Source organism: Cygnus atratus, chromosome Z (assembly GCF_013377495.2).
Source record: "Cygnus atratus isolate AKBS03 ecotype Queensland, Australia chromosome Z, CAtr_DNAZoo_HiC_assembly, whole genome shotgun sequence".
In the NCBI taxonomy this organism is placed as follows: domain Eukaryota; kingdom Metazoa; phylum Chordata; class Aves; order Anseriformes; family Anatidae; genus Cygnus; species Cygnus atratus.
The window spans coordinates 56,112,801-56,184,889 of NC_066396.1; the positions used below are offsets into that span (position 1 = coordinate 56,112,801).

Below are 72,089 nucleotides of genomic sequence, written 5' to 3' on the forward strand. Positions count from 1 at the left end.
CTACAAATAACATCACATAAATTAAAAAAAGCAGAATTATCCTTTTTGCATATTAGCTATTCCTGGTCCTAACATTTTCTTTTGAAAACAGCAATGGAGTTTCTTTTTTAATGAAAATAAACAATTATCACTAAATGTCAGTATTCACCCAAAAGTAATTTCTCATTTGTTTGTAGCTTTCAAAATTATTTAAAAAGATAGTTAGAAATAAGTTTGTAGGGTTAGCAGGCTGCAAAGACACACCAGAAATAGCCATTTGCTTTAGTATTAGCCATGTACACAGGGAAATCTTTCACTGACCCCAATCAGTGTGCTAGCACAGGGATGAAGGGACCAGAACATGCTCCTCATGACTCCGTTATTCTCAACTTAATATCTTAAGATGAATGACTGGACTACAGAGGAAAATGAAAAGGATAAGAAACATTTCATGAATTCCAGGAGTCTCTTTTTCTTTCTGCTGCTAGCATTGCCTCATATAATCAAACTTCTTCACTACCTCTTCTGGAGCATTTCACAAATAAAAGCTTGACCAGAAACTTTTAAGAACACAGCTTAAATTGCAGGTGTAACCATGCTGGTCTACTGCTTGTTGAAAGAATGAGCAGAGATACAAGTGACAACATTGTACATTTATCATAACAAACTTCAACCAGTACAAGTGGCTGATTCATACCAGTTACCCGTTACCAATTAGAATAATAATACTATTATTTAATAGAGATAATATTATTATAGAGATAATATTATTAAATAGAATATTAATATTATTTAATAGCAAGAGTCTTATTTCTATGAAGGTAAAATAAATAAATAAATAAACCAGATGATCTCATTTCAGCCTTGGTACCCAAGAGGGTCTAAGATTCAGTTAGTTTTCTGTTCAAATAAAACATGATCACAGAGATACTAGTAAGAAAATGTCTCATCAGAAAGAAGAAAACCAGCATCATGATGTAGTATCTTTAGTCTTTAGTGTCTTTGTCTACATTCCTAAGAAGGAGGTCATTTCCTGCCAAAAAATCTCTTGTCATTGACCACTGAGCCACTAACACATAATATTGAGATTTATATTGAGAACATAATATTGAGACTGAAAAAGTGCCCCTTAAAATACATTGCTACAAGAATACTTCATTGAGATTTTACACTTTAGATGGGAAAACTACAGCTAAATGGTAACGCCAGTGGAAGTAACAAATACCACTAAGACTCTTTTGTTGATGACAGAGGATAGTGCAGGGACAAAACCAAGCTCTAAAAATAAGGAAGGCAAATGTCATCAAATTTACCCAACCTAGGGAGGCAGCCCTCTCTGTTACTGTGCTGTCCTGGTCTCAGACAGCAGTAAGGACACACTCCTTTTTGTGGGAGTGCCAGGTTTCTGCAGAAACTGCCATCTTTTTGTGGCTGGTGTTTGACTCTGCAAGTCCTCTATCTGACAGTAGTGAAAGTCTCTCTCAGAAACCACAGGCTCTTTGAGTGTTGCTCAGATGACGGGGCACCTGCAATTAAGATCAAAATGGGGAAAACACAGTGACTGGTAAATGGTGATGCCATCACAACAGCAGATGAACTAACATTAACCAGTCATATAATGCATTTCTGTCATTAAAACTAACAGCAGCAATGCATTTTTAACATTTTTTTTTTTCCCCAGCTGACCAGCAATCTCATTTTCTTAGGTAGTATCGGGAAAGGTATATTAGATATATGTACATGATTAAGATGGAAATCTTAAGCCTCCATGCATGGTGGATGAAACAACTGAATCTTTATCAACAGCCATACCAGGAGTTCTCTTCCAGCCAAGAGAATTCTTGCTTTCCTAAACATCTTACAGATAAGCAACACCAAGATCTGAAGCAAAAGGCTAATGTAAAATGGATGCTTCAGAACTGGTCACATTCCTCAAAGACCTTTCATTACAAATGAACAAAGGCCTTTCATTACAAAATAAAGGTCAAATATGAGTGCATACAAAATGAATCCTAAATGGCTTATCTGAGAAGGATATGGGATTCTACTAAACAGGAAAGTACACACCATTAACAGTCAGCCTCATAAGTAATGGAGGTTATCTCCATCACTAAAATTCATACTTAAGACTTAATGGGAATAAGCATGGGAAAATTTAAACCACTGTAAATGTGATTTGTAAATCTCTAAATACATTCGTATAAAACCAGGCTAAACAGACAAATTACCAAAGATCCTGACCATCAAAGCCACCAGTTAAGCGTGTTCTGTCTTGCTTATTTCAGACAGACCTGAGATACCTTAAACAAAAGCAGACATACACTAATCATATCACATGAAACATGATGAGTCACAATGCCATAAGGTAGCTACATTGACAGCAAACCAGATTTGGCAGGACTGCTCTCAATGCTCTATTAATAGGTTCGTGATTCCTTTTCACCACCCAAGCAGTAAGAATCAGGCAGTGGTTTGAGATGCTCCATGTTTTTGATTTTTGCCATTGGATGTGGAAAATGCATGACAGAAATGCATAACCTTACTAGGCATCACTGGCTGAACACTGTTTCAGCAATTAAGCTTAAAAGCAGAAAAACGCAAATCCTCCCGGACCTGGGAAGATAAAAAGCTAAGATATGAAGAAGCATTAATTGAGTCCCAGCCTACCTTAAATTAGTTTAAATGTTATCAACCTAGTGGGCAGCAACTGTACCTGCAATATGATCCCAAGATACTGGGTGGACAGATTTTGGTTCTTTATTAATGTGTTCACGTAGATCCGGTTAATTGGAAACAATGCTCAACATTGCAAGAGAAACTGGAGGAACAGATATGGATTCAACCACATGATGTCAGGCTACTAGATATCTTCCCAAGTTATCAAGTTATGTATTAAAATTTAGTATTTAAGAGATTAATATTTTTATGGTTAAAACAGAAAAGGGTACGCTGTACAGCAAAACACAGCAGAAAACTACAAGAGCCCACATATCCTTTTAGTTTAAATTTAATTTTTCAGATAGAAGTTATCTATGTACAATCAGTGTGCATTGTAACAATTCTGTTAATAAAGTCATTCAAATCTTCTAAAATATTAACTGGCTGCATAGCACATTTGACATTATTGCCCATGTTAAAGAGGGAAAACAAATGGATTTACAACAAATTTTGGCTGATTTGGATTCTGAGGTGTTCAGATATTGAACACTCCTTCTTTAAAACCAATGCACCTGAAAAGCTTTCCAGAGCACAGTTTAGCTGGATATTTCTCACGATTTCATTACAACAATCACAACACTGACAGTTTAATAGAAAAAAAAAAAGTATCTAAAGTATCCAATAAAAAAAGGAGCACTAAATGGAATAAAATATTCCCTTTCCCCATTTTTACATTCTGATTCCATCAAGATATTTTATTAAAACATTTAAGTACACTGACTTTCTTTCATACTTGTGACAAGAAGGCCTGAGTTGGTGGGGAAAGGAACAGTCAAAAAAAGCCTGAGTGGGGAAAAAGCTCATTTAATTAATTTACAATAATTTACAGCCATTTGTTGGTTTTGTTGTTTTTTAATTTTTTTGTTTGTTTGTTTCATAAAAAGGCATTATAGCTGATCACAAACAGGAGAAATCCTGGCTATTTTACAGTTATAGGTACAGAATTTAAATATTCAAGCTTGTGATGAAAAGTGGCAAGGTGGTCGCAGTGTACAATGTAAACAAGTAGCTTTGGAAAGTGAACAAAGTCCTTGAGAGTTCTTTACTAAGAAACAAAAAAAATAAACTCCTCATTCCTTCCTGAAACATGAGCACAGGTCAGTGTTTAAAAGTTCATTTACAAACATAATTTAAACTGTGTTCAGCCTAAAATCACTTTGACATGAAGAGTTTTATAGTAAGATCCAGTCTGAAAGGGGCAGTGTTGAGGTCCCTGTAAAAGTAAACATCTTCCATTTCTTAAAAAAAAGTGCCACAACATTTGCAGCACGGTGCAGCATAAACTTTAAATACAAAAATATTTTTCTTCTGTTGGGATAATAGACCTTGCATCCTGGAAAGAAGTAACAATACTGCTACTGATAGAATATCCAGTCCATATCTTTCAAGTCATGTAAGGCAATTATTGTGTTAGTTTACTGTATATGGCTAAAAGAAGGTCCAGAAAATGTCAGTCTTTGTTATGTTTTCCGGCTACTCCATGTATGTTCAGGTGTACTTTTGTGATCTGATGAGTGTTCAAATGGAGACCTGTGTCCCAGGGGAGATCTTGAACCATAAGGAGACCTCTGATCTAGTGGTGACCTTGGGCCACTACCAGAAGCTCTGTGGTCCATTTGCCAGTCTGAGTGGTACCTATAATCTCTGGAAGATTTATGATGGCTGTACTCTGAAGCAGAACGGTGATCTGAATGTATCCTGTGATCTGAATGGGAACGGTGATCTGAATGAGGCCGGCTGTCTTTTAAATTTCCTTCCAGGTTTGACCTGTGGTCTCTGCTCCTGTGGTCATCTAACTTTCTATGTTTACTATCACTGTAGTATCTAAAAAATACAAGTTTTTATATTAGATTAATGTTAACTGAACACACAGTAGTAACTACAGTTATGTCAATTTAACAGAACTGCATTAGAGATATATTCTCTTTGTAACTTTGCATTACTCAAAAAATATACTTTGGTGATTCCTATGAGCACACTATAAAAACAGGACGGGAATTCTGAAGAGATTTTACAATTGCTGGAGAAACTCACCTGCTGTCTTGTTTGTAGTGATCCCAGTCTCTGTGATCTTTTCCATTGCTGAAGGCTGAATATGGCCTTTTCCTAGAGTCACTTTTCTTGTAAGCATCTCCTTGATGCCTGTCTTTGTGATGATCATGGTATTGTGACAGATGTCTATCAGAAGAGTAACTGTCTCTGCTACTGTCATCATGATTTGTAGTCTCTTTCAGTCTTTCTACATCTGTTTAATAAACCAGAGGTTATGAGGAAGTCTCATACACTATAAATTCTCTTCTTCACCTAATTCAAACAGCACTTCCACTTATCAGATTTAAAAGAATATGACAACATTATAATTTGGCAGAAATATGATCTAAGTAGCTGAAAGACAAACACACTACTGCAGATGATGTAAGAGGGAAGCAATCTAGAAATGTAACATGTAGGGGTCAGAAACTGAGCTTCTCACCCTTACAAGCTGAATGGACAGGCTAAATGCGGTCCAAATAAGGAGTGAGTAGAAATGCCTTTGGTAGAGCAATTCTAGACAGAATGGCAGCAACTTCCTCTCTAAATAGGAAAGGCCCCCAACAACAAGACGACATTTTAAATGTACAAACTAGTAGCATTACTATAGCATTTTACTATTAGCAATTTACCACAGCATTTTACTATAGCATTACTAGCATTTCTATACTGTTCTAAAAATATGTTATGTTGATTTTAAATACATGATAATATAACCAAAATATTACATAAAAGTATTACAAGAATGCAGGTGTGGGAACATAGAAAACTGTATCTTTAAGTCACAATTGAAGTTACAGTTTGCAATTAGTTATATGGGATGTATTTTATTTTTGACAATAATGCTGTTTTTTTTTTTTTTTCTCTGAGGCTTTTTTTTTTTTTGACACTACAATGGCTTACAAATGGGCAAAGAATTTCTATGAAGTTTAAAGGTTTGAGTAGACTTCTCTACCTTGCCAAAATAAAATACAAAATGTAGGTTTCCATTTATTTTTTTTAAAGGATGTTCAACTAAGTTGCTGCTCAACCCAGTAAGTACCAGGCTCAGTCTGTGCTCTGCTGAATTTCTTCAAACTAGTTTATTTATACTAGTGTGCCTATCTCTACCAAATTTTGCAGTATAGGACACAGATCTAGGTGACAGATAAGGGTATGTGAAATGAAATATACTAAAAAGATAAGATATCTAGCACAAGATCATATTTAAGATTTCTTACCTGGATTTCTGATTACATGGGTATTCACATTGCTGCTAATATTCTGGTCATTGTGTTGCTAAAAGAGATGAGTACATGAACTTACTGATAAATCTCAGTTTATCTGAATACTTTAGAAAAATATCATAGAATCATTAGGGTTGGAAAAAACCTCCAAGATCATCTAATCTAACCACCCCCCTACCACCACTATCGCCCACTAAACCGTGTCCATAAGCACCATGTCCAACCTTTCCTTAAACACCCCCAGAGACAGTGACTCCACCACTTCCATGGGCAACCCGTTCCAATGCCTGACTGCTCTTTCTGAGAAGAAATGTCTCCTAATTTCCAACCTAAACCTCCACTGGCGCAACTTGAGGCCATTCCCTCTAGTCCTATCACTACTTATCTGCAAGAAGAAGCTGACAACCAGCTCCCCACATCTTCCTTCCAGGTAGTTGTAGAGAGCAATGAGGTCTCCCCTGAGCCTCCTCTTCTCCAGACTAAACAACCCCAGCTCCCTCAGCCGCTCCTCACAGGACTTGTGTTCCAGGCCCTTCACCAGCTTTGTAGTCCTTCTCTGGACACGCTCCAGGGCCTCGATGTCCTTGTACTGAGGGGCCCAAAGCTGAACACAGTACTCGAGGTGCGGCCTCGCCAGAGCTGAGTAGAGGGGGACAGTCACCTCCCTGGTCCTGCTGTCTACACTATTCCTGATACAAGCCAGGATGCCATTTGCCTTCTTGGCCACCTGGGCACACTGCCGGCTCATGCTCAGCTGAGCGTCAACCAACACCCCCTTTTGTATGGGTGTTTGTATACTTTTCCTCTGCACAGCTTTCCAGCCACTCTGCCCCAACCCTGTAGCATTGCATGGGGTTGTTGTGACCAAAGTGCAGGAGCTGGCACTCAATGAGGTTCAACACAGCTAAGTGCCTATCGAAGGAGACTACTATAAACAAAAAGCAAGTGCTTATTTAAAGTGTATATACCTTGCTGTGTTTCTGATAATCCTTTAAATCTAAATGAGTTATAACACTTGAACGTTTTTATATTTAGAGAGGGTCTTAAAATATTACCTGAGACTCTTGGCGCTTTTTGATTGCATGCTTATACAGTTTGTGCAACTTTCTGGCATCAAATTCTGTAAACTTAGAGACAAAAATCCACAAGTTTCTGAGGAAGAAGAAAAGAGATGTTGTAGTTCTTACATATATTCTTTTTTTGCTGTAGTTCTTACATATATTCTTTGTTTTTTGTATGACACAAAACAGCATAGATATAATTGAAATTAATTCAACAACCTCAGTAAAAAGAAACACTATAAAATCTGTTACACAGACTAGTGCCTGGCTGCACAGCAAACATTATTTAGCTGTACATCAAACGTCTGACAAATTAATTCCTGTAACAATTTGACACTTTGCATTATTTATCATCATTACTTTAGAATTCGAAGTGCATGAACAGTAGTAGTATTATTATCAATTTCATTAATGCAATTATTTGTGGAAATGCTTAGAAATGTTGCTTTCAGTTTATGCATGCCTTTTGAAAGATCCACAATTCCAAATCCTGGTCAAAGATTTGAAAACAAATCAGTCTGAAGAAATGACAGAAGTGGCATGGCTGTAACTTCAAGCCTAATCTGTCCTATGCAGGAACAAAGAAGAACAAACACTAGGTCAAGTATAGATGCCAAAACCCTAAAGAAAATGTTTGTTTCTATGATTACAGATAACTAAACTGAAGTCTAAAATTCTATCAGACTACCAAATGCTACAATCCAGTAACATCTGAATTTTTCAGGCTCAGGAAGCATCAGTCTGATCCTTCACTCTGACTACTTAAGTCTTATTTTAACAACCACCAAATGGCACTGTAGTATTATTGGGAATACTAGCCCTATTATGTATTTCCACTTAAAGAAAAATAACATTTACTGAGGTGTTAGACAGGTGTTGTTTTTATATTTCAGACCATCTTTAAAATTTTGAAGTACGGCTGTTTTTACTTGCTTAAGCATTCTACACTAACAACAGTCTGTAAGGAAATTATAATGCTTAACTGACTTGCATATGGAAGTGTAGTATATATTTTCAGCCCAAGTTGTAGGATGTATTTTCAAGACTTAAGTGCACATTACGATAGATTCTTAATGCAATTTCAGTTACTTTTAAGTGTAATATAATGATGGATAAAGACATTTAAGAACTCTTTGTTTTGAAACACATCTGAGTATGTTATTATAAATAATTTTATTATGTCATATATTATTAGAGTATATTTTAAAAAGAATTAAATATTCTACAAATAAAAATCAAAGTTCAGCAGACACATTTGAATTGCCTATTTTTAGCATGAATTAAAAAAAAAATCCTCAAAGCTGAAAAAACAGATCCTTAAAGATAAGAACTCTTTCCCATTAAATATTTAACACTAAGTAAAAGTTATCTAGTGTTTACTTTGTGTTGTAAGAAGTGAGATTACTCCACCTACTGGATAAAATGCATTGCTATACAGTATGAAGAAGTCAATCTATTAAAAGCCAGAACCATTTATAATCATCTTGTATAACCCCTACTTAAGACAGCAGAAAAATACAAGAAAAAGAGGGTAAGAAACAAGAGAAATAATCAAAAACTATTATCATTAATACAAGTAATTAAAGATTTTGCTTTTACAAAACAAAAAGTCATGCAGAAAAACTTACTTCCTCCACTGTTTAATTTGTTCTGGATTTGTGTACTCCTTTAGGCATTCAGTAATGTGATCCCCAATTTTGATTAGACACTGTCTAGTATGTTCCAGCTGCTCCCTTTCAGAAAGGCCCTTCTCTGGTCTATCCAGTTGTTTCAATGCTGCTTTGACAGGCCTCATTCTTTCTTTGCACTGTATAATGCAGAATATATATATATGTATGTATATATATATATATGTATATATATAAATTAAAAAAAAAATTAGAACACAACCCCACCCATTACTGTGATATTTATACAGGCAAAACAGCATTGTTACAAGCAAAACCAAACACAAGACCTTGCTCACAGGGTGAGGGGAACGCATTGAGGAATACCACAAACAATGTGTCAACATCTATGGAGAAAAATCAAAGAGCCTGTTCCTTGAGAACAGAGAAGTTATGATGCCCCATCCCCGAAGAGTTCAAGGAAGAGAGTTCCATTGCTAGTTCATGACACAAAGCAATTAATCATCTGCAATACATATTGACTTAGCCACAGCTTAAATTAGATAGCTTGCAGAGCTCACTGCTTAAACCTAGAAGTGATCAGAAAAATGTAAGTGTACAGAGAAATCAAATGATTTCCAGTCACTAAACTATCCACACATCCACCTGAGTCACTTGAGGCCCATCCTGGGAATCACAGATAAGTCACTTGGAATGTTTAGTTTAAAAATATACAAAGACAAGTCAAGGACATACTCATGAGAATCTAATTTGCATGTCACAGCCAGCACCACAATAAATCCACTAAACCTGACCAGCAGAAACAGACAGACAACCGTTGAAATCTGTATGATAAAACACACAGAAGAAAAGCTCACGACTGCTCAGAAGAACTCATTGGTACCTTTCAGGCTTACCAAAGGCTGCAGTTGACCTATACAACTCTACATATATTGTGTGTACATACCTTTTTTTTTTTTCTCTAATCTTGATTCTGTTTTTAGACAGAAGTAGTAATTTAACTGAAATTCTTTTGGTGTCAAAGAGATTACTCCAGCCAGGTATTTCTAAAGGCTTTAGAATTTGTTCCTTCCTGTGTCTAATAATTTATGTCTGTGATACTGCAGGAGGGAAGTACTGAAACTTAATTTCTCTTTTTATCTTACTAAGAGGAAAAGCATTTATGATAAGATGAAGCCAGAGACTCCAGCAATTGCATTATGTATTCTGCTCTTGTAGAAGCAGTATACAGAAGTTTTTGTTGAGGATAGATCTTTACAGAGTATATTTAAAATCTATTCAGCATACAGACTGCTAGGTAAGTTTTCTTACTATACTGCATACCTGCAACAAACAACAGAATAAAACTGCTGGCCTGAAGACAAAAATAACTTCAGAATAGTATCAATATCATCCATTGATCTGAGACTTTACTAGCAAGAGATTGTCTGGTACTGTGCGTAATAATGAATAAAGAATCAGAAACTTCCAATTTTCAGAATATCAAGTGTAAACTTGTAAATCAAGTTATCAAAAAGGGACTTACCACACTAAACGTCTTCTGATCTAGTTCTTCGGATTCTTCTGATATAGGAACTGGTTCACTCGTGGCAGTAATGTGAACTGGAGTATCCAACAATGGAATTTTTTTAGTTTTTTCTTTATTTTCTGATTTGATTTCATTTACCTAAGAACAAAACATGAAAATGTTTGAGTATGTTTTGGCTCTGAAATTATCCTGTAATGTATGACAATAACCATAACTCTTGCATACTCTTCAATAATAGGAAGAAAAACTATGATGGTACATTTTACTTTCTCTGTGGGATGGAAAAGGAGAATGGAAAAGGAGTAAGTTTCTTTTCTTGTACCCATGCATACTCACAATCCAATGAAGATACACATAATTAAGGAAGTAATTCCCCATTTCATATGCCTGTCTTCATGGTTGCAAGTGGTAAAAATGTAACTTTAAATGATGTAAAAGATTTCAATGAAATGACAACTGATTAGATCCAAAATACCTTTTCAACTCAAAATCATTCACAAAAACCTAGTGGCCTTTTCTGATGCTGTATAAGATAAATAAACCTAGTTACCTTCTCTTCCTTTACTTCTTTTTCTTTCTGTGTGGATTCTTTTACTTTGTTTTCTCTCTTTTCTTTAATATCTTTTTCTTTTAATTCTTTCTTATCCTCTTTTTCTTTTTTCTCCCTTTTCAAATCCCTTTTATTTTCCTTTTCTTTTGTCTCTCTTTTTTCTTCAGCTTCCTTCTTTATACCAATATCTGGCTCAGGCTTTTCTTCATTTTCTTTTTCTGCTTTTATTTTTTTATGTAGATGTTTCACTGAAACAATCTCATCCTGCAATATGCAAGCATATATGTCACATCAAACTGAGTTTCTAGCTATACAAGTTTCGCAACCATCAGATTAAAACATACTTTTTATCTGTGCATTTCTTTTTTTTTTTTTTTTTTTTACATAGATTTAACATCTATCAAATAAAAATGGATATAGGTGTAAAGAAAAATGAGGGCTATTTACTCATTTCCTTGATGTGACACAAAACAAGTACTGATTTGGCAGTGATAAGAAGGGAGTGAGAAATTAAGTAACTTTAATTTTTGTATGCCAGAAGAAGTCTGTCCCTGTAAAAAGCTCTAAAGCACTAAAGTCACTAAGGAAGTACGTCTTGAAAACTGAGCTGATTGTTCAGGACACTCAAGTGACACAGATGTTAGAAGACCTCTGCTCTAGTTAGCTTTGTCTCAGTAACTTTTTACTGATCCCACATTAAACGTTCACAGGAGAAGGCAAGAGAGTCCCAACTTCTATTCTTTTGGAGCTGTTCTTTTTACTATGCTCAAATAAAAAGCCTTACTTACAGACTGTCTAATAGAAGCCCATTTAATTATTTGATGATGAAAAATACATCAAGTATTTGTAATTTTTGTTAATGAGGTCAGAGATGGAAACTGATATCCTTTCAGACAGAAAAATACTATTAAGTAACAAAAGTAATATCACACAAGCACAAGAATCATCATAATCTTTTAATCAATTTAAAAGATATCTTGGACAAGCTGCAAAAAAGCAGATGTAAAGACACCTAGTACGTGAATTACAATAAATTACTTAGATTAGGTATCAAGTTATTAGCACTCTGACAGTTAAGTAGTTAGAGCCAATCACTTCGGTGTTTAAAGCCTATTTTGGGATCTAGTCTTTTTTTTTTTTTTTTTTCTTCAGAGGTGAAATTATTTGTCTCTGCCCAAAAGTATTCAAATAATGCATAACCATTATTAAATACACAAAAGCATTCTAGGCACTCTCCCAAACAGAACAGTCAATCAACAGACTGGCAGTGTCTTCTGTTTTGAATGAAGACGAAGTCTGACACTCTTTTTTTTTTTTTTTTAGTAGTCTGAAGACTTAATTTATGTTGTTTTATCATTCAGTTGCCAATTATCAATTTACTGGGAACTATGAAAACACTTCGCAGTCTTACATTCCAAACAAATCATTCAAGTTATCCTACCTACAAAATAAACTAGTCTACAAGGAAAGGTTAGTTTTTTGTTATTTATTTGTTTGTTTATTGGTACAACTTTATATTTATACTTATAACTTATTATGTTATATACTTATATAGTAAGGCTTCAGTTAAAACTTACTACTTTTTTTTTTTTTTTAACTTTTCTGCAAACTGTATCATAGTTCTCAGACCTAATCTATTTCAACTATGTATTTCAATTAGTGTATTTCAATTAGTGTTTTATCTTTACAGAAAAAGTTGACAATTACAATGGCCTGAAATAGTTTTAAATGATTATGAAAGACACTTACATAATTTGGTTTATATTAAACCAAGCAGGAATGATTTTAATGATACTTATAGATTTGCACTTACTTATTTAAACTATTTCAAAATTATAAAAGTAGGTATTTAACCCTAAATGTTATGTTGTTCTCTCTAGTGGTTTCTGCTGTGTAATAGATATAAGAAATAGATCCAACAAAAGCAGAGGCCTAACAGAATACTTCAGAAGTAACACAACATAATGAAGTTAAGTAGTCTTTTTGCATAATTAACGTCAAGACATGCAGAAACTTTCACTTGCACATCTTGAAACATCATTTATTCATGCTGCTCCTTCTAATTGGGTTTGACTTTTTTTTTTTCTGCTGGTCCTCAACTAAAACATACCTGAAGAACCAGTTGCTACTACTGTAGCAACACACTAGTCAGAAACATTCCATATTTGTATGTTGTATTAGATTTACATTTCTAACAGATACAATGCTGAAGTCTTTAAATAACATTGAAATTGATCAATGATACTTTTAATTTGACTACAACATTATTTAATAATAAAATTTGGAAAACTACTCATAATTCCTCGGCTACTGGGTTATCACCAAATTACAACACATAGTCCATGCAATTGTGCTGATGGAATATTAACAGTAACAACCACAGGAAGAAGATGCCATTCAGGTGCTTCAATTTTACTAGGTCAAACAGAATATAAAATAGAAATTTCTAGCAGTCATCTTCACTATATGAAAGATATTTACCTTGTTATCCTCCTCATCATCATCTTCATCAGATTTTTCTGAGGGCTGTGGCGATGAATCACTTTTTATTTCTTCTTTTATTTTTGAAGCCTTTATCAACTTATTCTTCTTAGTTCTTGTTTTCCTCCTCTTTGAATTGCCCTGAACGCAAATTAGTACCTTTAATACAGCAATTGGCAAGCATTTCCTCACCAGAGTTGCAGAAAAAGATTTGTTTTTCTATCAAATAGATTTCATTTTATTTATTGACAGTAACGACCACCACTGTTCTCAGGACTGGAGAGAGCACAGTGCAACAGTAGAGAATACTAATAAGAGAGAATGCTAAATAAGAGAGATTAATACAATGTGATATTTGCAATTCATTTCTTAAGTTCATCTCATGTAGTTATGATTACCAGTACTCCACAATGTAAAAAAAGAGACCGAAAAAAGGAAAAGGATCTAACACCAAAAGAATATTATTTATCTTGCTACTGAATGCCAAATTTTACTTACTGCACCAGCAAGCCTTTGTGCTTCCTTTCTTGCAAGGTCTTTATTCAGTAATTTTATGAGGTAGTCTGCACGAGTCTGTAACTGCTTTGCCTGGGGTTTCTTATCTGGATCATCAGGTAAAATCTGAGGAGAATGTTGGTAGTATGAACTATGAGTACGCATTATCAGATTTCAAAGGTATTAGCCTAGAGCACTCAGAACAGAAAAAGTTTCATAAAAGAAGGTGGATTCTTCCACTTCAACTGTATCTAGCAAATATACCAGCATGCTTAAAAGCAATGGAGAATTTCTTATGTTTTCATTTTTCTAAAAATAGCAAATGCTACATCTTGGAAATTGCCTCACGAAATTTAGAACAAATTAGACTCAGATTTCTGTTTCCACTCTGATAGTTCATTCTGGGCTCCTCTACCAGTCATCCACAGAACTCCCAGTTCAGCCTCATGCATCCTCTAAATGAAGAACTCATTATTACAGTATATTGCAGATGCCAGAAGTACAAATGGGTGGTTTAATAAAACAGAAAATGAATTGAAGGCAGAAGTATAAATCATTACTAAACAAATTTGGACAAAACCCTGCCTCCTTAAATCTCAAAGCTACAGGTTGTTCACACTGTCACGAAGTTTGCCTCACCCTAGCTTTTTCCTAAATGTGTTGCTCACTATTGCTAATCAGCTATTGCGGTACTTCAGTCTGACCAGTACAGCTATTTTCATGTCATGATTGTCCATCAACTGAAGAACCTTGGGATTAAGTGGTGGTGGAGTAACCAAGACAAATCCCTAGAAAAAACTCCCTTCAAAAAACTCAAGAACAAAACAAACCCATCTCAAACATCTAAAATAGGGAAGCAAAAGACAGAAAAGAAAGAATTCAAATGACAGAGGCCCACAGCAATAGGGAAGCATAACTGACCATAAGAAGGCAGATTTCAGCTGAATACCAAAGACTCCAAATCTAATGACACACCACACAAAGGATAGATATGTGGAAGTACTACAGGTATGTAAAATCTCTGCAATTTCACTTATCATAAAATATACTCTTTCAGTAACTGTCACTAGCATTATTATCTAAACAAAAAAAGTCCTTGATAAAACATTGTAGATGACATACCTTCTGTGTCAAACTGAGATCAGGATCCATTTTTATCATTTCCCAGCTGCCATAGCCATATTCATAGATGCCTACTAACAGATTGGAATCATCTTCTTTACCCCAGTCTATATCAAAATGAGCAGCCTTGGTGTGGCATGGGATTACATATCTAACAGAAATAAATCACAACGACAAATAAGAGATTTTTATTTCTGAAGCTTAGGAAAGAGGATGCTGACTTACTAAGAACAGAAAACACGCATCTAGTTACATCACTACGATGCTATTATACTTAGGAAAGTAATACAAGTATCTACCACTATACTTTCTTAACATTTCCAGAAAATATTTGTTGAAATCAACACTGAAATATGTTTTAAAGCTGATCAAGATTATATTGATCATGATAGACAAAAGACATCTGTCTGTGGCCCTGGGTGGTGTCACAGAGTTGGCTAATTGTGAAGTTCTCTTGTTTTATACTTCTGTATAAAACATCATCCAAATGAAACTGCTAACTGAATATGCGGATAGTGTAAAGATTGTGATACACAAGGAAAATAAGTTCAGAGGGTGGTAATTACCACCAACAGTTACCATCTACTGCAGTTTGACATATACTGCTTTCCCTCAGGCAGATATGACATATGGAACAGCTCATCAGCAAGCCTGACTTTTAGTCTTGATGTAGTACTATGAGTAACACAGTGAGTACAGTCCAGAAGCCAAAGCTGATACTGACCTCTTCCTTCCCTGAAGGAGGAAGAAATAATGAAAAACAAATTTGGAGCAGTTTGCTGCTGCCAGTCCTTACAGGGAATGGAGGGACAATGCTGTGACAGTTTCCTCTGAGTCCGGGTTTTCTGAATAAAGCAAATAAAGCCTGAACCATTTTCTAAATTATAACTTCCTTTAGGAAAAAATACCTTTTCCTTTCTTCTGGATCCGAAGGAATGGATTTGTGCAATGGTGCCAACTCTTCTTCATGAGAGATGACTAGCTTTGCATTCACCTGCACTCCTGAGATTCGAAATGTTGGGCCTTTAACTTTCCCAAGTCTACCTCCTTAAAATAAATGATCGAAGTATTAAAATGTTAGCTGTTACATGTATCTTATAAAAAACAAAGAAAACAAGCAAGTTCACTGCTATAGCTATACTATCAGACTTTTCCTTAACATAATGGTCTAATTAAGCTCCATAATCTCAAGGTCTTTCAGATAGTAACAGATAATTTTTAAATTTCACAGTAATGCAAAAACAAGCTGCACTCAGCAGTGACAATTAAAAAAAAAAAAAGGAAAGAAGTTGTTGTCTTAGTATAACCCTTTTTCAAAATCACCCAGAATGATAACATTTGTTTTTTCCCCTAAGAATTGTTTGCTATTATGATCAAAGTGCAAGAATAATTCAGACTTCTTAACACTTTTTATTCCCCCTCACACACACAAACACCTCCAAACACACTGTACCTGCTCTTTCTTGTCCACATGAATTGTCCTTTAAAGCCTTAATGCATCCATTATGCACAAGCTCTCCCAAACGTCTAAGGTCTGTTTCAGATTTATCAACTAGCTCAGCATCCCTAGCTACAGCATCTAACCTGTAATACAAAAAAAACATACATTTCTATAGCTCTGCAAGTTTAGCAATTGCAAATGACTCCTTCAGATTTTGAAACTAGAAAAATGATCATCTAAGTTATCAGTCACCTGCACTTGTTACCCATGCAGTTAAAAAACAGTTATATAAAAGAATATAGTAATTACAAAAAGGAAAAAATAAGAGATTCAGATATCAGAGAACAATATAACAATTACTATAAAGGGCCCTAACTCTACAGTTTTGAGATAGATTGCAGTACTTTTTTTTTTTTTTTAAAAAAAAAAAAAGAAAAGGAACCATTACATATGACACGATCATATAGAATACACATATTGTCATGGAAAATAAGGATGTTAAGTTTTTCTTAAGCTTTTTGCGTTATTCCATATCTTAAAAATGAAATGGCAAAAGTAACTTGAACAGTGGATAACAGTCACAGTGGATAAACTGATGGTCTTTCAACAGGCTATCAGACAAGACAACAGCATGCCTATCACCAATGCAGATTAAACAAGACAATAGGTAAAATACAAAGAAAATAACAAGCAGTCCAGCAAAACTGAAAGGTTTCTTGATGCTAACCCAGAGCCACGTTACAGTCAAGTTAAAAGACCAAGCATATTATTTTCTCTCTATTCTAAGGTTTCTTGGTATATTGTTCTAATTTTTATGAAAACAAGGTTTAAAGTCGCTACACAATTGTAAGTTTACCTTTCAAGAGGGCCACCAAATTTCTTGTAACTCTTGATAAACCTAAAAACAGAAAACAATTTTGCAGTTTAAATGTATGCTTAACTAACTACATTAGTTTTTAATTGCTTGAATTGTCCATAAAGAATTGTATTGAAATCCTAACAATATTTTAAAACCCATAGCTTGATATATATCAAGATAACCTGCACATAGTCATAGCTCTATTTGGTTTAAGAACAGATATAAATAAAACAATAGAAGGTACAATTTATTTTTTATTAAAAAAAAAAACAACATTTCTTTTACTTTCACATGACAAAATTCAGCAACTAGATGCTTTTAATCAAAAATAAAATGGAAATTTGTAAATAGAGAATTCAGACATTATGTTATATCTGAGCATAACATAAGGAGCAATCTGAAACTCAATACAGGTGATTTTAAGATTTCAGAAAATACAACGTGGAAGATAAAGGAATGTTAATGCTTTTGGGATAAATAACTGATGGAAAGAAATGAGAAGTAGCAGGATAAAGAGGGAATTAAATAAAAATAAAGGGAAAAAAAGAAATTTCCATAACAATCAAAGATTCAAGTTGATAGTGCAAGCATCTGAATACACTTGAAAGAATAAGCAATCCACTTTGTTAGATGAAACAGAAAGGCAACAAGAATCTTTAAAGGATTATTAAGGATTATTATTATAATAAGAAGTATTTTGAAAGATTTAAAATATTTTAGAGAAATGTGAACACCTAAATTTCAGAAGCAGAGTAACATTTCACAAAGACACAAAGGCAAAGCAAAGGCAATTCTTCTTCCTGCCAAAAAATACTGTAGCACCAGATTTGAGACCAACTGTTCAAGATACACTTCTCAAATGGGATTTTGTATTTTTTAGCTTAAAAAGACACCTTATGAAATTAATTCAATTACAGTTTCAAGAAGCTTAAAACAAAACAAAACCCACTCAACTTTTTTTTGTAGTTATCACCAAAAAGCTGTACATGTTCTTTCTGCAACTTTCACATAGAATCATGGGAAGTAAACTATTTTTCATATGTTAAAAAAATAGTTCACCCATTGTTATCAAATCTTTTTTGAAATCACTGTCCTCAAGGGATGCAGGAATTTAGAGTAACAATAATCAAGTAAAAAACAATCAAGAATCATTTTCCAAGCTAATTTTATCCCTTACCAAAATGGATTCAAATTCTGGCCATAACAGTTCAACTATGTCAACACCAGAAAGTACAAAAACTGCTTTTGTACCTCCTCAAGGTAAAACATTAAATAGAAAGAAAAAATTCAAATAATTTCACAAAAATAGACTGTCTTTAGTATTTTTGAACTCTATAATGATTTAAAAAAACAACTGTTTTGCCCCTTTAAACATGCACATCACCCCATATCTTACCGCCTGATCTCCGCATCACTAAATCCTTTAATATTTTCTCGAGGAATAGTTCGTGGTCTTCCACGCTTTTTTGGACGTTTTCTTTCCGTGATGGAGTCACTATCAGATCCAGAATATCTTCTGCTCCTACTGCGTCTTCCTTCACTTCCATTAAAGCTGATCTGGAATTTCAGAATAAACAGTTCAGAACTACATTATTAACACAAACAAAATAAACTTTTACCTAGCCTGTCAAAAATATGAATTCAGAGAAGGAAAAAAAATGCAAAAATAAAAATAAAAAGACAAAACAAAAATACAAGTCAGTTAAAGCCCAGAGGTACCTGTTTTGCACAGTTTCTCATCCTTGGGAGCATATATATTTCTTCAAGTTCTTTTTGTCTTTCCTCCTCTTCTATTCTTCGCCTCTGGACTTCTGGGATGATTTCTTCCCAGTTTCTTGAGTTTCTTTCTGGTTCCAACTCAATATCGTCTTCATCCATATTGGAAAAGTTGGCCACCTTATACATCAGAACGTACGTATTTTCATCACTTAAACAAATGACTTTATTTAAGCAAAACTTAGCAAAAGATATTTTAGGAAACCTAAGTTCTTGATGGCATATTTTATGCATCTATATATTTCATGCATTTGTATTTATTACTGCTTTATAATACACATAAAATCTATACGTATAAGTTTCAAGAAACACTGTCTCTAATGAAAATATTTTCGCTCATTTATGATACAGATGTACTCCACGCAATATAGGCTCAGAAAAGATGAAAATTCTTCTTCTTTTAAAAGCTGACTAATGTAGAGCATAACAAAGCACATCCCCAGTAGCTATATTATAGTTAACTTCCTTCAGAATAAGTCTAATGACATTTGAATGCCTCGGTTCATTTGAGACTGTAGTAATGCAAAACTATCCAAACAGTACACCGTAAGAATTAAAAAAGATTGTACATGAACCATCAGCAGAATAGTGATTTAATAGCCTACTGATCTAAACACTTATCATACTATATATTTTAAATTAAAAAAAAAATCACCCACATGACAATATGTCTAGCTGGTGACAGCTGGTGACAGAAAGTATCTGTCATTCAAGTTTACTTCAGTGCTGAAAGCAATTTCTAAAAGTCATCAGTTAAGAAATCCAGACATTATATTTTGTGTTCAGAAGTACCACAACTGCTTAACATTAAAGGCATTAATGCAACAGTACCCAAACCTCTCCTCATTAACACGTTCATAAATATCTCTTATTTTATTAGTAAAATACATTATAAATATTTTTAAATGTTTGTACTGAGGGTATAATGAAAATTATTAGAAAGAGATAGAGAGTTAACTTATTGTGGCATCTCTTTTATAAGAATGAAGGAGATAGGTACATAAAAGAAAAACAGAAGTTTTTAATAAGGGAAAGTAATTATGACAGGAGGGAGATGACAGAGCAATACCTTGAACTGTGAAAGCAACTCATCTCCTACAGTTAATGGACCTGGCTCATTTTCCCTAGTTTCAGCCCTCTTCAAGATTTCATCTATATCCATTTCCTGAAAAAGATTGAATTTATCTTTATAATGAAATAATTCATACATACGTTGGGTTGTTTTATTTTTCAAGTCTAGAAACATTACTTACCTGGGGCTCCTGTTCTTCCCCTTCAGGTTCTTTAAAAAGTTCCTCTGCACCAAATTTTAAAATTGCTGACAATTCTTCTTTATTAAAAGGTGTTGAGCTGAAATACAGGATGTTTCAGGAAAAACATTTTATTTTAGTAGACTGAAAGAATTCTCTATAACCAGGAGCCAGTTAAGCTTTCTTTTTACTGTCAATTAAAATTTGATATGGAAACAAAAATCTACAAAGACAAAACACTTTGCAGTTTTTATTTATTTAACCTTGGTTTGCCTTTCATTAACAAAGTGAACTTACTGACAATTTTACTTACCTGTCAAATATAATTAAATACAAATTGACGTGTAAGATAATAAAAATATACCTTGAAGGAGTAGAACCTGTATGTAGTACAGTTTTTCCTGTAGTGTCCATTCTCTGAATTACTAGATGATCTAACACCATCTTCTTCTTGGCTCTTTCAAGAATATCTTCTTCTACTGATCCTTTTGTGACTAGACGATAAATATTAACCTGTATTTTAAATGTAAATTTTTGATGTATTTAAATAAGTGAGCAACAACAAGGAGAATTGTCTGTCTTGTCTACACATCATCTGAATTTTATTTATTTTATGAAATACTAGTTCAAACTTCTTACTATGGTCTTACATAAGCAGTTTAAAAATAGAGAAATAAATTCTTAAGATTTGTCTTTTTTAAGCTTCAGTGATTAGCCACAAGCATTGCCACAAGCAAAACTCTTGTATTTCTGATTATTACCCCAAGTAAAAAAGAAACCCAAAGAGAACTACGAAATACTTAAGTAATGGGAATGTAGCTGATGGAGTTATTTTCCAGAATGACATGATGCCAATGAAGGTGGGACAGACGAGTCCACAACTCTTCTCCCTCCCCATACATATACCACAGCTGCCATATTATGTCTCCATTTAAGGAGATTTAAAAAAAATAAATAAAAATTGAGCATTATTAACATTTTTAACACATCCAGCCAAGTACTAATTATTCTCAAAATACACGAATACTGCAATGGCCCAGACAGTTGACAGCCACTGTAGGGAACTGTCCCTCAGGTTTGGAGCTTACAGCTGAATGTACCTGTTTCTTCTGTCCAATCCTATGAGCTCTAGCTTGTGCTTGCAGATCATTCTGTGGATTCCAGTCAGAATCAAATATAACTACAGTGTCAGCAGACGCCAAGTTTATACCTAATCCTCCAGCTCTGGTAGACAGTAAAAAGCAAAAGTCCTGAAATCATAAAATGAAATCGTTTTGTATTTAGTAGTTCTGATATTCTTAAATGAACCACTGTGACACTTATTTATGCATTCTGTGGCACACATTAGAGTCATACACTGTCAATTCTGTAATCGTTCTATAGGGAAAGTTTCTTTGTGTATAAAGCTAACATTGATAACTATTTGCAATAGACATTGATGCTCATTCCTTTGTGGTTTAAAGGCTGTAGCATCCTAGATGCCAACCAAAAAACCCAGTCGAATAGAAGACTGGACAAAAGTATGGAACTCTGCTGTTAAAGCCTTGTATGTAACAAAACTACAGTTTCCCTTCACCTACCCACTTAAGAAAACTAATCAGCCATGGCATACTAGGGGAGACATTGAGACTACATATGACCAGTTAAATTAAGAGACAGGAGGCAGAATTCTTCCTGAAGGGTCACTGCTGTTCAATATATTTATAAACAAGCTTGAGACATGCAATAAAACAACATATGAAATTTGAGAGAAAGTAAAATAGGAAAAAGAAATTAGTATAGTGACAGAAAACAGCAAACCATGACTCTCAGGAATGAGTCCTGGGAATTATGTAAAATATTTCCATGAAGATCTTTGCTCATTAATGGCCAAAAATATACGAAACGTTACAAACTTTTAGGAAAGAAATAGAAGATAAAGCAGAGAACATAATTTGGTTGCTGCACAAATGTGAAATTTGCCTTCACTGTTAAATACCGTGTGAAGTTTAGGTTCCTCAAAAACTGTACAGTTGTACAGTATAACTGCAAAGCTTTCAGAAAAAGGCAATGATGTCTATACTAGGGATTTAAAACAGAATTAACTTCTGTATTTAAGATATATCTGAAGTTTACTTCGCAGAGTTAAGTCCTTCCTCTTCAATTGTAGCAGAAACAGAAGCTCAGCAGCAACTGAGAAATGCAATCCTATCACCAAGAAAAAACAATCACTCCCTGTGCCCCAGAAAAAGGAGACAGATTTAACTTGATCAAATGGAACAGCTTGTATATTACGAATGTTATATAAGCTATAAATCCTCTAAGCTTAAAAAAAAAAAAAAAGCTGTAACAGAGACACTTATAAATTCACAAGTCACACAAAGAATCGCCAGAAATCAGTTTTTCATTGTTCTTGAAACAAAGACACACAACTTAGTTCTGTGCTTTGCATTAAATCTAAAATCTAAAAAAGTAGACATAAACCTTACACTCTAGCCAAGAACAATGGATTTTCAAACTTATTGATGCATTTCTTATTTTTCTCAACATTCATTTTTACAGAACACTTCTGATATTTCTTGGGAAAACATAAAATAGGAAAAAAAAATACCATACCTCTGATCCTTCTGCATTAAAATGATCCAGTGCTTGTTTCCTCAATTCCCCTTTTATTGATCCATCAAGTCTCTAAAGAGATTGAATACTACAGTTTAAAAGTAATTCTTATGCTATATTCTCATCAGAGCAACTTGAATTCTCAACAAATCAGTAATGTGAAGGAAAAAAAGGAATGTTAGTGCTTCGCATCATCTTTTTAATTCAAGGACACTCTTTTATTAAGCAAAGTGGTAAAGATCAGATAATCGCAGAGAGGCTGAGGTTGGCAAGGACCACTGGAGGTCATCTTGTCTAACACCTCTGCTCAGACAGGGTCCACTAGAGCAGGTTACCCAGGATCATGTCCACTTGGCTTTTAATTATCACGGGGAATGGATATTTCACAACCTCTGGACAACTTGCTCCACTGCTCTGTCACCCTCAGAGTACAGAAAAGATTTTTCTTAAATTCAGGATCAAGACTACTAGGCTTGTTACCTGGAAGGGAAACTGACGATACTTTAGGTACTCTGCTAGGATGTCCAGCATCCTCACCATCTGAGAGAAAATCAGAACTCTGTTGCCACGTTCTCTCAGACGAATCAGTAGCTTGTCAAGAAGGATTAGTTTCCCGCTGCTACGTATTAAATGCTATCAAAACAAGAAATATGCATTACAAAAACAGTTCACCTCGATACTAGTAAGTATGCAGGTGGTCAGACATTCTTTTAAGGTTTGTCTTCCTGTCTACTGATGTGGGAGAAAAACAAAAACATTCGTCACTCCTTATAACATACATACTTTAAAATATGCATGATAGGACTGTTGTTTGTGGTGCCTAAGAGACTTTAGGTGGGTTACAATATCCAGACTTCTAGTTATTCCGAAAGGAACCAAGAACAGAAAGCAAATGCAGAATTTAACGTTTTAAACATTAGGCCTCTTTAGGCTGAGAAAGAATTTTGGAGAATGTGTTCATTCATAATTAAGAGCTAAAAAAAACTTATTAAAGTCAACCAAAGAAGTAATTGTTAAAAGTCTGCAATTAATAGAAATAATGTTTGAGCAGTTATAAGGGATTTAATTTTGTATGAGGTAGCTGTAGAGTGTGCCAAGTTACAAATGACACTTCCTTTAGCTTTAAAAAAGGTTTCATATTACAAAATAGCTTGCAATCACAATTGTCGCTGCACAAACTAGTATTTTTGGGGAAAATGTTTAAGTTATCAACTTCGAGGCTTACAGGAAAAAAATCTTTAGAAAAAGTTATGTTGATATAAATCACATCATTGATAATTTTTATTATTATTTTTTTTAATCTGTTTTGCTTCTGAGCAGTTTTGGTACAAATATTAGTTAACATTTACTAAAAACGAAAATTACAGCCCATCTCTGGTAGTAATGATAATTGTTTTCATCTGGAACAACAACAACAGCAAAAAAATCAGACAGATTTCAATGATCATTACTTTTATTTCCTTTCAGCTTGGTTGTTTGCAGGCATATCTGGTTATACAAAAAGCTTAAAAACATTCTGCAGATTGCTTTATGCTGTTACAGAGATTGCTGGCGTACCACTGCCAGTCACCTGCATTTCCATTTACCTTACATTCCTCTGTTTAGCTGCTTTACTTTGTCTGGGTTTAAAATAGGTCTTAAATTCATTTTGTGTGAAGATGCATAGCCTGTTTCAAACTATTTCTTTTTCGTTTTGATTGCAATTAAAAGTCATTGATATTTTATTTAGTAGAGATCTGTCTAGTGTTCAGTTCCAATAAAGAAACAAAAATCAATTCACTTACCTGTAAAGTCCAGGATAAACGTTTTCAGAGATCTTGCTCTTTCCTAATACTTTAATAAGAACTAAAAAATTGCCAGAACACTATAAAATTACAGTGTGCACATTACAAATATGAATTCCCCAAATTAAAAACAAAATGACATTACCTGTAAGGCCTCCTGTTTATTATAGAATTCATTATCATCTGGTGGCTTAATGAGGTAGCAATGGTTACAACACTTTTTGAGTTCCATCATAATGTTCAGAAAGCCAGACGTACTGCCTTTTGAACCTTTACTGAGGGCTTTATAATTCCTTGTTAAAATCCACCTATGATGTAAGACATACAGTGTAAATAACCAGATGTGGAGGCAAGACAAGCTCTCAAAATATGAACTAAAAAAAAAAAGCAGCTCCTAGTAAAAATGTACAAATATGCCAAACAACAGAAGCAAAATAAACAGAGATTAGACCAATAAACCTTTGCTTCACAGAACTTCACTGTTGTGAAATCCTAAAAAGGTGCTTGATTTTTACTCTTTTGCCCCAAATTCAAACTGCACTATGAAAAATATTAAACCAGTAATTTACATGTAGACATATCATTAAAACATTGAAATTTAAAAAAATTTGTTACTTGTAATATTGTTTCTGCAGTGCACTCATTTCCATCCTCAGAATTTGCTCAACTTTTGCAGGTAAAGACTTTTCTACATCTTTTTTAACTCTTCTCAGCAAAAACGGTTCAAGCTCTTTGTGAAGACTTGCATAACCATACTCTCTTCCTTTGCCATGCTCCTCTTCAAAATCTTCCCAGGAGGAAAATCTACAATATAAAAGAAAGTAAGTGTAAAATAGTGACAGAGTGAATGACCAAAAGAAGTAGTATTTAAGAACAATGCTAACACAATTACAAAAAAAAAAAGTATAAACATTCCAAATGGATTTCTTCCCCCTCCTGTTTAATTTAACCAATTTCTGAATTTTGATCTTTCAAGAAATTCCAAATACTTTGTCTGTAAATAGAAGAATGGAACTTCCCAAACACTTTTACAGAATTAAATTTAAAAATAAACTACTAAATAAAAGACCACAGTGGCTTTGATTGCAAGACAATTGAACATTGCTTGGCATTTACAAGATGTCTGATATGAATGTGAGCTCTAACACTACTTCTCATTTAATCTAGGTACAAACAGAGGTCAATAAAAAATCAGATCAATACAGGAAGCTCACTGTATTTAAAACAAATGGGAAAAATAGCCACCTGACTGAAATACAGGGTATCAGGCAGTTCGGTACAAACTTGCTTTCATTTACAGTACTAACACAGACAAGAAGATAGCCCTAATCTCATCCTATTTCCCCATAGTAAAGCTATACAGTTTTCCTCTTATGTTAAGAGTAAGCCTTTTTTTTTTTTTTTCTGGGCCCTTACCAGTACACCTCAATCCATGATTCTTGTGGACTACTATAATGGTGAAGTAACTACTACTGGGGTTATTCAGCAACAGGACCAGCAACAGGACTATACATCTACATTGCACAGAATATTTAAACAATCTTACAGTATTATTGTCTACCTTTACTGATTCTCAAATCACTACACTATTTCATATTAATAAACTGAACAAAAATATTTACAAGAACAATGCTCTTCCTTACTTTTCTGGCATGATGAAGTGCAACAAAGACCAAAGTTCTTTGAGGGAGTTTTGCAGAGGAGTTCCAGTAATAAGAAGTCGATGGTTAGACTTAAAGTCTATTAAAGTCTTGTACAGAAGAGAGTCATCATTTTTTAAACGATGAGCTTCGTCAACCCCTATGAACGCCCAATTTAGACCGCCAAGGAATGACTTAAAGAAATGGACAAACAGGTGAACATTACACAGATAAACATAGTACGTAATTTCTCGCATTTTATAACCAGGATATAAATACCATCATTTTCTTTTTTTATTATTTTAATAAAATATGGACAGCTATATGTCTTTAGTACTAACCATCACTTTTATATTAGCCAGGTTCAAAGAAAGCATATGCAAACATCCCAAGAAAGTATAAATCAAGTTAAAAGATGAAAAAAGGGAGCACAGTCTGATCCACATTAATTTTCATAACAGAAAAACAAACAAACAAACAACAACAAAAAACTACCAACCACAGAAGCTATTGACCTGTTCTTCCCAAACAAATCAAAATGTTCTTCTCATTGTCTATAAAAATTTCCATATACTCTTAGAAGGACTAACAATAACTCTGTGTACTACTGTCCTGGACACAGTAGTAATACACTACTGTATGCATAATAATGAAGAAAAGTCATCTTGGATTTCAAAATTTTGTTTCAAAGATGTTTGGGTAATGGGCTGGGTTCTTTTTCAGCTCTTTGATGATACAAGGAAAGTACAGCTCCTGATGGGAGGAGATCATTACAGTAATGAAAAGCTCAAGCAAACTAGAAGCGTTACCTGCTTGATGAAATGTAAAAAGGCTCATCACACACACAAAAAGGCAAGAAGTGCTTGAAAAATACACACTGTCCAAAAGTAAAATCCATCACACTCCACATCCATTTAATGACTGAGAACCCAAATATGTGCAAGTCTAACAAGAATTCTACACTGGACAAATGGTTTCATCTCCCTGAAAAAGCTAGTGGAATTACCTTATCCTTCAGCAAAATTTCATATGTTGTCAGAAGTATGTTAAACTTTAGTCGTTTGGTCTGTGGATGCATCCATTCATGAGTTCTTATCTACAAAAACAATTAAGTAAACAGTAAGCTAGAGAAAAAAAAATCATATCAATCAATGAGACATAAGCACTACAGCAATATAAATGTTTAAAGATGTTCAATAATCTGATCACAGAACAGAAGCACAACACACAAACTGAACTTCCACAAGACTGAACTTCAAAGCTAAGCACTCCAAACCACTTTGTTAGCCTCTGAATAAACAGCAGAGAATTTGCACAAAACAGTTTTTGCTTTAATAAATAAGATTACTAACATTGAGAAGACAGATTAAGAAAAAAACAAAACAAAACAAAACAAGAACCTTTCAGAAAATAAATTAAGATTGTGGTTGGCTTGCATACATATTAGTTTTTATTTTATCCACATAAATAATTATATGGAAGAAGACAATTTGTTTTCAGGTGCAAGACTACATTTTTAATCCTGTTTATTATTAAGAAGGATGGAAATCTTTCATGCACATTTATATAGGATCATAACCTGACCTTTCAATTTGCATCTTAAGTGTTTCAGCAACTATTTGCTCACTTCTAACCAAAATATTGGAAATTAGTGGAGGACAGGAATATGAAATGAATGTGGTTTACAAATAAGCTTTTCTAATGATGAAGGGAAATACTCACCATATTTCTGCTGGTTATATCTCCTAAGTAAACTACAGCATTCATCTGAGGAGCCCAAGTTTGAATCTCTCTTTGCCAAGATGTCAAAGTAGAAAGTGGCACAACCAGCAGGAAAGGCCCATACAGTTGATGTTCATGAAACAGGTAGTTCAGAAAAGAAATTGTTTGTATTGTTTTACCCAGACCCATTTCATCTGCAAGAATACAACTATTCCCTCTAAAAAAAAAAAAAAAGAATGAGGAAGAGGGGGATGAAGAGAGAGGAAGGGAATGGACAAGAAGACATTATTATCTTGAATACAAAAACTACTTGTACAAGTTTTCCAGATTTTGCAACTATACATTTTGAGAAGTTTATGTAGATACTATTTCCTTAAATTAACAAAATTAACAAAAAGCCTGGAAGCATTCTTAAGGGGTCTATCTTATAAGTGTAACACTAATGTTGGCATTTCAGAAGATTTTGCTTTGATTCTTTCAGTTTTGTAGTCTTAGTTATTTTTTCCGATTGATTTTTAAAAATATGACTTACTCCCACACAGAAAGTAAAAGCAAAACAAACGCAGAGCTTAACTGTTTTTTGAAACCAACCATGTAATTAACTTTAGTAGCTTTAGGATTTCTTTGAGCAAAAACAGTCCTTTCTGGACTCTACTTTCAGCTTACTGTAGTAAGCCATCTAGCCTCAATAAATATAGAAAAAAAATAACGTTGAAGTTTTTATGAATGCTTAGAATTTACAAACAAACTATACTTACTTGCACCACGAATGAGCAAGCCAATTCAATCCATTTAACTGATAATCTCTTAACTCCAAACTTTCCTGTCCTCCAATGTAAGATGGCTGCTTCTTTAGTGCAACAAATCTTGGTCTCTGTTTTAGAACCTGTTGAAAGCAAACTGAGCATCAGTTTTACTACTGACTGCAATTACCAGAATGGCTTTCTATAGAAAATGTAGTAGTAGGCATCTGTGGGGTCACCAAGTCGTCTTCATCCACCACCAAACACTAGGCCATGTGAAAATGAGTAATTTGAAAAAAAAAATAAATAAATCAATTTGCAAGCTAAAATCAGTTTGATTGGTCATCTGACTTCAACAATGGGAATTATGTTAACCCACTGTTTACTAAGTTTACCTTTCAAACAAAGTAAAATACTAAACAAGCCATTTGAATGCCAGTAAAAAAGCAGAGGATTAATCACTATGAAAAGCCATTCTTAGTAGTAGATGTTTGACACATACATTGCTATGTATCTATCATTACTACTGGTCTCAAACAACCTTCAAGAACATTTTGTAATATGTAAAATACTCTTGATGCATAAGAGACTTTCACTTTTTTTTTTTTTTTTTTTAAACCACTGTACAGTTGTTTGGTTTGAACAAGGATGGCAGAGAAAACTGAAATGGCAGAAGTGAGAAAAAAATTGTCGATCATGACAAAGACAGTTTACTAGGTGAAGGAAAGAAAAAAGAAAATATAAAAGAAATATAAATATAAAAGAGCAACAACAACAAAAAAACAACCAATCACACGTGACCTCCAACCAGCAGACCCATTAAGTCTCCAAGCAAAGATCACCATGGAACTTCTGATTTTTCCCCCTCAATTTTAATGATGAGCATGACATTACATGCCACTCTGACCAGTTTCGGTCACCTGTTCCATCTTGACTATGTATGTTCCCTTTCAAACACTTGCCCACCCCTAGCCTGCTTCTGGGTGGAGAAGGGGGAAAGGAGGGCACAGCGAAAAACAAAGAAGACCTGAACAGTGTGCAAACACTGTTCAGCAACAGACCAAACAATTGTACCTTTTCTACATTAGGAAGAATTTCTTTACTGTGAGATTGGTCAAACACTGAAACAGGCTTCCCAGCAAGGTGGGACCTACATCTTTGTAGACGTCTTCCAACTAAACTATTCTATTCCAACTTTATCACAGCCAGAGCCAGTACAACTTATTATAAATCCATTGAAATTACTTACTCACCTTGCAGTCCTTAAAAGGAGTGGTTTTGGATTGATTTCTGCTAAAATACTCATCAATGCGTGTCTGAAACTTTTTGGCAATGAGAGCACCATCTTCCCAGCTACATTCTGAATAAGGTAGACCCTGCCATTTGCAATAGTAGTCTGGATAACCAGCTGCTGACTTTTGATTTGAATGAGCTGTAGAAACGTATTAGAGATACCAAATTAATATTTTCCTTCTGTATTTTAAGAATACATTCATTTTAGGTGATAAGACAACATAAATTAGCTTCACAGCACAACTTCCCTTTACCCAAAATTTTGTTTTGAATTAAAAAATAAGTTAGTAACATTCCACATTTTTACCTACAAACGCAACACACGAGCAATGAGCATAAAATATTCTCAAAATATTCTCTGCTTTCTGTCTGCAGGTTTGTAACATACCAATTATTCTTTCCACTATCTGATACTGTTTATGTAGATCATCTGTAAGCTCCTGCTGGCAGTTATAATATTCCACGTCTTCTGGAGAAGCATTTTTCAGCCTGCAATAGGAATTTATTTACAGCACTTATTACATTGTGTGGTTCTAAAACTAAGAAAATCTAGCAACAATAAACCTCTGAGTGTAACCACCACAGGAATACTGCTTTGAGCATTTCTTTGAAAGGGGCTACAGCTCAGACATTCCTACTACAGAAGTGTTGCATCTGGCCTAGGCGCCTCAACATTAATGACCAAGGATGGTTGTCGAAAGACACAATTACAATCACAATCTGATAATTCAGAATACCTGTTCTCAGCAAGTAGTATACTTTATAGGGTATTTTCAAGGAACAGTATTGAGGGTAGCTTATTCTGTAAGAATCCATCTCACTTGAGGTTGCTGAAAATCCCACCAGTGTTCATTAAATATATTAAGCATTGTAATAAATTGAATACTAGAAAGATGACACAGAAATGTATGGATTTCTTCAATTCTTGGTTCTCCGGCTTGAACAGAGATTCAAGCCAAGAAAATTAAATTCTTAAAAACAATATGAAATGGCTAAGACAGCAAGAAAACATTAATCTATCTCTAAGGCAAAAAACCTACATAACTGAAAAAAGTTCAATAACAAATTCATTATTATTATTAAACACTACCCATCTTGTTAAAACTTAATTTATAGCAGATACATTAAAATCAAGTTCAGATTATCTTATGGGATCATGTTAAGGAGGCTTCAGCTTTCAAAGTTTTTGTCTTCCTGTTGTACAGACACTTGAAACCTTGCCCTCATAAAGAGGTAACAAGTCTCAGAAGCATAACTGTTACAAAACAATTGTTATGAAACAGCCACGTTGTTACAAAATATACAACATAGAAGTCCTCATAAAAATATTCACCATCGTTTCGTTTCCTGATCTTTTTTCTTGTAGTTGTCCAGTTTCTTCATTCCTTTAACATTTTGTTGTTTCAGTGTTTCCTCAGTTTCCCAAGTGTTATGGATGTGTGACCAGCCTTTCCATTTAATAAGATACTGTATTTCTCCTGACTCCTTTGACTTTTCGAACCCAGCATTTGGGTCGCCATCTGCCTCAACTGCATAGATGGTGGTTGCGGCACCAGTGGCTGAAAAAGAAACCATACCAGAATCCTTAATTAAGTGTGCACTGTCATAAGTTAACCAGTAAGAGAGCAATTACTGATACTTTTATATAAGCATGTAACTGGACTCATATCTACAGTTCTCATGTTATTACATTTATTTGAACAATTATGTAGATATGTTAATACATGCACAGTAGTCAAAGAGAATCACAAAAAGCAATCCAAACTTCTGTATCTAATCTATGACATCTAATCATTTCTCATGAGAATTTTCTTTGAATTCCTACTTAAATCAAAGTGATTGCCAGGGAATGCTCCACTAACACTGCTTGTTGTCTTCTCTGTTACATTATTCTCATCACTGAGCCTACAAAAGGCAACTGAGACATCAGTAATCATAGCTTATGATGCTATGAATCTATTTCTCCCTAAATGTGTTCTACTCCATTTTCTGGCTTTGGAATCTTACCTGGGAAAATTATTAAGTACAGTCTGTATCACAACTGAACCATCCTAGCAGCAGGAAACAGGCTCATTTCTGTGAGGACAGCCAAGTAAGGAAATGAGCCCGGCAAGCTGCAGTGACCAGACAAAGCAACAGAGTGGCAACAACAATATAAAGCACAAGCAGCAATAGCATGTGGGCAGGTAGAATATAAGAAGCTTAGTCCAGAAGACTTTGAACACAGCAGCAACACTATGCACTCCTGGCATTGGGACAGGATATGATAGAACTTAGGACAGCATAGGAGAAGAAAGTTGAGAGGAAAGTGCAAGCTCTGAGATGGGTCAGAAATTTAGTGACTGGGTATAACCAATGGAGAAAAGAAGCTCTAAAGTGCAAGGGGACCATTTTATATATTTTTATTTATTTATTTACTTATATAGATAATTAGAAGTCTGTTTTGCAGCCTCAAACTCAAAGCAGAACTGCTGGACAACACATGACAGCAACTGATGGAAATACAACATGCCTACTATCCTTCATAAAAATACATGTAGAACTTCACATGCAAGTGAACCATTTAAATTCTATATCTATTTTGTAGTGATTCCATGTATTGCACTGTATTGAGACAATTTGTACAGCAATAACTGAAATCACAGTCTCAGTGGTTCATCCTTCCCAACAGTCTTTCAGAGCTCAGGCTTACTGGTCAGCAGACTTGTCGATCTTGTCTGCTTTCTCCACTCCAGTAAATACAATTTATACAAATCAATTACCACTGAACTGTGCAAACAGTGGTGTAAAAATATGATACATATTTATACAATATGAAGCTCTCTTCTGATTATTTATTTTTCCTTCTACTTAGACTTTCTTCTACATTTTACTTTGAAATGCTTAGAAGAGGACTTAAAAAGGAACATCTTTATGAATATAAGAAACAAAAGATGACAACTTTCCAGTATTTTAAAATGATTGCTGTTTTTAAACATCAGAGACTTACAGCTAAGAATGCTAAAGTTGCACCACAATGCACTCCAGTATCTTAAGAACATTGTTAAAAAGTACCTCCTTTTCGGCCAATTCGACTATCCATAAACTTTTCTATAGTTTCAAATTCATCTTCTTCAGTTTGCGGGACATCTTCTCCACAAACTTCCAGCAAATCATCAGAATCTGTCTTGGTTTCCTCAGCTTCTTTGTAACTAATGTTGACTGTTGCCTGGCGACGAGATCCTCTCTTATCATAATCCTCCTCATCATCATCCTCCTCCTCCTCAGATGAATCAAGTTGCCTCTTTTTCTGTCCTGCACTCTTTTTCCCACTTTTTGGCTTAATTCTTGAAGACAGTAAGATACAACACAACAATGGACAAATTGGACAACCAAAAGTCTTCTGTGATACTTTCTGAATATATGTGTTTCTTGAATGCCCAGTTACAACACTTTTAGTTACAGAAGGCAGGAAAAGGCATTCAGTAAAAAAGTACCGGTATTAGTAATATCTTTGGTAGCTTTAAAAAATATAAATTTAAAATATATGTTAATGATTTTATTTGCATATGTATTAGCAGTACAATACTTAACTGCTTGTTAGACATTGTACCAGAGTATAAAGGACTTCTTACCTGCTTGGAGGTTTCCGGCTTTTGACCTTGTTTTTTGGCTCATAGTCTGATTCACTTTCGTCACAACTGCTATTATCCCTGTCTTCCTCTGATTCAGAATCAGAACCAGTTCCTGATACTGATCCTGACTCTGACATTTGCCAGTCTTCGCTGTAAAATTGAAAGACAAAAGAGTAATTCAGTTTGTTTTTTTTTAAAATCAGATATTCAACCATAGTTATCTATTGTAATTCAAGCATTCTTCACAGAAATAAAACAGTTATTTTAGCCGATGGACAGAAAGTTGTAAAAATTATTGTCATGAATGATAAACAAAAATGCCCAATGGCTTCAAAGGGAATTGAACTAAGTCTTCCATTATCGAGAAGTAGGGGTAAAATTCAAAACAACAAAAATCTGGATTTCTACACACATTTCAGCTTGAAGTAACGAGTTAAGAATGACATTAAGAAACCAAAGAACTTAATAAGTCTAACTAGAAAGATACATATTTCTCAGAACTTACACATGCTCAAATCATAAAACCTTGTCACGTACATTCTGGAGAGTCCTGTATTTTCTAATACGTATGTTCCCTGTGCCTCATGTGAATAATCAGCAGCTTTGGCACAAAAAAACCAAAAGATAATGCAGAAGCAGATTTGAGAAATATGCCAAAATATTTGAACTGCAGCACCTGTGAGAGGCACTGGCTCCCAAAAGCTCCCGCTGAGTTCCTAAATCAGAGCTTCACAACCAGACAGCATACTATGAATAAGTCACTTGTGACTCTGAGCAGAATCTCCTTGCTCCTGCTTAGCAGTGATCAACTTTGCAACAGAGAAGATAATGAACAATACATTTCCTCAGACTCTAACTGAATATAGGCAAATTAATCTCGATATCTTCATGGAGAAGAAAAAAAATGGTATGCATTGTTGAAAGGTTGCTAAATCTAACATCAGGTTTAGGTTTCCTTGACCAAGGTGCTAGAGCTGTACTGATGTTTATCAAAGTTGGAATATTACCAAAAAATTCTCATCCATAAAATTCCAGTAAGGAAGCCTACGAACCAGTGCTTTGACCTCTCTCTCACTTAAATATGCATTAGGCCCTGGCAGAAATTACAGTCCCATTGTTCTGGTCATCCAAGACTTAGGTATGTAAGCATATGGTACAGATGGTACATGCGCAATGGCAAGAAATCATGACTTATACTTTTTCTGCAAGCATTAAGTTAAAAAAAAAAAAAAAAAAAAAGAGAGAGAGGGAGAGAGAGAAGTCCAAAACATACATCTATTTGGAAATACAGACCACAGTTATAAAGCACAATCCTCTTAGGCTTGATCATGTACCAAGTTACATATTGAGAAATCTCTGATCTGCATATCATATAGCAACTGCAGACATACTTGTTCAGGAGAATTGTAGGACAAAATTAAAGCATTGGGTATATGAGGTGATTTGGTTATCGGTTCCTAAACTTAAATACGCTTCTTGTACCGGAGGATGTTATTAGGTGCAATCAAATTTTTAAGTAGCAGAAGACTATGAATAACAACTCATCATTAGAAAAGTACTGTTTTGCATAGGTTTTTTGCCCTTTTTTTTTCAACTACCATTTCATGAAGACAATATAGCAGCAACCCTGGGAAGTGCAATGATTCATTAATTGTGAGAAGAGTGATAGAACAGTTCCATTTCTACACAGCATTCACAAAAAACACAGGTCACTATGCCTATTCACTTCTCATTGCTATGTGACATACTATAATGCTTCTCACAAATTTTTGGTCTACTACTTAACTGATCTAACAGAACAATTTCAATGAAACTTTGTTTTCCAGTTAATAAAGCTAATTACTGTCAGAATTGTAACAACTTTTGAACTTTTCAGAGGAAAAAAAATAAGAAAAAGTTGGCACTGACTAAGAGATTCCATCTTTAATTTTATGAGACAACCTAAGGAGTTTCCAATTTCTACAAAAACTTTTAAGGAGGGCCTTACACTCAAAAATATGTTGCAACAAATTATTTTAAAAATAAAAGCACTAATGAATGTTTTTGAACAATGCTGCAGACACTTTTGCTCAGAAATGAATATGATATAGATATTTCTTTAAAAGTTTTTTTTTTTTAGTATTCCAAAATGTCAATCAAAATTGAGAAACACAAGAACAAGATGAATTAGAAAGAGAACTTAAGCATTTTCAATGTGGAAAATAAGGTATCAGTTATGAGTACACATCACTGTGACAAACAATTATGTGATATTACTTATGAAAATATCTTACTCTTTATGTTTTTTCTTCTTGGTTTCACTGGATGAGTCATCGGCAGAATCTTCACTACTGGATGACTCCTGCAGATGAAGAAAAAAATATACTATTCATTACAATGACAAGAATGAAATACTTATAGTATTCATCTCCCACATTCAAATTGACATCATATTGTTCATGTTTTACTCTCTTCATCCCCCAAAGGGACTAATATAGAAGACTAAGATAAGGACTGCTGTTGTTTTAGTATCTAACCATCTATGAATAAATTGTACCAGCAGAGCTCTACAGAACATCACGAAGAAAAGTCTTAAAAAATAACTATTATGCCTACATAAAATAAAGCCATGGCTTCAGATGCTCCAAGTTAATCAATTTGATGGTTCTACCAAAAAAATAATAAAACCTCCTAACCTTTCAGAGCTCTCCAACCTTCTATAATCTTTCACATTTAAACACCAGTTTAAGAAAGTTTTGAGAATATTATGTTTGTTCTTCTCTCTACTCTCAGAAAAAGAAAAAAAAAAGAATCTTCTCAAAATTAGATTTTCCAAAAAAACATTTCATAGGGACAAAGTTTAGATCATTTTTATCCTGAAAAACAGCTTTCAGAAAGAGACACTTAGAAACAGCTGTAAATTAATGTTTTATTGATGTGAGATTAAGTTAACAATGAGTAGCTAAACCAGACAAAAGCAGATCTAGCCAAGTAAGTGTGACCAGTGTAGTATTTCCAATGAAGGAGAAAAACCTGATTTGTAAGTACCATTTCACTGTCACTAGCCTCCTTAGAAGATATTCCTGCTGTACAAAGTCAAGTTTAGCCAATGGTTTAGGTATTAAAATATCTAGAATTCAGGTGTGGTTCTTAGAATACAAGAATTATTTTGTAGTAACTGTACAAAAATATGTAGTTTTATATTCCATACCGAGTTTTTGAAAAACATAGCAGCTACATTTCCACAGAAAGAACAGTTGAACAATCTTCTATCATTTTTAATTATCTTTAAGAAACGCAATAGGTCAAAAATACAATGCTTGAAAGTGTGGCTTGAAAATTTGAAAAAAATTTGTGGCTTGAAAATTTTGTCCATACATCACAGAATATCTACCTGAAGATATTCATAAATCTAGGCTGCTATAATTTTGGCATAACTCATCTGAAGACAAGTAACTAGAACTGTTTTTACCTTTCCTTATAAAAAGGTCAGTTATTTGAACATTACTTTTACAGACTAAGACTATTACAGACTCATTTACAGACTAAGACTATAACACGCACTTACAGAATACAGCTTGGCTCTAAAAAACTGTAATCTATCATATGAGGCAACAGAACAGGCATGTTTACATGGTAAAGAAAACTAATGTATATTATTCACCTCTTCAGAAACACTGTCTGATGATACTGCCTTTTGTTGTTGTTGTTGCTTCTTGAGCACTGCTGATCTCTGTACAGCAAGTATACTTGGACTGGACTTCCAAAACTGAGTAGGAATTGAGATGTAAGTCAGTTAAACATACTGAAACTCAAGATTATGACTAATTATTATGACTAATCTCAATTTTATCAATACTATTTATATCAATATTATTTATATCACAACAAAATACTGCACACACTAATAATAATGGATACCATTTTAAAGCAGTGAGATTTCCTGAAAACAGAAAATTATGTAAGAATTTTTGAGACAGTTCCTTCACTAAGTTTAACAATAGTTGTGTAGGCATTGTTAATGTAAAACTTTTATAAAGAAAATTTTTAAGCTGTTCCAGATAAACCTGCTCAGACTATTTACCTAATACGTTTTTATTTCATATGAGAATAGTGAAATACATTAACAAAAGTATAAAGACAATCCATAACAGTCTTTGAGTTTTATACAATGATTACATTATTGCCTTTCATATCTATAATACAATATATATATAATATAATACTATAATAACATATTACTATAAAATATATTATTAAATACTATACTATAATATATATAACATATATATATGGGTGTTTATCACCTAAACAAATCCATACAACAGAGGAGAGTGCAGGTAATTTTGGCCCACTTGATTTAGGAGGGCAAAACATCACTTTTTCCTAAACTTAGTGAACTTTTTGATACAAAAAGCCAGCTGTATGTACCAAGCTTGAATTTTTTGTATGACTATTTATTGATACAAGGAAACTAAGTATTACTGAAACAATGTAAAAATAGAATTTCAGAAACAGCAACATTTCATCTGATTGCCTTTGGTAAGGTTCAAGTAAGTTAGTGCTTCTGCATGACAAAATTTATGTAGGCATCTAACTCAAAATACCTACACAAGTGAGAATTTAAGAACATCAGTTCAAGTACTTGTCATGAGAAACTGAGACAAATATTTAAGACAGCTGCAGTACATGCAATTAATAACCAATTAAATTAAAATCTAAACACTTTTTATTTTAAAAGAAAATCTCTTTGAAACAAGAACAATGCTTTTTTTCCCCATAAAGACTTCATTTGTATGTTTTGTTTTACCTCAGTTCCATCAACTTTTGGTGGTTTAGCTTGTACTTGTTTCTTCTCTCTAGATGTGTCGGACTCCGATTCTGATTGACTGCCTGACTCTGAACCAGAGTCAGAGTCACTGCTCCCTGACTGGCTGCTACTTCCATCGCTACTGCTTCCAGAGCTTGAACCAGATCCAGAACCTGATGCTGACCCAGAATCATCATCTGATCGACTGCAATTAGAAGACAGTAGGATATTACAAAATGCCTAAGGTATCTAAAACAACTTTGGCTTCACCTACAAACCAACTATTACATTAGACCAGATACATGGGTAGCACACAAAAATATTGAGTTGATTAAATAAGATGAGATGAATAAAGGTCAAAATAAATAAGAAACAAGAATTCAGAGTTTAATCAGACACTTTTTCTGAAACCTAAAAAAGCAAGGATTAAAACAAGAATATTCTGATTAACATGGAGAGTCAAGCAAGAGAAATAAAGGTGATACAAATGTTTCTCACCTACTCACACTTTCCACCCCCACATCCAAAAATGCTTGTTTAGATCTACTGAATTTTTTTTATATATATATATATATATATATACACACACACACACACACACACACACACACCCCTTTGGAGAGTAAGTATACTTCACATGTCTTTACCTGTCCAACTAAAATATAAAGAACTCTTGATTTTTTATAGATCAGCAGCCCCCCCTTATTTATTTATTTATTTATTCATTCAAAGGAGAGCACATCTCTTTAAAACAAATGCTACAATCTTATTTTGTTAAAAATAACAACAGTAAAATTCCCTATGCAGACAAACCTGAATTTGTCACTGATTATAAGACTTGTGCTGAGGCATTTTCCTTACTTTTGAGCCTCCAAATTACTCCACCTAATTTTTCCACCTGCACTTTACACCAGATTTAACATACTTTGAAATCACAATATTTCAATGTTTATTTTATGACCATCCCAAAATATAAAAACATTTTTTTAAACAACTTCATAAAGGTGCCAAGCTAAAGTTTTAATCAGGTTAATACTACCGTATTTCAAAGATATTGTGAGGAAAAATATTGTAATCATGCCACCACAGAGAAAATTATTTCATATTATTTACACATTGACTGCAAGCATTGGAAAAGCACAGTAATGACACTGACAAAATCCAAAAATGATAAAAGCTGGTATCAAGATCTACTCCTACCTCTGTCAGCACAATTCACCTGGCTGACAGTCAGCTGGGGATGGGTATACCTCAAACAGCCATATGCACCTACCCGCTTTGAAACAAAGAAACAAACCATGGTGAAGCTTCCTGGTTCTGAAGAGGGTGTTGAATATGGAGAAACCCAATGCTACTGGCCTTCCTCACACTTGTGGAAGAGAAAACTGTGAAGCAACGAAGCTGCTCCCAAACGTCCCTTTTCTATCATAGAAAGCGGATTTTCAGGATGGTGCTTTAATTCTAACCTGACCTGCAAAATCAAGCAAGGCTGCCTCTACAGAAGATGAACAGAGTTTAAACTGTTTACCAGAAATTAAGGGCAGTCCACTATGATTTACCAAAAAGAGTTTAAATAGAATAGTGTTCTTGTACACAAATATTATCTTACCTTTAATGCTCAGTAAATTACATTAAATTACAGTATTACAAGCAGTTTATTTTATTATAAACTTCTGCAGCTTTGTATTCTTGACCTGTTAGAGCAGGTCCAGAGGAGGGCCACAAGAATGATCAAAAGGCTGGAGAACCTCTCCTATGAAAAGACTCGGAGATAGCTGGGATTGTTCAGCCTGGAGAAGAGAAGGCTCTGGGGAGACCTTAGAGTGGCCTTCCAGTATCTAAAGGGTGTCCCTCAGGAATGCTGAGGAGGGACTCATTTGTCAGCGGGTGTAGTGACAGGACAAGGAGTAATGTTTCTAAACTAAAAGAGAGTAGGTTTACATTAGATATTAAGAAGAAATTCTTCACTCGGAGGGTGGTGAGGCACTGGCCCATGTTGCCCAGAGAAGCTGTGGAGGTGTTCAAGGCCAGGCTGGATTGGGCTTTGGGCAACCTGGTCTGATGGGAGGTGTCCCTGACCCTGGCAGGGGGGCTGGAACTAGGTGGTCTTTAAGGTTCCTTCCAACCAAAACCATTCCATGATTGTATGATTGTAAAACAACAGCATAGTGAGGTGCTGTAAGTACACATAACAAGAACTGCAGATGTTAGCACTAACTACAAATGAAGAAAATAGAGAAAAGAGAAACCTTGAGAGACAAGTAAATACCAGACAGACAAGTACATGACAAAAAGGCAACAAAAATGTGCAAATCCTACATAATCTTGGAAGAGAGAAAGGAAATCAAATATCTCAATGCAGGACAAAGCTTGCTCGCAATTTTCACATGGAGGGCAATAATAAGGTACATTACCGTATTCAAGAAAGATGCAAAACATTGTGCCACAAGGATGACAATCAAGTTAGCTTTCCAAACAGTGGTAAAATATATCATACATAGTAACACCGTGCTAACCACAGGTTCAAAAGCACATAGAGCCAAAGGCAATCAAAATAACGTACCTCTGTTCTAAGGTTCCATGGAGGAATTTGTTTCTAGAATAAGCCATCTAATGCCAAACAACTTACCAACATTATGAAAAACGTCTAATTCCACTACAGGGTATAACAGTGGAGAGGTCAAAGGAAAAATGTATTTCCAGTCAATTTATAGATAAGCGAGAAAAAATTATGTCAGATTCACAGTTGATGGGAAATTTTAAGTAATTTGATGTTCTTCATGATAAAGCACATGGCAAGTTCAAAAACAAAGGGACCGTGAGAATAAAAAAAGTCTCACAGATACTGCTAGTTGTTCTGGAGTGAGATATCAAAAAAAAAAAAAAAGATTCCAAATTGTTTTCCTTATGAAAAGATCGACTAAATATCACTTAAGCTCTCTGTTAAGTTATAAAAACCCATCACCAGGTTCCAGAGTTGTCTAAGAATGAATTCCAACGAGGCTTAGTAGCAGGACGAGCAGAGTAAGAGTTCTCTCATAAACCCTGCTTCTCACAACAAACTGATTTGTTATTGACAAGAGCAACCTAGTATGACTCAGCTGCAATAGTAACTACCTGATGAGTAAAAATCTTTAAGTCAATATTCAACCCATTTACTAATAATGTAAGACAATAAAAGAGATTTACAGCTTAAAACAAAAGGATGGGAAGAAGAAGAAAGGAGGTTACAAGAAAGAGGAAGAACAAATAATAAGGTTCATATCAACTGATTTAGAGCTTTCCTAATGATACCATGTACAAAGGAAAATGCAGGATTACCACTGACTCATTGGTACATAGAACAGAGAACAACAGTAAGATAAGATAAAAGACTGTAGCAACCATCGCATTTTACTAAACACAGTGGAATAAAAAATAAACAAAAAATTAAGACAATACAACAAGGAGATGGGAAGAGACAAAGTGACTAGCAGCAAGTAATTTTAAATTAGGCAGAAGATTGCAATTTGCTCTTTTAAACAATAATGACTTGGTAAAGCATTTATCAAATCTTGAAATGGTATGGTAGTATTCATACTAGTTAATCCAGAACTTTTAAAAAACATGTAAAAAGCACTATGGGAGTTCAAGAACATAAGACTATGGTGTAGTGAGCAGAGCTTCAGAGTTTACTTCAACTCTAGTCATCCAAATTAATGCAGATGCGTAAAAATACACTAGAACAATTCCTCACGTGCACCATATGTTCCCAGAGGTCGTGATGCAACCACCACACATAAAAAAAAAAAAAAAAGTGAGATAAATAGATACGACTTTTTTTTCTACTGATGCACAGAGAACTTAAACTGTTAACTAGCCACAGGACAAGTATAAGTGGTAGGCTCTGAAGGCTACCAATACACACTCATTTCATCTCATACTCTCACTGCAAAAAATTATCCATTTCAATCCTGAGCTTCAGTATAATTTTGACTTGGAGGTCCAACCTCTATAAAGACAGTACGATAACCCAAACCCATCAAGTTCTCTTTTGCAAAGGAGGTAGGGAATGGAGTAATACATGAGTAAGTTCTGCATAACTAGAATTGCATATGCAATGAAGATAAACCATGCTGACACTACACTGTCAAAATATAACTAGAAGCACACTGAGGCAGTGGTCTCCAAAGCAGTGTGTGCACAACCCGGGGGGTGCTCAAGACAATCCACAGGAACGCAAAGAAAATGCTAGAACTCCTATTTATTTTTAATCTAAAGAAAGAAAAAATCATTTAAGTTTTACAAATATTTAATATATAGATTGACATTGGTGACCTCACTGAGTCTGTATTTCAGAGGGTCACATACACTGGTTTGAGGTGTCCTGAGGAAGAGTACGTGCTCCACAGTGCAGAGGGATGACAGAGGTGGCCTTCACTTTCATTTGCCTTCCGTGTATGCACGTAATGCAGCCTACGTGCACCTGGTTAAGTGGGTTTATGGATTATATTACACAGTTCTAACCAAACCAAGCCTTACAAAATGGAGAAATGACTTAAAAGAGTTCCTGCAAAGGAATAATGGACTGATGATAGATAATACTGTAAGGACAAGTGAACAAGGAGAAAATGACAGTCGACGCTTCTTTAAGTCAGTCACATTGCACGGTATAAAACAATGACAGTCTAATCAGATCTGACCAGAAGTTGGCCAAAAGGAAAAGCCAAAATTATCGAGAAAACTATCTCAAATATGTATTTACATCAACTATCATTAACAACGAACCTCACTACAAGTGCATAGAGTGTCTTGACATACTAGCTAATGATATTATGAAGTCATCACAATTAGCAAGACATTTAAAAACTACCAGAGCATGAAGACAAACCTCTGTAACTTTTTCAGTCATTTTTCAAGTCATGCAATACTTGAAAAGTCACGTGACATGCTCGGTAGAGAACCATGAGACAAAACCCTTGAGGAAAGAGGGGCCAGGTTGGATGGGGCTTTGAACAGCCTAGTCTAGTGGGAGGTATCCCTGCCCATGGCAGAGGTTTGGAACCAGGTGGTCTTTAAGGTCCCTTCCAACCCAAACTATTCTATGACTCTGTGATTCCATTCTCAACCCCATACTTCACAAAATTTCACTAAATCTAACGATAAACACTCAGAAGGCCTTTTAAGGTTCCTTGTTTAACAGTGAAATACTAAAAGCCACAGACTATTGGGTCATTTACTTCCTGCTGCTGCAAAAATTGCTGAAATAATGCACGGAAAGCAATATGGTCACAAACTAACACACATTCCTTTGTCAGTAGGTACTACTGAAAGACACACAGAAAATAATCATGAAGATTTGAAGACATAAGCATTAGAATGAATTATACCGAGCGCAAGTTTGCTAGATGGTTGGATGAAAGTACAGATGTTTCTAACATCTCCTCTCATGGATTCTGTTTCAATGATGAAATACAATAACTACTTTTTTTGAGAACCACTGAAGGAAAGATGTACCAGAGAAGACGTGTTCTCAAAAGTGAATAAATTCATTAATAAAAATAATGGAAAAACTGTGCTAATGTAACCACTGATGGAGTGGCTGCTTTGACTGGAATAAAACAAGGATTTGGGATAAGGGTTATAGAGATAGTACCACACATGAAAATCATCCCCTGTATCAATCACAGGCAAGCCATTGCAACAAAGAATTTGGAGCTAGAACTGCACAGAGTGCTGAAGGATGCCATTAATGTGGTTAATTCAATGAAAACAAGACATTACAACACTTTGTAATGAGGTGGGAACCGACCATAAAAATCTTTTGTATCACAGAAAGCTTCACTAGCTGTCGGCCAAGTGCTTAAGTGTGATGAACTCAGGCTAGCTTGTTTGTTGTATAATGAGCGGTCACCAGTACTATGCTAACTAGCAAATATCTTTGAAGAATGTAACACTTATGTATCCCTTCAACGTAAAGGTGAAATTCTAACAGTAAGTGAAATAGCAGCTGCATTTTGAATACAAATGTCTGGAAATGTTTCCATTACTATGTGATGATATAGTGGGGTGCATTAGGAAGGCTGTTGCCAGCAGTTTGAGAGGTAATCCTCCCACTCTACTCAGCCCTGGTGAGGCCACACCTGGAGTACCGTGTCGAGTTCTGGGCTCCCCAGTACAGGACAGACATAGAGCTGCTGGAGACAGTCCAGTGGAGGACTTTTAACAATGATTAGGAGACCAGAGCATCTCTCTTACAAGGAAAGGCTGAGAGAGCTGGGCCTCTTCAGCCTGGCAAAGAGAAGGCTGAGAGGGGATCTTATCAATGAATACTCATTGAAGTATCTTAAGGGAGGGTGTCAAGACGACAGGGACAGACTCTTTTCGGTGGTACCCAGCAATCGGATGAGAAACAATGGTCACAAACTGAAACACAAAAAGTTCCAGCTGAATATGAGGAAAAACCTCCTTACTGTGAGTGTGACAGAGCACTGGAACACGTTGCAGAGTCTCCTTCTCTGGAAATATTCAAAACCCACCTAGATGTGATCCTGTGCAACGTGCTACAGGGGACCCCACTTGAGCAGGGTGGGTTGAACTAGATGATGTCCAGAGATCCCTTCCAACCTTAACCATTCTGTGTTTCTGTGATTTTATTGCCAAAAGTGATGCTCATCACCTACAAAAAAATACTATATCTGTACTCTGAAACTTAGAAATAAATTTATAACCGGTTAAAAAATCTTCCAAAGAGCTTCAGTGGGTTTTGAGCCCATTTGTTGAAAGTATGCAACACCTTCTGATTAATTTGCAAGAACATATAGATACTAGGGAAGATGGAAATTTACTAGCCAAATTTCAAGAAAAACCTTTGTATACCTAGTGTATGGGATTAAAGGTATGTATCAAGACTTAGTAGATGTAGCCAATGATGTGTTTCTTCGATTTAGATCTAAAGATCTTAGTGAATTACCTTTATCATCTAAGGCAGCCATTAAAACAAAATATTAAAATAAACTGATCTTAGAACCAGGCCTTCAAAACACTATATTGTGAAGCTTTAAACGAAGATTTTAAAAAGTAATGAAGAATGTTATTTTTTTAGTGAGAGCAAAAAGGCTTTTTGTACCATTAATAAATCAAAATACTTAAAAAATATTAGCTTTAGTTTATTCTTTTTGATTTCTATATTTTGTGTTTTATAAGGTACTTGTTAGTGCAACAGCACATGTACATTCATTTATAAATTAATATACACACATTGGAGGTGTTTGCTTAAAACATCTTTATTGATAGCAGCAGTGTACTAACAAAGTACTTGGAAACAACTGCATTATAAGATTCTAAAAAAAGAAAACATAACAGAGAGAGGACTCCCTTTATCCCTAACACTGACACTTTAAGCAAACCTGGGCTATCAAGTATGAACATAAATCTGTAATACTTTTCATGGGATTACCTGTGACCCTCTACTACATGAGCAGTAATTCAGATTATAACCTAGTATGCTAGATGCTAACCCTAGAAGGTGCACACACACAAACACATTTGTGCATAGAAGAAGAAAAGTTAGATCTATCATCTCCTCACCAGTAATCAGGGAACTCAAGAAGAGGGAATTTAGAAATTTCTCTTTAGATGTTCCTACCTTGATTCAGAATTTCCACAGTTTTCATGCAATTTGAACAACGGTACAGGCAGTAGTATAAACTACTATCATTTGAAAACATCTTCTCAGTCCTCACCAACGTATTCAGCTGTTGGTGAGGGTTCTACAAGATTAAGTTTTGCTGACATCTCTACTGCTACCTTCTCCAACCTTGCCCCAGCAGAGTACCCCTCAGAGGTGTCAGCAGAGGAAACAGATTCAGGTTTCAAAACCCTATCAACCTAAAGGGCTGACAGAGCAGTAGAAGAAGCAAGCTGGAGTGAACTGGTAAGTATTTCTTATGACTGCTATCCTGAAACCAAAATATAAAATGAAGCAAATCAGTCCAGAATTTAAAAAAACTAAGTCAATTTCAAGTGAAAAGGTGGTTGTTTTTTTTTTTTTTTGGTAATTTTCTATTTCAATATGCATACACTCCACATCGCATCATGATAGACTGCAACTTCTTTTCCAAGTGCCTAAAATGTTGTATTGTCTACTACCTCCTCCCCTTTCTCCACACAAAGCATCACTGAGTTTAGAGAGCTAGCACGCCAGAGTTTTTAAAAATACAATTGTTGGAGTTTTTGAGGTTTACAGGAAAAGACAAACAGGATACCGAAGTTTCATACAGATTCTTAGTAGCTCAGATGTAATTTTCTCGATTCACTGAAATGGATGTCTTTACCAACAGTTATAAACAGGGCAAAACCCAACCATAATCAACTCAAGAGAAGTCTACATACTTCTTAGAATTTTGAGAATACAAGCAATCTCTCACTCCAACCTGTATCAGCAGAAATGGTTTAATCCATCTTGAAGTCGAAAAGGAAGAAAGATACAATCTATAAAGAAAATATGTTTACTTTCTGTAAATCATTGGAAGTTAACAAGTGACAAGTGAGAGGCATTTCATTCTCTTCGCTTTGAAATTTGACTTTAAAATTGATGTTCCATTAAAAAAAAAGTAAAAAAAAAAAGATCTGCATGACAGCCAGTTTAATTGCATTAAAGAAACAGGACCTAGGTTCTATAATAAGGATGTTAAAATATAAGTTCCGAGAGATAGTAGCTGTCAGGTATTCATAATACCCTTGTCATTTTCCTTTCCACATTTGTGGGCTTCTTTAATTTTCCCTGCATTTCTTGAGGCATGGTCTACAAGCAATTCCTTCTAACTAAAGAGCGTGAAATATTATCTGATGTAGTCTAGCCAGTGTCCATAATTTTTCTAATTTTTCTCACAATCAGTAATGCTCATTAGTGCAAAGTAGCACTGCTGACCTCCAAAAAATTCATCACCTGAACTGGCACCACTGACTACTGAGATTCTGGTATCAAATCCCTAGGAATAGGACACAAGGACCATTAACAGTGAAATATTTCCTTAACTTAGAATACTGTTATAATTACCTGTTACCTACTGCCTAATGCTGGTATGTAAATAACATCTCAGAAACAGCAGTTCCGGTCTTCTGCTCATCAGAGTTCCCCTTGCTTAAAAACAAACACAAGTTTGTCTCTCTCGCCCCCTTCTCTTCCTGTACAGCCCAGGGTCATTGCCTTTGCTTAATATGCTTTTATTGGAAACAGTTCGGCAAAAGGCAAAAGAGAACACCATACTCACCGTGCTGTGGACACCTGAAGTAGCATAAAAGAGAGGGCTTGGGTTCAACACAACCAGCTTTTTGCATGTGCACCTCTAACTTTTTTTTTTTTCCCCTCTTCTAAAAAAAGCCTAATTGAAACTGGAAAATAGGAGGAAATCTCTGCTATCTTCAGGCACCTAGCATAAATTAGAACACTGTTGACTTTTCCTTACCCTTTCTGAATATGGTCAAGCAAGAGACTCTGCTGGACAATCCAGAGTTATGGCCTTTCTTCTTTAGACTCTTTCTATTGAAAAATCATCCATATCTTACACATAATCAGTGAAAAGGGCAGTAATACAAGGGTTCACTCTCAGTTAACTTTCATCTGGGTTTGTCAGTTTACCCTATCCCACCCTTCATGTTACTTCCTTTTGCTCTGGTCTTGCACTGCTGACCTTCTAGCCAACTCTATCCTGTAGTCTAACTTGCCTTTTTTCCTACCTTCTTTACTGAGGAAGGCGCTTCCAAGATACAAACATCAACAGAAATTATAAACACTATCAAGACTAGAATATGATGTGTTCATGGAAAATAACAGGGTTAGGCAACAGAAGCTACAGAACAGAGGTTCTGTTAATATAATCTATAAATAAAGACAATATTCATTAACTGTTGAAGAGCATTTGTGCTCCTATAGCCACTTAGTTCCGTTACTTAAAACCGAGTTCCTGCTTTTGTAAATCTCTCTTTTAAATTTAAGAGTATGTCACATAAGCCTTCTACCCCTTGCTCCAAGCAAATTATAGGTATTACTTGGTGATACATGAGTGGGGGCAACAGTAGAATGAAAACAGCATCATGTGATAAAAGGTATTCCTTAATAAGAAATCATTCATTACATACACTGTACTTTGTTCTACTGAAAAAAAAAAAGACAGCTATACACATGGCTGCACAAAACAGTTACTGGAGCATCATAGGAATATGAAATAGAAGCAAGTGTGACGGATAAAGCAATAATGATGTTCTTTTTGGTATTGCTTGAATGAGACTCCTTCTCTACCATGCAAACAAATCACAGCAATGACGACAAAGTGAACACACAGTAATAACCTGCAGTAGCAATTGTATACATTAAAAATGAACAGTAAATTCTCAGGATACGATTTCTGTGTGAAGAAGTGTAGTTTCATGCATGCTGATAAAATGAGGTCACATTTATAAAGTGTAGTTTTCAAAGCATATAGTCGAGAAGCCTCTCTCACCCCTAGTCTTTGAGTCAAGTAACTGCATTTGTACAGTAGCAATGTCAAATCTGATTTGGTATGGAAGACTGACACTGTGACACTTTTGTTTGTTTCTAAAAACACTAAACAAGCAAACAACAAACAAATGAACGACAACAAAACTGTCTCTCCAATATATTTAAGAAAAAATGCATCCCTAAATGCAGTTATTTATTTTCAAACTACTTTGCAAGAAAAAGTAACACAGCTTACTCAAAGTACCAGATTGAATAATTTTTGCATGTTTCTACCTGCTAATTTTTCAAACTCCCCGTAAATACCTACGAAATGAAACTAGAGAATGCTCTGGAGAGATAACAGGCCTAAAAAGACGAATCATTAACACCAAAACAGACTAAAACCAAGTATCGTGTCACAGAGTCATTAGTTCTTTTCAATACCCTTAAGTTTAACTTCACTAGCTTACCCCTTAAAACAAGGTCCATCTGATATGAACACACAGTGAGGAACAAAGACTGCTAATTCACAAACAGCACTTGGAAGCCCTGGGATGAAAAGCAACAGAAGTTATGTTGCAAAAGAACTATCTGAGCATTTAGACCTCTGTGTGAGGGCTAGGTTAACAATGGACCCAAGAGACAACAATTTATCACTGCTGATTTAGAGTGCACTCATTAGGTTAAGCTTCCATAAGAGTCTTCTGTTTTAAAAACATCAGGAAACAGAGTATTGATTTAAGCAAAATAAAAGTTCAACACACGAAAAAAAAAAAAAAGTGAATTTCTGCAGGGTCTTTGAAAAACATGTGAGATGACGGTGGACTATTTTTTTTCTTTCTTTTTTTTTTTTAAATAAACCGGAAGTTGAAGGAAGACAAGCATTTAGATATAAAAAGGCCAATCAGAATGAGCAAAAGTAATGCTAAATGCCAAATTCTTAAAACTTAAAGTTCACATTTAAGTTTCTTCAGGGAAATGTTATCTAAGATATCTTAAAAAATAAAACAAAACAACAACAACAAAACCACTTGTACTCAATTTGATTTAGATGCACAGAGAAGAATTACCTTATTCATCAGTACCAGTAAAAAGCAAAAGGGACAATAAGTACAAGGTTCAGGCAATCAAACATTATTTCCCATCCTCAGCCACTAGGAAGCCTGAACTCAAATGAATTTCCTGACAAATGCCAACAACTCAAAGGACAGTAAAAGATACACTGCATTTGTACATAGTCCCACAGCCTCTTTGATGCCACTACTATAAACTTTACCCAAAGTAAAGGTATCAGAATTGTATTCTCCATCCACCAACTTTCACCTCTCTATGAACCACATCGCTAGCCTTTCACTAAGAGCCACAACTCACAAATCTTAAGAGCACAAAAGAATTCTGGGAGTACCTCACAGGCAGGAGGAGATATCAGTGGTTCCCCAGGGGAACCACTGCACTGCTGGGCAACGGAACTATCCTTCGATATGCAGCTGGTGCTAGCTGCAGCATGTCTCTACCGGGAGCACCTTCTGAATCACCAGCAAAAAAAAAAAAAAAAAATAGTATTACATCGAAGTCAATCCTGCCTCCCCCCAGTAGTAAATAAATAAATAAAAAACATTGAGATGCTCTGTCTGGTGAGGTCTGGTGTATGCACTAGCTGTACCATAATAACTTAATTCTTAATGCTTCATTCTGTATTAAGGAATGTGAAAAGCTGGTATCATCTAAAATTTTGAAACTCTCAGAATGGTGAAACAGAAGCACGTATTTGCCAGCCCAATTAGGTTAGACAATGACTGGGACATGGAAAACTCAGCAGGTGTCCTAATGTCAACTCTACACCACATGCACAATGAAAGCTGTACTGTGAATTTAGAATTTCTTCTTTAAACTGGAACCGTTTCCAGACAAAACAAAACAACAACAAAAAAAAAACTTTGGATTTGATACATATTCTGTCTGAACTTTTTAAGATAAGTGAAAAAACATGTTTAACTTAGATTGGGATACCTTATCATGCTTTAGTGTGTTTTATTCCACAAAAGATAATTCTTGATAGAATGGCAACTTACTAATCAAAGAGCATATTACTGGTAACAGAAGAGAAGCACTTACTTTATACCTGCTTGCCCTTCACAGTAAATTCTACAAGTAGTTTACTTTATCTTTCAAGAATTTTTGTTGATCTCAGAATTTTCCTGCACTAAAGTATATCTTTATATGCAGTTTAAGGTACATACTCTCTCTCGCTATATACACACATTTTTCTTAATATTACCTATTAAATTTCTACCAAAAGAGAAGAGAACAACAGGGGAAAAAAATCTCTCCAAATACATTTGAGAAGTATCTGTTTAACTCCAACTTATTTTTCTTGAAAGTAAGAATATGGAATAGTGGTTTTTAAATTTATCTGTTCAATCTTCCAGAGAAGGTATGAATTTATACAGCAATCTGAAACCTGTTGACAAAGTCTTTAGTCTTTACTTACACATTTTTTGTGGTCCACAAACTACTACATGCTTGAAAATATTTAAACCCACAGAAATCACTATCTCCTGTTAACATCAGCTTTCAAATGTGTAAAGAATGGTAAAATTCTTCGGTGTAAGCAGCTGCTTACTGGACTGCACCCCAGCCAGCCACTTTCCAGATAAGCTGTCCTGAGCACATCAATTTCAGCCTACAAAGAAGGAAGGTCTGCCCAAGTCCTCCATACCTTGTTCTACAGGAAACATAGGAAGAGCAAAGAGACAGGAAATCAGATTACTATTCAATTAGCACCAATGTTTCACTTTCGCAGTCCCTGTTCTACCTGGAGCTTGTCTTGCTGTTCAGGTATAACTGCCCCTCCTTGCTGATTAAGCTTTCTTATTACTGGGTAACTAGTATGCATTTACTTGTATTCAAGTTTGCAACGAGAATGCTTTCAAGAGCACTACACAAAAAATGCATTGCCTAACTTTAAGAGTCAGCTTCTCAGAGAATTGCCATTAAGTTTTTACATCTAAACGCACTTGCTAACTGGATGAACAGTACTTGTAATATTTTACCTTGAGCTACTTAAAATATTCCACAGTAGTAATTTCAAGTAAAGAAGAAGCTGGAGACTAGACTCTACTGCGATTATCACACAGAAATCAGAACATCAAGCAACAAGATTAAATGATAGCGTTTATCTTAGTCTACAACCTCCATCACGCCTGGTACTAGAACTGAAACTGATTTATAGCTTCACGGGTTGCTAACGTAGGCAAGGAAAATCCAAACAGTGCCCAACTTATTCAACCATGAAAACACGAGAGATGCACTTTACCACCTGTAGCAAAACAGAAATTCAGGCTCAGTACCTACAACAACAGAAAGTGTTCTGCTCATCTACCAGACAGATGAATATACACAGCAGTGGAAAGGAGAACAGTAAATCAGCTATTTCTTTCACCAGCTTCAGAAATGCATCCTCTTTACTGCTAGTCGCAGGGAGCAGAAGACAGCTACTGTTCCTTACCACGGTGCTGGCAATGTATGAAATATAAGGCTTATGGCTGGTCCTTTCTCCAGCCCTCCTAATGCTGACAGTTCTACAGGCTTTCCACACCTTCTGCAAGTCAAGGTATTTCCTTAAAACAGTATCAAGCCAAATCCATGAGGCCTGTGTGTTTTTGTTAATAGTCTGGATCCACTGCAGTTCTTAACTTTGCAAAGCAGTGCTGGTGGCTCCCACAGATCGGGCTGTATTTCATAGTGACCAGGGCTGTCACTCCAGAATGACAGCTATGCAAGTTTACAGGAGACATCAAAGAGGGGCAAATGGACATACTACACTTGTAAAGTATCATACTTGTAAACTGACATAATTTTCAAACATTTGTTAGTTATCACCAATGCTACCACTTGGATTATCATTGTATTCACCTCCATATCTTCCTTTCTACCTGTTCTTGAAACTTTGATCTTCTTTGCAGTTTCTTCACAGAAGCAATTCTCAATTGCTTTCTCATTTTGCTTCTCTCCCTAGTTTAGTTAAGGAAAATGCACTAAGCCCAGTACTACTTTACCACTGATCTTCCATTCTGTAGAATTCACACTTCCGGATTTAAAAGTTAAAGACAGCAACACTTCCCTGATTACAGATGGGCATTTGTTTGCAGTAAGTTGCAGTTGACTTAGGCATTTCCCTTTCTATTAAAATAAATAAATAAAAATATTTAGAACTCTGGAAAGTTATAAAGATAACAAAAAGAAAAAAAAAAACACACACACAAAAAAGACTAAACAACAGAGGCAAGTCAGCTTAAGGTATCCCATAAGCGGCAAACTCCTTTTGCAATGATTATTTTAATAATGGAAACAGGCAAGAAAGAAAAGGGCTCCATCACTTAAAATGGAAAGTTTTCATCTTTCATTTACAAAAACAGAGTTTCCTGATGATACATAGCAAACATGCAATTAGGCTTTCCAATACATGCCCATGAAATAGGCTGCAGTATTAATAATTGATACAAGTCTAGCAAAAAAAAAAAAGTTTTCACAAAAAAATTTATAATTTTTAAAGATGGATTCAGTAGCACCTTTAAGATGAAAAACCAAGTCTTGTGACTACCAGGTTTCAAGTACTAGGAACATTCCTGATATTGCAACAAAATTGCTGGGAGGTTTTTATGATGGTTACTTGTTTTAGTCTTATGAATTGCTACAGCTTTTAAATAACCTTGGTATTTACAGGCAAAGTTTGATACAAAGTAGTTTTCCTACTTATGCTTGGCAAGGTGGCCTGCCTGCTTCATATAGTAAACAAATTACACAAAAATTCATCAGAGTTGTCCCCGATAAGTTAATGTTTGAGATCTTAGAGCTCAGAAGACTAGCCTTGCTCATGCCATCTTTTTTGTTCATGTTTCCCTTCTCATCTGACAAGGCTTGTTTTATTTTATTTTTCAAAGTAACCAGCACTATTTTGCCACACACTAGAAGAAACTCCAAATTAATCCACTTACTAGAACAGTTTCATCTTTACTGGAAGCACAAATCTTCAAGAAATACATATCAGAGAGTACAAATTATTCACAGGATAGAAAGGTTATCATCTTTCTAGAACATTACTTCATGCAACAGAAAGCTTGAAATAAAAATACCCAGAAGTTATTGAAGTTTATTTAGTTTTACTGATCATCAGTGTCTTCTGAATGTCACCTGAACACTTCTCTCTTCCCTTGCTTTCTACTCCACCACTCACTGTGGTGTGTGCAAGCTTAATGGGCAGCCAGTGCTGACAGCAGGCAATTACCTCCTTCTTGCATTTCTTCACCTGAAGCAATAATTCAGACTTCTCTCTCCTACCCAAGTGGATGTTTCCACAATGTCCACAGAACTCAATTTTCTTTATGACCTTTAACTTATGGAATGAACTAACAGGCTGTGATCAGAAAGACGGGCAGCATAACAAATGGGGACACTAACAACAAGGTCACAACCATCTCTCAGAAGAGAAGTCTAAAACCACTTTTTGTTAGCAAGTTTGCCCTGTTATCTTAAAATTCTAGCATTTACCACATTTTCAGTTTTAGAAATCTGAACTTCTTAGTGCAGGAGACTCTTGTTGAACTTCACATTGTTCTAGTAAGAAAACTTTTAATTCCACCCCTACAAACTGTCTGCCATCCTGCACAGTGACAGGGAAGTTCTAACGAGGGTATTCCAACCAAGTGAACATTCCACACATGCTAGAGCACTACCATTCAGAATCATTCCGTATTAGAGGTCTGGCTTTTTCGTTTGTTTGCTTTGTGATTTTTTTTTCTTTCAAATTAAAAAACAGCTGGAAAACTGGACTTCCACTTTGGAAAACAAATACATAGTCCACATTTTCAGTAGTTATACTGCTTTGACAACACCATGAAAAAGGAAGCCTCATGAAGTACTACATATCAAAAACTAAAATAACAGCCTACTACTCCTGCTTTAGAGATGGTCTAGCAAAAGTTTTTTACAACACATTATGTATACTTGCCTTGCACTTTCACAGGCACTAGCTTTACTTTATCTTTCCAATCCTGTTTCAGCTTTTGACACTTCAAACATTTTGTTCCCTTAAAAGTGTAAGGCTGTTCTGTTGGATGCTGGAGCAACTTTTTTTCTAAAGTTTTATCGTGTAAGTTATCAGCATAATCATTACAATTAGTAGTTGAAGCAACGTGAACGTAACATGCAGATTAAGCATGGCCAGTCCTCCTAACTATGGTCTGCTTGCTAACCAGGAAGCTTTGGCACAAAGTTCAAATGTAAGTCAATTTTAGTAAACAAAATATACGAGAGTACACATCCAAGAATAACTGAAATGAGTGCTTACCTTGACTCTCCACTGCTGTTTCTTACACTTTCTTCATCACTGTGCCCATTCATTGTAAATATTAAGGAGTTTAAAAGATAAATAAAAGTCCAGTCAAGTTACAAGGTGGATGTCAAGAATCCACTTCCTGGTACTGTATGTTTTCCGGGTGATATGTATGGTCTACTGTTCTCTGCAGATAGTTGAGATTTTTTCCCCAAATACCTAAAACAGTAAAGAAAAATATTAACAAAATTTGAAATGAGGTTTTCAACTGAAAAAATACCAAAAACAACTTGCTGTGCCACACTAATACTGAAAGGGGGCATCTATCACATTTGACATTACATCTTTTTAATCGAAAAATAGCTTTTTGTGTTACCCATTCCTAATTGTTTGCTTTATCACCATTTCTTATCTGAAAAGAAAATCTTTCCTGATGCCTATGAAAATTAGAAATGATTCTTCTCAACAGGTCTTTTTATCAGCTACACTTAATTAAATATATATATATATATATATATACGTATATATACAAAAAGAACCAGGATACACAAAATGCACAAAAGGAAAGACCTGTCTTGTCTTTTGCCCAACTGCAGTCAGGTCCCAGCATACAGGCCCTTATGCTCCTTTATGTAACTTTTCATTGACATTACTACAAAGATGACAGCTCTGCTGAACCACCAGCTGCAGAGCATGAAATGTTATGGAAATGAACCTCTCTTCAGCATTGTAGGACAAGAAGAATGGTTTACTGTGTGTTTGCACCACACCTTGTGGCATAACTTTTGCCATAGTTCTGACTTCAGGAAAAACTCAATGTAAATTTTTGAGGAAAGCTGCCTCCCTAAACATATAGGTAAAGAATAGGGACGTTAACGATCTGCTTGCTCAGTAAGACGCGTTTCATGCAGGCAACAACCGCAGTGGAAGCACTTCCAGATACACACACACATAATGTTTACATCCAGCTGGGGGTAGAGGCAGGAAGATAAAATACTGCCCTGCTTAAAAAAAAAAAAAAAAAAAAAAAAAAAACACGACTGAACTAAATCAAACCAGCCAGCTCCCACAGATGGAATGATCCTCGCCTCACATGCGAGATAATCTTCAGTCCGATCACTGCAGTATCAGATGCACCCGGCGAAAGTTTAGGCTCACGGTAAACCGTCTGCACACATAAACTCACGGGATAATCAGATAAAGCGCAGCACCTCGCAGGTCTGGCCGCGTGAAAGCGATCAGGGGCCCGCCTGCGGGTTCCCTGCCCCCCGGCGCCCTCCTTGGCGTGCAACAGCCCCACATCGGGGCCCCGCTCACGGGGGCGAGGCAGGGAGGGAAGGATTGAAAGGGGGGGGGGGGGGGGAAGCCTCGCTGCGGGCCGGGAAATTCCCCAGGCTCACGCAGCACCGCCGCAGACACCCGGGCCACCGAACAAAGGCGATGACGGGGCGAGAACGGTCGGAAGGGGCCCGGGAACCCCCGAAGCGCGGCCGGGGACCCCCTGCCGGCTGCTCCCGGCCGCCCGGTCCGAGGAGGCCTCGCTCCGCGCCGCCCGGGGCGCGGACAAACGCTCCCCGCTGCCCGCGGGCCCGGCGCTGCCGGGAAACGACGCCAGCAGCCGCGGGGCTCCGCCGCTTCCCGCTGGGCCGCCCCGCACCGAGCTCCACTGGGCGCCGTCCGGGGCTGCCTCCCGGCCCCCGGGCCGGCGGCGCGGCCTGCGCGGGCGCCGCTCCCGGCCGCGGCTCTCCTGCCTGGCGGCGTCTCCAAGGCCGCCGCTGTCCTCCATGCTTCCCCCGGCGCCCCCCATGGCCGCAGGAGAGCCAGGGCCGCGCTCCGCCGCCCGGTTGGCTCGGCACGGGCTCCCCCCGCAGGAACCTGAGAGCGCCGCTCGACCCCGGCTGCCCGCCCCGAACGGCCCGCTCCCTCCTCCGACGGAAAACAGCCCGCAGGCCCCGCAGCAAGCAGCCATCCGCACGCCCCGCCTCGTCGCCGCCCGCCCCCGGGAACCGCACGACCCCGCACCGGCGACCGGGGGAGAGGAGCCATGGCGGGCCGCAGCCTACCTGCGTGCGCCCGGCCCAGCCCGGCACAGCACGGCAGGGCACGGCCTCGCCAGGGCCGCCCCGGCCCGAGCCTGCGCTACGCCCCGCGGGGAGCTCCGTGCCGCAGCCCTGGGTCCGAGCCGCTCCCGCGGCCGCGGCGGGGCCTGCGCCGCCGCCGCTCCTCCCGCTGGCCGCCCTCGGCCGGCTCGAACAATGGGGCCCGGCAGCGGGCAGGGAGGGGCGCGGGGGGAAGCGGGGCTGGGCGCCGCTCCGGCTCCGGCTTGGCTCGGCTCCGCTCCGCCGCCGCTCCTCAAGTCCTGCCGACCGCCGCCATCACGCCGCCGCTCCGCTCAACCTCCCCCTCCCGCGGTCGGATGGAAACCCCGGGCGTGATGTCAGCCCTGCGCCCTGGGACCGAGCGGGAGGAGGAGGAGGAGGAGGAGGAGGAGCGGGAGGAAGGCGGGGAGGAGGAGCCCTGGCCGGGAGGGCCTGATCAGCGCCACCGGGGCCTCCGCAGCGCCTCCCGTCCTCGGACGGGGACGGGGCCGCCCGAGGGCGCAGGGCCTGGCCCGGAGGGGCGTCGTGGTTAGCCCTCTGCCTAGCGCGGCAGTTTTATTTTTTTATTATTTATTTTTTTTTATTTTTTTTGTGTGTGTGCGTTTGCGCTAGGTTTTCCCGTGAAAATCGCGGCCCGGTAGCAAACGGGCGCGCTTCTCGCTCACCCTGCGCAGTCACGAGTGGTGTCGGGGCGCCCTTCGGAAGGTTTTGCCTGGAGGCAGACCTCCCTCCTGCCTGACACCCGCTGTCTCGAAGCGGCTTATAAGGGAGCCGCTTGTTTACAGTGGCTCGTGTTCCTTCAAAAAAAAAAATAATAATCGTGGAAGTCCTGCTTCTGCGGGGTTCAGAACAGGGCGACAAAGGGAACGTGGTGGCAGCCGGGTGGGTGCTGCGCCACAGGCAGCAGGGCTCCGAGGCTGGGCACCCGCTGGAATGAGGAAGCAGCTCACCTCCTCTCTGCTCCTCGGGTTCACGCCTTCGCATTTACTCCGCCACACCTCTGCGAGGTTGGTGCTGTTGGAGATGTGGTGCCAGAGCTGGGCATTTCTTCAACACCCTGCAAAAGAAGTCAAGATTAACGTGAAAACATAATTGGCCCATCAAGGCAGGGAAGACTAGAAAGAAGAGAGTGGCTGCCTGGTTGCAGTAGAGCAAGGTGGTTACAGTAGCTGTCAAACTAATTCAGGCATGAAGAGCTGTGTTGGCCAAGGGCCAACATCTGAGCCACAGTCAGTCAGCTGGAGACCTCATGGGCCCATGGCTTACCTCATGGTTGCCCTTCAAGGGTGAGCAAAGCCAGGCGTCTCTGTGCTCACTGGAGGGTGGACAGCCAGTGCTCCTGCGGCCCCTTCAGCTGGATGGCTGCGGTTTCCTGGAGCTGCTCCTTCAGCTCAGCACATGGATTGTGCCACATGCACCAACTCTGAGAAGTGGCAAAGGCTAGATGAAGCATATCCACCAGCCTGTCTTTCAAGCAGCATAGGAAAGTAAACCAAAATCTCAGGGGCTGAAGGCAGAATATATATATATGTTTTCCCCCCTAGATCTGCATCTTAAAAGATGCACCAGGAATTGCTCAGTCAAGAAAATGTCTTCCAGGTCTACAAAAAGGCTATATCAGACTCTTTTGCTCATTGAAGCATTTATGTCTCCCTAAGTCAGCTGAAGGAAGAATATTTTTGTGACAGACAAGGGTGCTGCAAGATCAATGGACTGAAGTTTCAGTTCAAGTGTCAGAATGGAAATAACTTTTAAATCAAGGTAATTAATTAAAACAACAACAGCGACAAGAATAAACCTTTACCAAGGAAGATTCCAATCCTAATAGTTGAAGGATTTTTATTACTTTTCTGGATTTGTTAATTTTAAGGAAAACCATAGAAAACCACTGCTTTGTTCAACCAGCAGTTACAGACCTTACACAGAAATTTTGGAATAAAGCAGTTACCTGCCGCAAGCAGGTGACAGCACCAAGTTGATAAGAATTCTGAAACATGCTACGTCTTAGGCACACAACTTATGTGGCTTATGTAGATGAATAATTTGAATCATATATAGGTGATGAACAATAATCATAATAGTTTTCAGAGGGTGTCCTTAGAGCTAGCTGCAAAACTTTTGTAGGTCAATATAGATACATAAATACATACTTTACCTGTATGATATCAATATGATCCACAGAATCAGTAAAACCTCTAATAATGAAACCACACCTAAATAGACATAAAAGGAATACATGAATTTAGCATCCCTTTCTGTTTACAGAATCTCTCATACAAACTGCTACACATTGTCTAGCTGGAGATATATTAAAAGTGCTCAGGTAAGAAAGGAAGTAGGGGAACAAAACAAAAGAGAACACCAAATAAATTCCAGCAATTCTAGTTGCTTAGCTACAGAATGCACTCAATTCTTATTAACTATCTAAAAACCTAAACATCATTAAAGGGGGCAGATGTTAGTCAAATTCCTCTATCTTTGCTTCCAACTTCCTCTCTTCAAGATCCTAATTACTCACAGAGATAGTCTTTCTTTTTCATCCTTCCCTTTTCTTCATTTCCCTTCCTTCTTACTCATTTGTAAGAAGTCATGTAAAGAAAATAGTTTTATTCAGCTAAAAAATATCTTTCCAGGTTGCTGTTTAGAGTTATGTGCAAAAATCCATTTTGATATATGTTGATTTTTAATCTATCAACAACAATAATGTTTCCTAGAGGAAAAGACATATGAGGAGCAGCTGAGGTCCCTTGGTTTGTTCATCCCAGAGCAGAGGAGGCTGAGGGGAGGCCTCATGGCAGCCTGCAGCTCCATCACGAGGGGAGCAGAGGGGCAGGCGCTGAGCTCTGCTCTCTGGGGACAGCAACAGGACCCGAGGGAATTGCATAGAGCTGGGACAGGGGAGGGTCAGGCTGGGTGATAGGAAAAGGTTCTTTACCGGGAGGGTGGTTGGGCACTGGGACAGGCTCCCCAGGGCAGTGGTCACAGCACCGAGCCTGCCGGAGTTCAAGAAGCATTTGGACAATGCTCTCAGGCATATGGTTTGATTTTGGGGTGGTTCTTTGTGGAGTTGGACTCAATAACACTTGTGGGTCCCTTCCAACTCAGGATATGCAATGACTCTGTGATTCTAATCAACTCCTGTTGATAAGTGAAAGTCAAGTACTATTCCCATGAGTCCAATATGTTGCTTTAGTCATTAGTACAGAAGTTAACAAAGAAATCTCTCTTCTTTCAGGTTAAAAGTCAAGGCCGAATGTCCAAGTTTGTTTGTTTATTTATTTATTTATTATTTTGTTTGTTGTTATTTGTTTGGTTGTATTTATTTATCTATTTACTTATTTTTCCGGTTTCACATGACAACTACTAATTTGTCTTTTGAATGGTTAGAGTCCCTTTGGTGACAGGTCCTACATTTAGATATCATTGATCGATCTGCACATAGACAGTTTCCCGTGAAGGTTAATAACCCGAATCAGTGAAAATTTTTAATACATGCACAATTTTCTGGCATTCTCGGGGTGCTTTGGGCCTTTGTTTCATTAAGAAGGTGGGCATACTCTTTGAGATTAACTACACAATAAGAAGATCTGACTGTACTTAAATTAATTGCATTTGCAATAGCTTATTTTAGCTATCAAAAGTAACACTGAAAATATGATAGAATGAGTATTAGTAGAAATTAATAAACTGTGTGAGTGCTAAAGAATTCTACCAACAGTACTGTCAGGATTGTAACATCCTATTTCTGGTGCCTTTTGCAGGTGCACAGCACCTCTATCAGCTTTACAGTTAAATCCAGCACAGCATACCAGCCGTCTTGGAGAGCTGCCCTGTGGTTGCTAAAAGGTTCTGGAGTGGACAATGCTGTTTTAGATTAATTAAGCAGTAACGCACATACTTGCACCTGCTACGAATACCTATTTGCCAGGAAGGCATTTACATGTAATCTTTACCATAATTTGTTACTATTGGAGAGTGTGCTATAAACTGTCCTTTTATTGCCAGGAGTTCAACACCGGCAGTTTTAGCATTCAAATTAATAAGTTTAAACTTACCTCCTTTCCAATAAGGATCAATCTTTAGCTTGTTTGTACAGTTCTGTATTTTAATTAGAACTGTGAGAAGTCTTTCTGCTTCCTGTCCAGCAGTCAGACTAACCCGTGCTTTCACTAATAGAAATTGTTTTCTGAACACAACACTTAAAAATACTAGTCTACACTTTGCAACCGAGGAGATAGTCTCCATTTCCTAAGTCTTTTACACATGTGCAGTTCTCTAGAATGTGTACTTGCACATATCCTTTCATTTGTGTTTATGAAATGAAGGTGCCTCATATTTTCTAACTTCACCTGGTATCACTGCAATACTAGGCAAGATTAAGATTCAAGTAGAACAAAGTTCTGTTTCAGCAAGACATTAATCAAACTCCTAATTACAAAACCCAGAAGTCTCCATTTTGCTTCATGTTTTTCTTAATAGTCTTCCTAGCTTCCTAGCTTCCTTCACCTAAATTCTTTCAGTAGAATTTCTCAGCTTTCTGTAGCTTGCATTACAATTCATAAAATGACATACCCTGCTCACCTCCTCAACAATCTCTTGCTACAGCAAGCCTTTTTGTTCAAAGAGTACTTCTAGGGTACACGAGAAATTGACATGCTGGCCTTCCTTGGAACCAAGGTATGGTTTCACAATGGTTTAAATGAACTGGAGTTAGAGCTGCTGTGATCGCATCCTCCCTTTTTCCATGCCATTCAAAGATTAACCCCTTTCAAAAATGATTGCTTTCTGGACGTTTTGACTTTCTGAACTAGGTCACCACACAGTTGCACATGCAATGATCCATGTGTAATATATCAGCAGCAATTGTGATTTACAGTGATTAGAAATTGCCACAACTACCAGGAGATTTTTCTCCACATCCCTGTGAGAAATGGATTTCTTTCACCTTAGAATTTGTTTGTATTACAACTCAGTCAACTCCTTCTTGCCCAGATGGCACAATAAAGTGTGCATGACCTTCCTATCTTAGCAGCTTTTCACACCGTAAGTAATATTGACTTCTGTTAAACATATCTTCTACTCTGTATCAAGCAACAAATACACGTGACACACAATGTTTTAAGGACAGTTGCATGAAGCTTTTTATTATGAAAGGAAAGCTAACACCTATGGGAATAAACTGTCTTTTTTCTGACTGTGTATTACAGGTTTCTCGTATCTAAGCATGCCTCCAGGATGTGGGTGAGAATATTGTGCCTAAAATGTCACTGATTTAGCTACTCCCAGCCTCTGGCTATTCTCAAGCTGGATTTGTGCTTGTAAACAAAATATAATCAATACACAATCCAAGTTAGGTGCACTGCTAAGTATTTAATACAATCCATTTCAATAACTATATTTTCAGGTCATTCATCTTAATTTAGTGGTGGCTAAGCTAATCTTAGTCATCTTAACTAGCAGTGGTGGCTAAAGTTTATCGTGGTATCTTTACATTAAAGAAAAAAATTCTTCACTGTTATGTTTTTAACACATAGTTCTTCTGGGCAAATAAGCCTTTCCATTTTAAATCTGTGAAGCCTTAAGTACTGTATCTAGCAGTCTTTAGTGATGTAAGATATACACATGAAATATCCTGACTGTTTAACATGGTACTTAATTACATACTTAGTGTTTTATATCCTCTTTCTTATTTGCTTTCTAAACAACTTTCCTGTCCTACTTAGTGCTTCTATTTTAATCCTTTCACTCTTCAATTACTTCTAAAACATTTCCTGAAAAGCTCAAATACTGCAAAACTAGGGAAGAAAAAAAAAAAAGTAGAGATTAGTAGAGTTTACACGCAGAGCAGGGATAGCATAATTTACCTGCTTTTCAATTATCCCTGTTACTTCACTTCATTTTGTATTCTCCCTTCTACATTTAAAATATTCACTAAGAGATCATCAATAACAATTTATCATCCAATGATTTCGTTAAATAAGTCATCATCCTGCCACTTTACATCTACAGCTCTCTTGCCTGTTCCTTCCCTCCTTCTAGCTTTTTCGTTCACCACACCCAAAACCTCTTCTCACTTACCTCACCTCCCCCACTGGGGCCTCATCAACCAGCCAACTGCACAATGCTGAGGATTAGGGAGATTAAGGTTTAGTAGAAAACAAAGGTGACAAAAATATCTGTTTTTATAAAAATTGCTATGGGATCTATTAAAGCAAAATCAGTAAGAACAAAGAATAGGATTGGATTGTGTTTCTCTGTTTCAAAAAGTGAGAAAAACAAAATCAGTTCTTGTTTATAGGAGGAAAATCTAGTCTAAATTTCTTAAAAATTTAGCCTGTGGGTCACTTGTAAATTACTCCTGCTAGAAAACAGTTTAGTTTGCATCTGCTACTCACTTAGCTCTTGTCTTCACAAACAGCTGATCAGAAATATTAACTTCTGAACATTTTCATATCTGCTTACATTATAGTAAGATTCAAGCTTTGTTAGGCTTAAATGTCATTATCCTGTAAATATTTTAAATGCCTGCAGATTTGTTAATTACAGAGCAGGGAAACTGGAAATATGGAAGAAATCATAACAGAATCCTAGTGGCTAGTTAAACAAAATGGTTTAATTTGGCCAATTAAGTGTAGGTTTTTGAATAATATATTTATATATATTTTTATATAATATATAATATATATAATATATATTATATATATTACATTATAAAATTATATATATATAATATATATAAAAATATATAATAATATATATTTATAAACTTCTTAAATTATTATGCTATCCCTTAAAAATAGGTGCATCAGTTTAAGGTAAATGATTATTTATAAGTTACTGAACAGCAACATTAGATCAATGTATTGGCTGAATATTTTGCTGAACAGATCAAAGTAGTAATAATAGCATTAGAATTTCAGTGACTATAAGGAAGCTTCAAAGTTAGCATCCATCAGGACAGTTGAGAAAAGTTCACACTTTTCTTTTTACTGCTTTTTAGTTTGGTCTGCTCCTAAATTACTGTTGGCTCACTGGAGCCGTTAACTCTCTCTAAAAGCAGCTGAGGTGTGTAGACCTTGACTGCCTTATAAGCATGGTGTTCCAGTCAGCCTAAACTTCTTGATGCTTAGCTAGACAAAGTATAAACTGAGACTGAAGTAACCCTCCCCATCCTCCTCACTCTTAGACACTCTTGGTATTTTCAAAATAAAGATAAAGCTATGACTACTTTCTGCAGAGACTATGGTAGGCACTTTTAAACTATATTTTAGACTAGCAGAAAGAAATGAAATCCTCAAGATTAATTCCATCACAATTCCATCACTTATTTGAGTAATAAGTCTAGCATCCAGGCCTGAAGAAAAAACTTACAATGATGATCCTTCAAGTCATAAGTAGTATTTGTATAAATAATTGTCAGGTGACAGTCTTAAACATGGCTATATTCTTACTCATATATATATATATATATATATATATATTTTTCTTTAAATTCAGACTGATGATACTAATTCTTCCAGAGGATATTCAAAATAAACAAGGAACTTTTCTACTGAGAAGAAGAGGACCTTGTCATTCAGGCAGTTCTAGAGTTTTTGTTCACTTAGGTTTGGAATCTGATAATGAAAAAAAACGGACTGTTTTTCTTGATAGCATTTGATAGAGATTCTATGATGATATCATTCTGTAATGATATTGCCAGTCTTTAGTTTCCTATAGCTTTTGTGTGTCTGGAAGGGAAAGCACATTTTCTGATATGAATGGGATATGTATGGCCTCTGGTTTGTTCCCTCCCCCCCGCCCCCCCCCCCCTTTTTTTTTTGGGGGGGACGACGACGACGACGACTATGCATTCAGTTCTTATCACTGTTTTCTAAGATCTCAGATTGTTCTGCTAGAAAGCGGTACCTGCTCTAACAGTAATTTCTACTGAGTTCTGGTTTATTGTTGTGTATTATGCATATGTATATTGAATTAAAGTTAAATAAAATTTTAAAAGGACAAAATAAATACTGCAAATGCCCAGGTGAAATGAACAAGCCCCTGTAAAAATGTATGATCAAATTAGCCTTTGCTTCAATTAGTAGACTTTTTGGTGTCCTATTTGATACTGAAACCAAATACATTGTTTCTTGATACTAGTTATCAAGATAGTAGGTAGGTAAGTAACATTAGTGAAATTTCTATAAATGGACCAATATATCTCCAGTATATTAACCCACAATTTGAGGCTCTAATATTTGTTTTCAAATGGTATCATTTTCTAAAACGATACTATCCACAATTAACTAATTTTCTTGTGTTCTAAATTTACTTTCTCATTCTAATTTTAGTTGAAAATTAGTTCATAATTTCAAGATTAACAAGTTTGCCATTGGCATATCTATTTTTTGGCCTAGATCAAAGGAATCAAGAGAAGCTGAAGAAGGGTGGGAAGCAACAGTCAGCTAGATAAAAATGACTTCAGACTATTGTAAGCTCCAAGCCTTACTGAGGCTACTCTAATTTGCATGTGATAATCATCACTGTAAGCAGCCTGGTAATTCCTCATCTGCAGCTGTACAAGTGCTGTGATTACGTTTCCTGTTGCTGTACTCCAGAGTGGGTGGCAAGCCATTGCTGAGCAACAGGAGCATCTTCAGGGTATGTCTCCTTTTGTCACACTATTTTTCCTTCCAGACAAGTCATGTTTTCTTGCAATGTTTTTTCTGAGTGCTTCAGTTATGCAGAAAAAGTGTATGGGTTCAGTAGCAGCATCCAAAACATAATACAGCTCCAAGACATGATACAGCTTATTTTGATTCTCACCTATTGATTTGCAAATCAGTATCTTAATTCAAAAGAGCATTTTGTTTTTAAAATCATAGGGGCTTTGAATGTAAAATCAGAGCTGGTTATTTTTAGAAAAGAAAACATGATGACATGAGCAGGCCCAGCCATAACCACAACAGCTAATAGATATCCTTTCCTTATTTACAGAGTGATATTAGTTAGCTTTGTTACATGTTCAGACTGTACCTGGCAGTCTCTGAATACTTCAAATAAGAGCGGATGGGGGGAAGTATTTTGGAAACAGCTAAGAACTTTGTTTCCGCATACTTGTATCCTGTATATCACCATCACAATCTCTGTTATGTTCCATGACCTTCCTCAGTCTTCAACAATTCAGGTTTGTTGTCATGTCTGCTAACTGTCCTGAGAATGTGAGGTGAGGGAGGGGGAAAGCAAGAGGCAGCAGATTTGGCTTTGCCAAATACCAGATGAGCTCAAACTACAGCTCTTTTCCTAAGAAGCATTCTTTTAGATTTCTCTTTAAAATTACAGACTATATTTTCAGAGCCCCATCACTTTTGATAGATTTGGCTGAACTTGCTAGCTGATCTCAAAAGTTATTGTAAAAGAAGGTGAGGAATGGAAAAGCAAATCGAGACAATGCACTTGTATATATACATTAAAAAAATAAAAATTAAATTAAAAAAATAGAAAACAGTACTAGAAGTTCCAGTAAAGCACTGAAAAGAAACTACTCAGTCTTTCAAGGACACTCTATACAGTCTGCTTACAAAACCCACCTGAAAATTTAAGTTTGAAGTTAAAACATTCATTGAACAGTCCAAAACTGTCAACTCTTACATGTAGACTTAAGCTATTGTAAGGCTGTTTTAGAGAGCTGTTATACTATTTCTAGTTTAGATTTAATTCTTCAGGGTATGCTGCACAAACAACATACAGGTCTTGTTCATCTGTCCCCTTTCTTGCTCCTTTTTTTTTTTTTTTTTTTTTTAGAGGTCACCCCTCCCACAGTCAGCCTGTTTGGTAGAGTATTGACAAGATGAATGTGTCAGATCACGTGTGCCACAGAAAAAGCTGGGCAACTTTCAGGGAATATATACTTCTGATTGGTGAACTACTACCAGAGGATATTTTCCGAGTGACAGGCCCTTCTCTGTGACCATGCGTTACTGAGATCCTGTTCCTTATTTGATAAGTGCTATCATTACATGACCTTATGCACAAAATGTCTGTTCTTTGTAAAGTGTCACTGTAGACATACATGTTGCAATTCAGTGGAAGTTAGGAGGTGTAAAGCCACTAGGTATATGGCAGTATGTGTAACACTGTATTTGTACCTGGAACTTATGTAATTAGTAATTCTGAGTCCTTATCTTGGACAGTTCATTAACATATTGAAATGTAGGTTTCTGTCTTGGTGTCTCACCTGTGAGTTAGGATAAATGTTCTTCTGAAATTATCAGTATCAAGTTTTAACTCTTCTACCAAAACATAACAGAGGTTATGACCATAGGGATGAGAATTTACATGCCTTCAGTGACTAGCTGTCATCCTTAAGTTGAATGAAAGGATGGGTTCCACTCATAAGCATAATCATGTAGTCAAGGTTTGCAAATACAGGCTGAAGTTTCCTAATTTTCCATCACGATGACATGTAAGAAATAGCTGAGTGTGTGCCATAGCTCCTACAATACATTTGACAAAGCTGGAGTTAGGTGATGAGCATTTTGCACTTATAATCATATTGAAGGTTATCAACATTGGAGTAGGGAACCTGAAGCATGTACTATGGGGCACAAAGATTCAGTCTACCAGTTATAAGATTCTCCACAAAGCAGAGTGAAATTTGGGTAGTTTGGCAGCATGTTCCTCAACTTAGTCACTATTTTGTCATGTAGTATCGGTATAAAGTTCACATTAAAAGAAATACAAGCTCAGACGGGCAAGTACCATTAACACTTTTCTTAATGAATCCTTTCCATAGTGGATTAATGATGAAACTACTGCCTCTCTAGCAGAAATAAACATCTTCGAGCCAAGAATCTGTTAGCTGAAGGCTAAATCAACCCAAAGAAAGGGAAGAGAAATATCATTCAGTTTCACTGACAAACAAGCTATAAGGACAAAATAATTTGCTTACTTGAAATTGTAGATTGTAGCAGAAACCAATGAAAAAATGTAAAAAGTCACCATACAAGTTCTCCTTACTTACTCCAACTTCCAAGCAAGTCTCTGAAGCTTTTTAGTTCACCTCTACAATGCAATGAATTCACAGAACTCTATTTTCTATTCCTTTTATCACATCCAGCTTGATATATTCCAGCACATAATGTAAACCCTGTCTTTCACTTGTTACCAGACAGAGAAGTATTAAATGATATTCAGACAGTAACCCCTCTATCTGACTGTTCTGTTTCTTCTTCATGGTGACAAATTTAACTACGTGTGGTGGGCTTACCTTGGCTGGTTGTCAGACCCCCATCCAGCTGCTCGGTGTGTTCCCCTTCCCCCCAACAGGATGGGGAGAAAGTAAGATAAGCTCATGGACAGAGAAAAAGATGGGGAGGTAACTTAATACCACCACAAGGAAAACATAATTGACCTGGGGAAAAATAATACAAATTGTTGTCAATTAGAATAGAGTTGGATGGTGAGAAGCAATGCCACAAACAAAACAAACAGACAAACAAAAAAGACAACACCTGAACACCTTCCCCCCACCCTCTCACTCAGCTTCACTCCTTAACTCTCAACTCCTCTACCTCACCCACCCAACCCAAGTAGCACAGAGGGGATTGGGAAGGGGGGCTCAATTCATAACAGGTCCTCTCTGATGCTCCTTCCTCCTTACATTCTTCCCTCGGTTCCAGCCTGGGGCCTCCCATGGGGTATAGTCCTTCAATGTCAGCACAGGCATTGGTCACTCATGTTCTGTAGTTCTTTCAAGATAAACCTGCTCCATTTTGTGCCCTCCACAGGTGTCAGTGTGGATACCTGCTCTGCCATGATCTCTCCACAGGCTGTAGGGGGAACTCTGCTCCACTATGGAATGCCTCTTCCCCCTTGTTCCCCTCTGACCTTGGTGTCTACAGGGCTGTTTCTCAATTTCCCTCTCCCCTCATTCCTCAAACTAATGTGCAGCATTTTTTACCCTTTCTTAAATCCGTCTCCTTCAGGTGTCACCATCTTGGCTGCTGGGCCCAGCCATGTCCTGTGGCAGGGCCATGGGAGCCAGCTGGAACTGTCTGCATCTAGCACAGGGCAGGCCCTGCCTCGCCTTCCAGAGGAGCCCTGCATGCTGCCCCAGCTGCCAACACCTTGTCATGTAGGCCCCAATACACTAAGGTCTCTTTCACAGTAACCAGAATTCTGGAATTTCAGAAAGGTTTCAAGTTGTACCCCTACTTCAGCTGCTCGGGCTGCTGGAGAGCTAGTGCTCCAGCACCCTAGAAGTAAGTTTTATCCAGTGGTTGACAGTGGGTATTCACCCGGGTGATAGCTGCACTCCTGCACCTCCAAGGGAATGCATAGTCCTCGTTCCAGTTCTGGATAGTCCTGCCAAGCACAGCTCAAGAGATACAACAGGGCTGATTTTTGCCCTATAGAGGGCCATGAGTTATGTGTTTTCAAGATGTAGGTTAAGCAACAGGAATTTAGCAATTACCTTTCTCTTTTCACAGCCCTAACAAAGTCATTTTCTGAGATGCTCTTCCATTTCCTGAGGAAGTCCTAGTAAATTGCTAGCTGTGTGGCAAGACTTTGAGGGATCCGATGACTGGAAATAAGAACTCTGTATCGTGCTGCAGGAAGCTGTGCTGTTATAACATTGTACTTGTGTAAAACAGAAAAACCTGCATAGAAGCAGAAAGCTGGAGGTATGGAGCTGGTTGTAAACACAAGCAGTGCTCTGCCTGTTGTTCCAAAGTAGGAGTTTGGGAACAACTGGCTCCTCAACAACTGACAGAACTTCATGTCCTTCTTTAAGGCATATAAGGTCTGGAGGAATCTGGCAAAAGGTGTTCAGTCTGTTTCAAACCTGAATAAGAATCACTCTGAAATTTAAATCATCCTCCCAAAAGAGAAGGTAGCAGGGAAACCTGCAAGGTTTAACATATACCTTTATAAGGCTGGACTTGTGCTTGTTTATAGCATGATATTCAAGACAACAAGACTAAATTAACATGTTGAGTTGCTGACAGATCAGATCCTGGGTTTTTCAAATTATTATTTGCAAAATACTGGACATCTTATCCAAGTTTCTGCAGTATGGGTCTCCAGGTATAAAATGGAAGTAAAAGCATTGCTATACATCATAGAGACTTCACAGAATCACAGAGTCATAGAATGGCTCAGGTTGAAAGGGACCTTAAAGATCAACTAGTCCCAAGCCCCCTGCCATAGGCAGGGATGCCACACACCAGATCAGCTTGGCCAGGGCCTCATCGAACCTGGTCTTGAACAGCTCCATGGATGGAGCATCCACAGCCTCTCTGGGCAACATGTTCCAGTGCCTCACCATCCCGAGTGAAAAAATTCCTCCTAACATCTAATCTAAATCTCCTCTCCTTTACTTTAAGACCATTCCCCCTTGTCCTATCATTATTTACCCAAGAAAAGAGTCCTTCTCCATCTTTTTTATAAGACAACTTTAAGTATTGAAAAGCTGCCATAACGTCACCCTGGAGACTTCTCTTCTTTAGGCTAAACAGCCCCGGTTCTCAGCCTTTCTTCATAAGAGAAGTGCTCCAGCCCACTGACCAAATTAGTGGCCTTTCTCTGGACCTGTTCTAACAGCTCTACATCCTTCTTCTGCTGAGGGCCCCAGACCTGGGTGCAGCACTCCAAATGGGCCCTCAAAAGGACAGAATAGAGGGGGAAAATCACCTCCCTCGACCTGCTGGCCACCCCTCTGTTATGCAGCCCAGGATGCAGTTGGCCTTCTGGGCTGCAAGCACTGCTGGCTCATGTCAAGCCTTTCATCCACCGGAACTCCCAAGTCTTTCTCTGCAAGGCTGCTCTCAATGAGTTTGTCTCCCAGTCTGTCTTTATGTCTGGGATTGTCCCAACTCAGGTGCAGCACGTTACATTTGAAGTTGTTGAACCTCATGCAGTTCTTGTGGGCTCACTTCCTAAGCTTGTCCAGGTCCCTTTGGATGTCCTTCTGTTGTATCAACTGTACCACTCAGATAGGGGCCATCTGCAAATTTGCTGAAGGTGTATTTGATCCCAGTGTCTATGTTGTTGATAAAGATACTAAACAGTACTGGTCTCAGGACAGACCCTTGAGGGACATCACTCATCACTGGTCTCCACCTGGACATAGAGCTATTGACCACCATTCTCTGGGTGTGACCTTCAAGCCTATTACTTATCCACTGAATGGTCCACCCACCAAATCTGCATCTTTCAATTTTGTAGATCAGGATGTCGTGTGGGACCTTGTCAAAGGCCTTACAGAAGTCCAGGTAGATGACTTTGATTGGTCTTTCCCTTGTTAACTGATGCGGTCACTCCATCACAGAAGGCCACCAGATTGGTCAGTTACTATTTGACCTTGGTGAAGTCATGGTAGTTGTCTAAGGTCACTTCTTTGTCTTGCATATGCCTTTACTTCATTAAGCTTAGTAAACAAGATATATTATTTATTTATTTATTTGTTTATTTGTTTGTTTGTTTTAAAGAAAAGTCTCAGAGGAAATTAATACTTTTGTATTGATGGCAGGAGTGCATTTGTTTTTTACATGTTTTTGAATGGAGAACTTTCAGTAATGCAGATACCAAACATTCCTGTCCATACTACGTAAAGCAGCAACGTTGTCTCATTTCAATATGTGAATATGTCTCTAAGAGCTCATAATCATTTAAAGTAACTGACAAATTAAAATTTAAAAAATGTCAGGTTCAAGTATATACAGATATCCTAAATGTTATTTTTAGTTGAGAAATTCATACATAAATATGTATATTAGAAATTCCATTGAAATATATCCACAGTTTTAGGACAATTGTTATTAAAGTAAGTTATTTTAATGTAAATATATACACATATATTTCCACTGAAGAGGTAAGGAATACA

The 72,089-nt window shown here is 36.8% G+C and overlaps 1 protein-coding gene across 3 annotated transcripts; it reads right to left on the minus strand.

Moving 5' to 3' along the window:
* Nucleotides 1–2,983: 2,983 nt before the first annotated feature.
* CHD1 (chromodomain helicase DNA binding protein 1) lies at nt 2,984–57,577 on the minus strand. Of its 3 annotated transcripts, none has more exons than XM_050716213.1 (37): nt 57,185–57,577; nt 55,137–55,340; nt 38,326–38,530; nt 37,180–37,284; nt 35,810–35,877; nt 33,537–33,686; nt 32,977–33,248; nt 31,256–31,481; nt 30,311–30,411; nt 29,883–30,061; nt 28,645–28,772; nt 27,887–27,956; nt 27,171–27,260; nt 26,168–26,358; nt 25,140–25,328; nt 24,670–24,832; nt 23,221–23,373; nt 22,741–22,812; nt 21,246–21,395; nt 20,510–20,658; nt 20,149–20,245; nt 19,965–20,060; nt 18,839–19,015; nt 18,516–18,676; nt 17,117–17,158; nt 16,273–16,403; nt 15,728–15,866; nt 14,820–14,970; nt 13,701–13,823; nt 13,203–13,343; nt 10,722–10,985; nt 10,169–10,309; nt 8,644–8,822; nt 7,010–7,106; nt 5,949–6,006; nt 4,732–4,942; nt 2,984–4,521 (listed from the first exon to the last, which is right to left on the minus strand). In XM_050716213.1, exons 2-37 carry the CDS (start codon nt 55,187–55,189, stop codon nt 4,158–4,160), a joined length of 5,286 nt encoding a protein of 1,761 aa, XP_050572170.1. In that variant the 5' UTR covers nt 55,190–55,340; nt 57,185–57,577; the 3' UTR covers nt 2,984–4,157. The 3 variants fall into 3 exon arrangements, with proteins under 3 accessions (XP_050572170.1, XP_035420086.1, XP_035420087.1); XM_035564193.2 differs by having other exon boundaries at nt 27,887–28,103; XM_035564194.2 differs by lacking the exon at nt 10,722–10,985 and having other exon boundaries at nt 27,887–28,103.
* Between the last annotated feature and the right edge of the window lie 14,512 nt (nt 57,578–72,089).

Coding starts and splice junctions, on each gene's coding strand:
- CHD1 (XM_035564193.2), bottom strand. CDS start 55,189: ATGAATGGGCACAGTGATGAAGAAAGTGTAAGAAACAGCAGTGGAGAG. Junction 8,823..10,168: donor ATCAGAAGACGTTTAGTGTG/GTAAGTCCCTTT, acceptor TGCATTATACAG/TGCAAAGAAAGAATGAGGCC. Junction 4,943..5,948: donor CCATGTAATCAGAAATCCAG/GTAAGAAATCTT, acceptor TTTATTAAACAG/ATGTAGAAAGACTGAAAGAG.